Genomic DNA, 72,089 nt, shown 5'->3' on the forward strand with positions numbered 1-72,089 from the left:
AGCCACCATCATCATCTGTGGTGTACCCCAGGGCTCATCCCTCAGCCTGATGCTGTTCAACGTCTACATGGCCCCCCTCGCACAAGTGGCCCGCCAACACGACCTCAGCATCATCTCCGACGACACCCAGCTCGTCCTCTCCCTCACCAAGGACCCGCACACTGCCAAAACCAACCTCCATGAGGGAATGAAGGCCGTCGCCGACTAGATGACCAACAGCCGCCTGAAGCTAAACTCGGACAAGACAGAGGTACTCATCCTCGGACCCACCCCCTCAGCCTGGGACAACTCCTGGTGGCCGACCCCACTGGGAACAGCACCAACACCCACCGACCATGCACGCAACCTAGGATTCATCCTCGACTAAACAGGTCAACACCGTCTCCTCCTCCTGCTACAACACCCTCCGCAGGATCTACAAGTGGATCTTGACCAAAACAAGAAGAAAGGTGACACAGGCCCTCGTCAGCAGCAGACTGGGCTACGGCAACGCACTCTATGCAGGAATCCCAGCCAAACACCTATGACGACTACAACACATCCAAAACGACTCCGCCCGACTGATTGTCAACGTCCCCCGCCGCAGCCACATCCTCCCCCACCTGAGAGTCCTACGTTGGCTCCCCGTCGACAAGAGGATCACCTTAAAGCTCCTCACCCATGCACACAAAGCACTCCACAAAGCCGGACCATCCTACCTGAACAGCAGACTCAGCTTCTACACCCCCACCCGCCAGCTCCGTTCCACCAGCCTCGCCCTCGCCGCTGTCCCCAGCATCCAACGAACAACCTCTGGCGGCAGATCCTTCTCCTACCTCGCCGCCAAGACCCGGAACACCCTCCCTACCCACCTACAGCAGACCCAAGACCTACTCGCCTTCAAAAGACTCCTCAAGACCTAGCTCTTCGAGCTGTAGAGGCACCCCCTCCCCTCAGCGCCTTGAGACCCTCATGGGTAAGTAGCGCGCTTTACAAGTACTCTGATTGATTGATTGATTGATTGGGGTGAGTCACATTTCTACAAACCTCTAACTTGTCTGTTGACGGAGCACCCAGCTGGCTGCAAGTGGTAACACCTGGCAGTGACTGCAGGGTCTCTCTAAGCAGTGCTGCTGTGCTGTCACCAGTGTTAATTTGGGCCGATGTTTGCACTTATTTTTAAACACTGGCACTTGTTTATGAGAGAACACCACATGATGATGTTCTCAGCCTATATTTTGACCACAGCACAAGTGTTTAGCACTTCGATGGAATAAAACAAATGACCAGCTCACACTTCCAGGCCATCCATACAGCTTGGATTGACCTGGAATTGTACAAAATGTCACACTTTTTTATGTGCGTTGGTTAATAGGTAATGCTGGCACTGCCATTCAGCAGCAGTGGCAAGAGGTGTGGATGGTACATTCTGCAATCGAATATCTTGGGCCCTAGCACTTATATTTTTACATTTTAAGCACTGGCTGTCCCAATTTTACAATTCTACTGTAAACCTCTCTGGCCGTCCTGAGTGCACCACTGCAGCCTCTCCTGTCCTCTTTTATTCAGATCAGGATTTGGAGAGGAGAAGGCGTGTTTCACCAGGATCCTCCCTTGCATTCCCCATGCTCCCATTCTCACACCCTCTCTTCTTCTAATCACAGAAAAGTATTATGGGAGGAAAAGTAAATCAGCCCTGAAGAAGACTATCAGAGAGATGCATATTGAATACTCTGAAATGCTTTATATCTGTCTGTCAATTAACTCTATCAGAGCCATCACATCGGAGGTGAAAGGTCATGATGAGACCAGGATCACAATTAAGCCTAGGCACTCATCAAAAAAGTTGCCCACATTCCCAAATGGTTAGTTTTTTTGTAGCTTTATATAGTGTGAACTCGGTCTGAAGGCATTGGAGCAATTACCACGAGCACCCACAACATCGTACTTACTCACATAAACTTTTATTTTAGGTAGGTTCATTGATTTGTCCAGAATCACTGGATATTGAGCTGACACCAGAACTCGAACTTACTTCCCCAGTTCTAATGTCAGCAGCTCTGAGAACATAACGCGACATCCCATGTTTTTCTGGGAACTGTGACCTCATTGCGAGGCCCATACAGATATTCCCCCACTCCTCTATCAAGGCCTAAAAAACACTGGGACATAGGTGACAACACCTGGCCACTAATGAAATCATTTCTCTTGCTAACCGCTACACATCCCATTACTGCCTTAGGATATTTCCGCACAGTGGAGAGGGGTCAAGAAAACCACACAGTTGATCCTGCTACTCCAGGGTGGGCTTGGGTGAGAATGGCCCCCCTTTTGAGGCCTCTGCATACTCCCACCCTCCCCACACCTGCCGTGGCCTGAAAGTGATAGCACATCAGGGGAATGACACTGGTTCTGGGCTGGGTCGGCCACACGAAGCATGGGGCTGAGGTGAGAATGCCCAAGGACCCAACAACACCTGGCCCCCAACCTCAGTTTGACAGCATGGCAGGGGAGTGCCTATGATAGTGGTGACACTTCACAGTGGCCTGATGGGCACCACAGAAGATAGTAAGTATCTGTGGGCTGGTTTACAGAGGCCCTAAAAAACAGGGCCACAGATGATCCTGCGGCACAGGCCCATCGCCCAATGCCCAACTGCCAGCCTTTCTAATCCGACCATACTTGGCTGTCAGAAATTAACTGTCATATGATGACACGAATAATGCATATCAGATGTATCTGTCTGCAATAGCAGACATAACATTTACCTAAAGCCTGCTAGACAGGAGTTTAGCACATTGCAACACTGACAAAACTAAATCATATCTGTAGCTGTGTGAAAACTGGCATGAACGCCATGTGATAGCTGTCAAAGGGAATTCACACATACGAATACACATTCTGTAATATACAGTCTGTTTTTTTGTCTCAGCAAAACTTCCTGTTCCCTCAAAAGCAGGATGAGCACGCTAACTGCACTCATGCAAAATCAATGATAGTATTTACACCCACCACTTCCTAAGATCGCCAGCCGCAACTGTTTATTTCAGAATTCTCAACTGAACGAAGCATGTCGACATACATAGCATCTTTCGCTTTCTCACTCAATCCCTCTATGAGTTAATCTATGAGTGCACGTTTAGTTTACAATTGTTTTCATTTGATATTTGCAAAATGTGCATTTGTTGCACATTAGATCTCAACTGTTTTGAATGTTTTTTTATTTAGGTTAGACATTTCTGATGTATCTGACCTATTTGGTGCAATTGAAGCAAATAAATATATACTCATCCCCAAAATTCTATGATTTAATAACTGTTAACTATGGGCTGGAGACTTAAACCTGATTCACAACTCACTTGCCAACTATGACATGTGCAGTTTATGCCTAGGCGTGCTCTTGGCTCAGCCACCCATCCACTCACTGACCACTCCACTCAATCAGCTTTAGCTCAGATTGATACTCATCTTCAGGAATAGTTATGTTTTTTGGGCATGCTGAGCCATGTCTTCTATCGAAAGCAAGATTTACTCGCACCAATGTTTAATGGTGATTTAAGACTACTATCTTCGCCAACATTTTCTCACTAGTCAGTTGTGGCAGGGCCCAGGTGTGTTCTCGACTTACCTGGGTAATATATCTGGGAGGAGATAAATAAAGCATCCTAGTTCTGCAGTCCCTTTCATGTTGCATCAATGTTAGTGTCAGGTAAGTATAGTTTCACTTAAACAAAAGTAATCACACTGTAACTACAGGATGTGTGGTATAGAAGTGAGTGCCAGGGTGCATGTGAGTGGACAGATGCATGCAAGCATGTGTGGGTCGCGAGGTGTAAAGCCATATAGGTATTTTTGCACTGGAAGCAACAGTCTTACAAAAACTGTGCGAAGCAGGAAACTCCACTAAAACTGGTGGGCCAACAAAACTAAGCTTGTGTGGTAAATACTTTACACAGCCCTTTTGGTGGGCAAGTTGATGTCAATCATTAGAAGTACACAAGTTGATGCAAGTTGGGTGATGCATATTGGTAAGTGTGTGAATAAGACAGTGAATGCTGGTTAATGATTATGTGCCAGTGAGGTCCAGAGTTCCCCATGGTCTTTCCTTAACAAGCTTAACCAGCTAGTTAAAATTGATAATGGCGCACTATTTCGTATTTCAGTCCTAAGTACAATAGCCACTCTTATGTACTTATTCACTGCAAAACAAATAAGCACAGGGGCATGTGTACAAGTCCCTATCGCCACAGGAGCGTCACTTTTTTCTACGTTCCTGTGGCGATAGGCGCTTCACCTTATTTAGAAGGCAGTGTTAAGCCACTTAATGTGGCTTAACATTGCCTTGTAAATAAGGCCCCCTTTTCGCTATGCTTAGCGTGAAAGGGGTGCGCAGTGGGTGTTGCGGTGGGCATTCCACTACAAACACCCAGTGGTTTTGACGCTGCCCCCTATTTACAAGGGTGGTGTAAATAAAAGGGCAGCGCCAAAATTAGAACCAGGGAAAACCTGATCTTAAGTTGGCAAAACGAGGAGAAATGCTTTATTTCTCCTCGATTTTGCTTTTTCCATGTTCAGGGGCATAACACATGCCACCACTTCCCCCGCAGTGCGGGAGACCCCGGGCTGCAGGGGCACTCGCAGCACAGTACTCAGGCCTGAGCGCTCAGGCTTAAATCCGGAGTGGGGGGCCCTCCGTGTACATTACAGGGGCGTCCCTTAAACTTTAGTTATGCCACTGTCCATGTGTTCTGCCTTGTGCAGCACACATGGAAAAAGCAAAACGCATTGGATGTATTATGTGTAGGAAGGTGTCCGTTCCTGCACATAAACAATCTTTAAAAAAAATGAAATTTTGTAACTTTCATGTGTGCTGCATTAAGCAGCATACATAGAAGTGACGAAAATGCATTTAAAGATTGTTTATGTGCAGGAAGGGACACCTTCCTACACATAAACAATCTTGCCCAGCCTGAAAACACCCTTGCACTATGGTGCAAGGTAGCCTGCGTTGGAACTAAGCTGCTAAACTTATCACTAGCACAGGGGGAAACGCAAGGTGGCACCATATTCTTGTAATATAGTGCTGTATTGCGTTTCTAAAGTGGAGGAGGGAGGCATTAAGCCATGAATGCTAAAACCTCACTCAGTCACTTCATTGTACATATGGCCCGCAGAGTTTAGGAGCAGAGGATAAAAAGGTCCACACGTCCAATAGCAATAAACCTGCAAAACTGGTTTTACATACTTCTTTCTTGGGGCAGAATAAGTATTACAGAAAATAACGTTCACATCACAGTTTGCATTGACAAACCATGACACGAGAAACCAGGGATATTAGTTTCCAGTGCCCACATTTTGGGAAAACTAAGCATACCTTATAGCATAGTGTTAGACCTGTCTGGACTTTTGCGTAGCCCCACCTATTAATTATTTATTTTGTCCCCTTTTTGCCCCTCATACCCTTTTTATCTTTTTGTGTCCACTAGATTTTTATGGTGTTGGCCTGGGAGATAGATGCTCTTTTGCCCTCATAGTTTTTCACCTCAGGCCTAGGTGCCTTTTCTGACTGGAATTCACCCAAATCTACAAAATGGTGGTTTTCAACTGCCCTAACTGCCACACCTGGAGCTTGCCCCATAGGAAAGAATAGGGACCCTCTAGAACCTTCTGGTCCCTTCTGGACCTCCTAGGGTCAGCCTATATAAGGCCAGAACCAGGGCGGCCATTTTAGAGCTGGTCTGAGAGAGGAAAAAGTGAGACTGGTCAGGAGTAAGGCGGCTAGTGAGAAGGAGCACGCACTGAAAAAGGGAGAGATTGATCTAAAGGCAGATTTCCCCTGCAGACTGACGGGCCCTCTTGCTTGCCTACCAAGCCCTGTGCCTATAGTGAACGCGCTTGACCCAAGGTCTTAATCCTGACTGATTCTGAGATTTCAACACGGAGTGTAGAGGGCGCTGAGTTGGGCTCTGGCGTGCCACCGCCTCAGTGAGAGAGAGCAGGATCCCGCTGTCAAGTGGGGAAGAACTTCCTGATCGTGTGCCTAATCGGGCCCCCTTCCCCGCAGCAGCGCGGCGCTAAGTCCTGACCGTTGGCAAATTGGAAGAGGACTTACTGCACAGCTGCCGCCTCCGCGACCCGAATCGCCATCCAGGAAGGCTGCCGTGACGTGTGAGGAGCCGTTGCAGCGCCGAAGAAGGATTGCCGCAGGAAGACCGGTTGCCGGGTCAGAAGAGGTGAACACCCCGGAAGAGGTCGGCTAGAGGTGAAGCACGGCGTGAGATGACGGCGGTAGGCGGAGACCTGTGGGAGGAGCCGCTGAGGAGGGTGCGGAAGTATCCAGGCGCCGGAGTGAACTGCGAGGTAACGGTGCATCGTCCCTCAGCCGGTGAAGCGCCAGGGGCTGCCGAGTGAGCTCCGGAGGTACGCCACTCTCCTGAGAGAGGAGAGAGCGAAGAGTTCCTCGTGCACGGCCAGAGAGGCGCTCCCAAGCAGAAAGGTCGGGGAGAGACCGACCCCAGTTACTACAAATCAAAGTAAGCCGGGAAGGTGGGGAAAGCAACGGGACTAGCCCGGAGAGGCGGACTAAACAGAGAAATTGGGCAGCAGTGAACTAGACATAAGGAGAGACCACTCACTCGGTGGTTCAGCGTGTCATAGGGAATTTTCATGAAGTAAGGGTTGCTGGGATAAGGAGCCATAGTACCCCCAGTGACGCCCTATAGCTCTGGGAGTAGAGAGGGAGAGCTCCAAGTGGGGATTCCACAGGGCAGGGCTGTTTTGGTTTAAGGTGCAAACTTGTGCTATTGTGAAGGGGGCTTGAGGTAGCAAAAGCTAAACTGAGTTTGCTTACTCAATCTACTCCAGGGTTAGTTTTGTATAACCTACTTCTCTCGTAAACAAAGGAAGGGTTTACCGCCTGCTGGGTTCAGCTGGGATATTGCTAACCTTGAATCTTCTGGGGGATAATTCATGCCAGCCACTGTATTCGAAATGTGACTCATGGAACTATGGTCTAATCCTGTGACAAGATAATAATTCCAGAGTGAGGGGGGGTAAAGGTGTCATTGAAAAGCTTGATTGTTGCACTTTACTTATTGAAAGATGAAAATGTTTACCTGCTCCATGTTGTAAAGTAATAAGGTTGTGAAAGATTATCTACATTTGACTGTGGAAATTTGAAAAACAAAGAATCTAAGAGAACTTTTATAAAACAGCTCGTATTTTTCCACAAACATTGGTGTAGTGTCATTTTTGAGTGGAATTGCATTGAGTTACTGCTGGGTGGTGTGCAAACTTTACACATGTGCCTCTAATAATTGACTGTCTTACCCTAGGCCAGGCTACCCTAGGTGTCCTGACAACTCAAGGTCCAACACATAGCTACTCTAAAATGGATTCTAAGATTCCTATTATGTACAAGGAGTGGGAACCAAGTGCAAACGTAACTCGCTTCTAACACATTGCTTAAGCTTTCAATAACTCAGTCAACTTCTCTTCAACTTCGAATTTCTCATAAAAAGTTGTTTGAATCGGGTTTATATCAGAAGGCTCCGAACCAAGAGGGCGTCAGCCAAATCATTGAGGCCTAAAAAGTTGGCAGTGTTACAGTTGTAGCTTATACAATGGGTCTTAAAAAACACTTTCAGAATTCGGATATCATTAAAAACTAATCGGGACCGGTTAGTAGATAGATTCCCTGAAAAAGGCAGCTTCAAGGCAGGTTTGGGTAACCTGATACTACTCCCTATAAAAGGCAAAGTCGCTGCCTCATGACGAACTCAATTAGATATAGACATTGTTAGGTTCAGTAGCCTTTTCTTAAACTAATTTTCTTCCTCTTGCAGTTTGCCTATAGACGCAGCATGCCATTGGTATTTTTTCCTTCTTAGCCTGCTAAAGGGAACTGCATTAGGTATACATGGACTGCAAAGTGGAATAACTACTCCTGAGCACATCCATCTTCATGTGGCACTCAGACTTCTACTGACCATACACTTCAACCACTCATAAGATAATTCTGAATGAATAACCAACACATAATTCAATAGTATTGGAGAGCTCGCTTTAATAGTGTATTTACAAATATAATTGTTGATATTTTTCTTTTTCAATCTTCACTTAAATGAGCATGGTTTCTCAGGGTAAAATGCTGCTGCTATACTGAGGGAGACATTGTATATTTGAGCATTGGAATGAGGCCAGATAGATGTGTGCCATGACTTCGACTCACTTACAAACTTGAAGGAGTCTGCAGCAATCTGGAGATTAGAATCCTTTGCTTGCACTGTGGAATAGGCTATTTATTTTTGTGGGGGACCACACGGATGCTGTATGGGCAGGTTTACATTTAACATTGGCTGTCTTGGTGCCTTATTAGAATGTTGGTGGGACTATTACAGAAAGGCTATCGGTGGCGGTCCCACCCACATCCAGGATAGAGGTCCGACCACTGCATTATGATGCTGTAGGTGGGACCGCCACATCCGAAAGGCTCAAGGAGCCCATCAGGAGGGCAGTTGGATTCCTAATCCCTACAATTGGGTGGTGCCTGCACAGGTACCACCATAGGGATTAGGATATCCCTTTCCGATTTCTTGTTCATGGGGTCCCACCGCCATAAACAGGCAGACGGAAAGGGATTTTGGGGTCCCCGTCCCCGTGGGTCACTGGAATATGGCCTGGGGGGCACATGTGGTGCCCCCCTCAACATCCATGCACTGCGTGCCTGTCACCACAAGGTGCCTGTCACATGGTGTGATGTGTTTTATCTAGGAACCCGATCAATATTGTGACCTTATGCCCCTATACGGCTATAATCAATAAATATCCCTATAATGGCATAATAATCAGAGCCATATTTCAGTAACTCGCCTCTGCAGTCCATGACACAGCAGAAGCTACTTCCTTAGATTCCTAGAGAGCACACCGAGTTCTTTCGACACACCAAACCCCCAGCAACCTGGGAAAGCCCCGCTTGCTTTGTTTTGATTTGTAATAGAACTCCTGCGAGCACTGTAAGAACAACCAATTCTTAGTGACATCTTTATTGACGTCTTATGTCCAAAACTTATGTCAACCTCGGCACCTTTCAGGCATAAATATACCAACGTTGCCTTAAGCAAATACACGGTGGTGAATTCTGGAGCAGAACAGCTGTCCCCTTGCAGAGAGCCCAGCAGATGCGAGAAGCCCACGGAGGCTGCCCCTCCTCTTTGATGCGCAGAGAAAGACGCTGTCTTTTCTCCTGCCGAGAAAATCCAGCTCCGGCGTTTCCAGCCTACCCTTGCGGGTGACTGGGATATCGGGTCCTGAGAGGGAGATACCAGACCTCCTACATTCTATTCCAAAGGTACGGTGCTGACTAAACCCTTAGAGAGAATTCTTGGATCAAACTCTTGGCAAAACCAACTTAACTTAAACTGCTACTTACTTACTCCCTCCCACATATTAGGCTTAGGTCAGGTACACCGGGGTAGGCGTAGTTAGAAGCACCAGTTGAGGTCGTTAGCCAATGTATATATGAATGTATATATTGTATATATTTTATTCATTTTAACTATCTTATGACTAAGAAACCATATCAATGCTTTTACAGTATTATTTCATAATACTCCTTTTACTGTACGTACTTTACTTTATATTAAGTATTGCAATTGTGGCAATCCATTTCTCTTGCATGAGAAGGAATACTGTTCAATAAATCACACCCTTTATTGAAAACGCCCGTCTCTCTCTTCTCTGCACTCTGGTGAAACTAAGAACGCACGTCTGACTGAGTGAAATATTTGTCTATTGTTTTCACACGACTCTAGAGATTGACTCTTATTCTGGGGAGCAAAGTTGTCATGTTTATGCGGTTGTCGGAAGCTGAATCCCTTCTTGTCTGAGCCAGGGAAGCTGAACACTTCCTATTCAGTCAAGAAAGTTTCCAGTGACCTCTGAGCTAGCTGGCGCAAACCTAAATTAAGTCTAACATAGTCAGTAGAGACCTAGAAGACCTCAGTCCTACGTCTAAACTGCTGTTTATTTTTTTCCGATGCACAGGGCCTGTAGGGAAAATAGGAACTACACTACATGGCGCCCAACGTTTGGTTAGGCGATAAAACTAACGCAAGACGTTAGAGTAACTCAGTCGTGCTTTTTCACACAGACCCTTTCTCCCGTAAATACTCCAATAGACGCCTGGAGTGGGTGAGAGGTTAAAATCCGCCGGAACTTAGTAGGAAGAGATTCCTATGTAGAGTTTCTGATTTAGTCAACGTTGAAGGATACAGTGTTCCAAAATATTGTGCACCTAATCTTTTGTCTCCTTGGAAACCTGCTCTGCAAACTTTCATTAAAACAATGTCAGAAAATGGCGATAACAACGAAACCAATGAAGTCGCAGTAGATGCAAATCAAGGGGGTTTCTATGTTACAGGTTTTAATGAACCGGGTGCAATTATCATCCCGGCAAACATAAGAAAAACTATAACTTTAAAACTTATAGAAAATGGACTGACAGCACAAGATGGTACAGTCATTTTCGTCATACAGGCACACGAATATCGGCAGACAGAGGTATTCTATTCATGGATAAACTTTCCAGCGGCAAAAGCTACAACACACGAGTTCCACTATCACAAAATAGAGGAACCTCCGGAAGAATACGCTCCTTTCGAGGAGATTGAAATTCCATTAAAATACCAAGAGCACCTGCTCTGGTTTAAAGGCGCCCTAAAACATAATGATCACATCACCAGGCTCGGTCCACTAGGTAGACCAGGAGCAACGTGGCCGGTTTTAGCCAGCTACACACCACATCCAGACATTGATAAAATGTCAAGAGAAGAACTTTTAGCACAGCTAAAATTATTAATTAAAATACACAGACAGTTAGTCCAATATGTAATGCGGACTGCAACAGTCCAAACAGCTGTAAATATTCCACAGCTGACCCCTCATCAGGGGAACACAAATAAAATTACACCACAGAACATACAATCATGTCTTGGAAAAACACCCGCAAAACGGGAACAAATTCCATTCTGGCCATCTGGCTAGCACAGAAAATAATTCAAATAGAGGCAGTATTCCCGAATACTACCCCTATTGAGAAACACAGAATTCTGACTATCTGCCTTCCAATGGGGGTCGCACCATATGTGGAGGATTGTGACACTTGGGGCACAGTCTTTGCTTCCATTTACACAAAAACACATGGTGTTCCGTCCATGGCGGTAATACCAGATGTGCTAAAACAAATTCAGAATGAATACGGTCCAGATCCTGCTTTAACTCTTGGTATGAAATTACTGAAAGACTTCAAGCAGGTCTCAGCTATATTATTAGCCAACATAAAAGGAGAAGCAGCATCTGTGGCGATCCGCCAAAAATTGAAATAAACAGATATAACAGATCAACCAATTGAGCTTGCCAGAATCCTAGAAAAATTCTATGAAGAACTAGGTAGGGATAGTTTGGGTGGTAAACCGGTAAAACCCCAACTACTTGAAAATCCTGAAAAATTATGTATTAAAAATAATCTAAACACTCCTAAGAAGAGCTGGGATGGAAATAAACAAACCACTCCCAAAGAAAAAAGATTTCAGTCCAGAGGAAGGTCTCCTCGGCGGAGGTGAAAGTACTCCGAACCGAGAACACCAGTCTCCCCAAAGGGAGCCCTCTGAGAAAAGATATAACCTTAGAAATAGGGATAACTTGAAAAAGCCTGATAGATATCAAAGTAATGATACACGTCCATCTCAATCTTTTTCGCAGAAATCGGAAAGAAGAGGACGGTCAGAACCAAGGGAAGAGCACACCAAGTCCAAAGACAAGGAACCTGCTCAAAGTAAAAAATTACAACTTCCAAGAAAGAAGGTAGCCAGTATTAGAGTTAGCGAACCTCATAAGATATACGAAATAACACTGCGTATAGAGGGAGATAAGACTAGGAAAATAAGGGGTTTGTTTTGGGATTACTTCCCAAAGGGCTATGACATCCTGGTAGCCGAGAAAGATTGGCCCCCAGAGTTTGTCAGGGAGTGACCTCATGGCGCAGAAATGATTATGCCTGCCTACTCAAATCATATTCCAATTCATACTAAATATATATATGCAAGGAAATGGGCAGTAGCCCAAGCACCTGCACTATATAAGAATCATGTAGGATGGGATGAGGACTCTCCTCCTCACAAAATCCAGTTAAAATGTCAACCAACTGCACAAAGGCAGTACCCAATTAAGCAAGAAGCTAAAAAACAGGTCTGGGAGATTTTAGATCAACTTGAATACCAAGGGGTGATTGAAACATGCACCTCTCAAGTGAACAATCCTTTGTTTCCTGTCTCCAAACAAGACAATTCATATCATCTAGTCTTGGACTACAGACACCTTAACTCATGTTGCAAAACATTTGCGGTACAAAATTCACACAGTGCGGCACTAATGAAACAAATTGTTCGCAAAAAATACAAAACAACATTAGACATATCTAATGAGTTCTTTTGTCAAAATATTGCACCAGAAAGCAGGTACTTGACCGCTTTCTCAATAATGGGGTCACAGGAATTTCTGTAGGCTCCCACAGGGATTCAAGAACAGCCCAGGATTATTCTCAGCCAGAGTAACAGAGTTACTACAAATGTATGACGACGAGGCATTATCTTATGTCGATGACATCTATCACACAGACGACGACTTGGATACTCACTTGAAAAGAGTGAACACCATAATACTTGGGTTCGCAGCAGAGGGTTACAAATTCAACTTAAAAAAGTCATGAATTGCCCATCTAACTGTCTTATTTTTAGGATACGAATTATCAAGTGAAGGCAAAAGCCTAGCAGACAACTTCTTACAGAAGTGCACTGTACTCAAAGCACCGAAAACGCTGAAGAACTTACAATCGATTCTAGGCTTCCTGAATTTCGGAAGAACTTACATTCTAAACTATGCAGAGAGGGTTAAACCTCTCTACGAATTAATAAAACCTGATTTTAAACCAGTCAACTGGACTCAAAAACACACAGAAATTTTGAGATCACTGCAAACAGACATGTTAGCTAAAACAAAATTAGAAACACATGACAATACACGCAACCTTGTAATCCGGGTCATCCCAGGAAGATACAGATTCATGTACCTGACCTCTAATGAGGGAGAAACGGTACCAATAGCTTACAAATCACATTTGTACACACAAACAGAAAAAACATTCAGTCTCACAGAAAATACTGTAAAGGCAGTTCAAACTGCTGTAGCAAGAGAACGAGCCCTAGCCCAAGGCAAAAGAATAATGGTTTTCACAGCAGAATCAGCCTTCGAGGCGCTATTCAGCCCAGTAAATCTAAAAACAGTGGCACTATATCCGAAATGGTTACAGTGGGAAAATTCTCTTGCTGCAGAAGACGTGACATACTATTTTGTCCCAAACATGAAAAAAAGGAATGATTTAAAATATGAAAAAGAATATCCTCTGCCACTCGAAATTCCGCCTCTCTAACAGTACTCTTGTATAATCTATACAGACAGATTTGTACAGCATTACAATGTAGATGATAAATCCTACAATGCAGCCTGCGCGATTGTTAAAGGTCGCTGGCTCTGCGGTAAATTCAGACCGAAAATAACAAACACTTAATCACTGAGAAAATGTTCGGCTCAGCGAGCTAAAATCAGATCTTTAAAGATGGCGCTTGAAAATGCCGAACGTAAATTCCCGACACTAATCGTGTGCGATTCACATTTTTGTGTCAATTCTTACAATAATGATCTGCAGAACTAGGTTCAATATGATTACAAAGATGACACAGGTGCCACAATCAAGCATAAAATGCTTTGGAAACAAGTAGTTCTTTTACAGATGGAACTACAAAAGACTCACGTGATACACACTCTGAGTCATCAACGTGATGGCGTTCACGTTGCAGGGAATTCATTGGCTAATACAGCCACAGCGGAAGCAACTAAACTGGCTTCCGAAGCCACAATAAAGCGTTCAGAAAATACATAGACGGGGAAACCATGCAGGCGGTAAAAACGTCTTCAAAAGGCAACTGTGCAGCACTACCTGTGAACTATCCACTCAATTATACATACATATTTGATGCAAACTCCGTTCCTTTTGCTCGAATCCCTGGAGTGGGGGATAGGGTAATTCCAAACACGAATCGGAGAATCTTTTTAATAGCAGACACACACATGGGATTGGGTCCAAGGCACAAACAGATGAAGGAATCTCTGACAGAATTATAATCAGAATACAGGTCGCCGGGGATGAGCCTGCAACATTATAAATTTGCAAAGAGCTGTCCAGACTGCAACAGAGACCGCAGTAACGAGCCAATCGGAGTAATGCCATGGCCATTTCTGTAGGTAGCATAGGGCTATCTACACATGAAATCCAGCGTCCTATTAATTTTTTTAAGACTATATTCACTTAAAAATGTGGCCCCAGCGCTCGGCTGACGCCAGAAAGGTTATAAAAGATTTGCGAGACTTTATCGACACATACGCAATTGCCATGCTCCATTCTGACCAGGGTCCTGCTTTTAGCTCTCGAGCTTATGAGGAGGCCATGACCAGCATGGGCATTGGGTTGCGGTTCTCTTGTCCCTTCCATCCTGAGGGAAACTGGGTTGTGGAAAGAAAAAACTGAGACATAAAGCAATCTATAACGGCAAAGGTATTAGGTTTGGGTGATGGGTGGGTCCAGCATTTAACAAGTGTCCTACGTAGTCTTAATAACCTGCCAAGAAATTCTCTAAAAGGTTTCAGCCCGTACAAACTATTGTTCAGAACTAGAATGTATGTTCAGGACTTAGATAGTCATGCTTCAGTGGTAGAAAATAAGAAAAAATGCTTTGACATCAAAGATCGTTTGGCTGTTTTACAGGACTTAAATGAAACAAGAAAAGCCCTGAGCAACATAAAGTTAAAGCAACAGCCAACAACCACTGAAGACACACCACCTGTCCCAGCAAGACCTGTCTGGATTCCAAAGATTGGGGATCTGGTCACAGAGAAAATAGCGGTGAAGAAGGAATTTGGGCCTTCTTACAGGAAAGCAGTACCTGTCTTAGCAATCAACGGAACAAGATCAGTTGTACTACCGCCCCTTGCTGGTAAAAAGGAGAACCGAGTTGTATCAATCGACCTGGTAAAACCACAATCATGTGGCCAATAATAAGTAGTAGGCCCAGTGGACTCCCAAGAAATAACAGAATACCCAAATTTGCTAGTATCCAATAGGTTCAAACTGAAAGACTAATCACATTTGATAAACCTGCAGTGAATAAAAAAGGTCTAGGCAACAACAATGTCATGGAACTTGTGCCTCTTGAAACCCAAATTGAAACAGTTCGTCATGAAACACCAGTCTACAATGATGTAGCATCAGAATGTGCTAATGAAAGGCAAATTGAAAAAACAATTCCAACAATTGGCAGAACTGCATCTGGCTACTTCATCAATTTCGATAACTTTTCTGAAGATCAAAGCGACCCTGAAGTGACGCCAGCAACAAAGACTTTTAAAGACAAAGCAAAAGAACTCTTTCATCAACTCAAAGAAACCTATCTTATTTTTCCATGGTTAGAATTTTGGATTGTGCTAGGGGTATTTTTCCTCCTGCTTGGGCTCATCATGGTACTTTGTTTAGGAAAATTCATTGAGGGAAAATACAGTACAATGGACACAGCAAGTCAGAACATCAAATTAGTTCTGAAGCCACACAAGTCATCTCACATCGAGAAAAGAGAACTATCATCAGTGAATGTCACAGCCATTCCAATACCCGACGGGGTAGTTTGGGACAAAACAGATTACGAAATACATGGACCGGTCGAACTCTTGAAATATCCTCATCAGTTTAAGGTTTCATTAAGTGACTTTGTAAAACCAAGTACATTCTCTGATGATTGGGACTTTGAAAGCATAAATAATATGATATCGGATTTAGTTTTGTCAGCAAAATTTACAGAACATGATTATTTGCAAGGTTCATCGAATTATGAACAGATGTATTGTTTTACCCATTATGCAGACCACTATTTGCATAAATCTGCTCAACCTAGAAATGTTTTTAAATATAACCAATAGGAACATTGTGCTACTCCACCTAAAAGCAGTTCAAAAACATTCTATGAGAAATTCCAATACTTCTCAGGGTTTAACACAAGTGATGCCGAAACATTTTATTATAAACTGTTAGATAAAACAGGGACAAAAACCATGCTGACAAATACTAAATTGATATATTCAGAAGCATTTTATGAAAAAATGATTACATTTGGTTTTGATTTCTGGAAAAACAACATTAAAACAAAAAACATCTGGGGTACAAAAGATTGGCAGGTACAAGGCCTAGAAGCATTATTTCGAGCCTGCATGATCCCAGAACAAATAATGTTCTTGAATGACACAATTCAACAAACGACCTGTCTTGGCCTAACCAGGATTAAAGACCTTAACAAACCGTCTATTCCAAAGCCAATACCTGATAATGCAACCACAGATATTGAGGTAGACGTATCCCAAGTTTTAAATGAAAACAGAACACATCCTGACTGGAAAAAGTGGTTAATCTGGCCTACAGACACAAATAACTGTCAAGACAGATTCCTGAACAAAATACAGGGGTTAAAAATGACCAGACCCTAGATACTTCCAGAGACAACATCCAGGGATAGTAACAACATACAGTGTAGGGAAACTATGCCTTGAATGGCTACAAACATCCACACTGGCAGAAATTAAGCAACACTTATCTTTACTTAAAGATGGTGCTGACTTGCGCGATTTCATAATGGGACCACGCAAACAGCGTCAAAAAAGTTTCATAGCGGCCAGTATATACGCTGATTACAACGAGGCATGGAAAGTGACTCAAATTGAGACAGCAGAGAAAATACGAGAAATTGATTGTATTAATTTGGAAAAATCACTTTCTGTTGTGGACAATGGGTTAATGACTCTGTCCTCCAGAATATATTCACTGGACAGTATTGTTTCATCTGCTATCTATATAATAGACCAGGACTTGCTAATGTTACAACATGGCCAGTCCCACTTACCTTCTATTGTACAGCTAGGCTGGACGTTGCAAAACCTGCGTTCAGGCTATGTGCCAAGGCGATTAATCAACACAACGTCATTGTTTTCTATCTTTAACCTTACTGATAAACAAATCAGTTTGGCACAGAAAGGAGCAGACTATACAATCCTGAGCATTGAAAAACTCGAGAGATTACCATTGACAATGTCAGAAAGACCTGTCATTGAATGGATAATACACGGAATGATCACAATTCTGATAACAACTTTCCAATTTAAAAATTGCCAAGAGTATATACCAGCAGGCCAGTATGAAAGGTTGGGTAAAGGATACATTAAGTCATCATGGAAATTACCTTATACACACACATGTTATAGTGTCAATAACAAAAATGTATTTCTTAGTGGTAAAGAGTGTAAACAATCACTAAGCAGTATACTTTTGTGCCAAGGTATTAACTTGCATGGGGCCTGTGAGGGGACTTCAAATAACCTTTCATGCCACCAGCACGGCACACCTGCAACACAGATAGAACCATTCTTTGGACAACTTTCTAACGGGAGTTACGTTCTAATAACGGACCACAGCTGTTGTGGCTTGGTGCCAGGGAAAGCATATTTCTTAAGCGTCAGTTCCATGGTCACTTGCTGTATGCAAGCATTGTATCCAAATTGCCCTGGAGACTCAGAGGCTCCAATTTGGCCTCCATTGATTATCTCTTCTATACGAATTGATACTTTAAGCAGAATGAAGTCAATCAATCAATCAATCAGAGACATTTATAGAGCGCGCTACTTACCCGGAGGGTCTCAAGGCGCTTGGGGGGGGGGGGGGGGGTGCTGCTACTGCTCGAACAGCCAGGTCTTGAGCTTCTTCCTGAAGGAGAGGTGGTCTTGGGTCAGGCGCAGGTCGGGAGGGAGGGAGTTCCAGGTCTTGGCGGCCAGGTAGGAGAAGGACCTTCCTCCTGTTGTCGTTCTTCGGATGCGGGGGACGGCGGCGAGGGCGTGACTGGCTGATCGGAGGTGGCGTTTGGGAGCGTAGAAGTTGATGCGGTTGTTGAGGTAGCTCGGGCCTTGATCGTGTAGGGCTTTGTGTGCGTGGGTGAGTAGACGGAAGGTGATTCTTTTGTTGACGGGGAGCCAATGCATGTCTCTCAGATGCCCGGAGATGTGGCTGTGTCGTGGGATGTCGAGGGTGAGTCTGGCTGAGGTGTTCTGGATCCGCTGGAGTCTCTTCTGGAGGTTGGCGGTGGTTCCGGCGTAGAGGGTGTTGCCGTAGTCCAGTCGGCTGGTGACGAGGGCCTGGGTGACCGTCTTCCTGGTCTTGGTGGGGATCCACCGGAAGATCTTCCATAGCATGCGCAGGATGTTGAAGCACGACGAGGAGACGGCGTTGACTTGTCTGGTCATGGAGAGGGAGGAGTCCAGGATGAAGCCCAGGTTGCGTGCGTGGTCTGTCGGTTTGGGTGCGGTGCCCAGGGCGGGGGGCCACCAGGAGTGGTCCCAGGCGGAGGGCGAGGAGCCCAGGATGAGGACTTCCGTCTTGTCTGAGTTCAGTTTCAGGCGGCTGGTCGTCATCCACTCGGCTACGTCTTTCATCCCTTCGTGAAGGTTGGCTCTGGCGGCGGCGGGGTCGTTGGTCAGGGAGAGGATCAGCTGGGTGTCGTCAGCGTAGGAGATGATGTTGAGGTTGTGTTGGCGTGCGATGGCTGCGAGGGGGCTCATGTAGACGTTGAAGAGGGTGGGGCTCAGCGAGGATCCTTGAGGGACGCCGCAGATGACTTTGGTGGCCTCTGACTTGTACGGTGGTAGACGGACTCTCTGTGTTCTTCCGTCGAGGAAGGAGATGATCCATTCCAGTGCCTTCTCCTGGATTCCGACGTTGCTGAGGCGCTGCACTAGGGTGCGGTGGCAGACAGTGTTGAATGCCGCGGAGAGGTCTAGGAGGATGAGGGCCGATGTTTCTCCGTTGTCGATCAGGGCTCGGATGTCATCTGTGGCAGCGATGAGGGCGGTCTCGGTGCTGTGGTTGGCTCAGAAGCCAGACTGTGAGGGGTCGAGGGATCCATTTGTCTCGAGGAAGGCGGCCAGCTGTTTGTTGACGGTCTTCTCAATGACTTTGGCTGGAAACGGGAGGAGCAAGATGGGGCGGTAATTCTTGAGTTCGGTGGGGTCCGCTGTTGGTTTCTTTAGTAGAGCGCTGAGTTCGGCGTGCTTCCAGCTCTCCGGGAAGGTGGCGGTGTCGAAGGAGGTGTTGATGATGTCCCGCAGGTGGGGTGCGATGACAGCGTCGGCCTTGTTGAAGACGTGGTGAGGGCAGGGGTCGGTTGGAGATCCGGAGTGGATGGAGTTCATCATGCGGATGGTGTCTTCGGTGCTGATCAGAGTCCAGGTGCGGAGGGTGGTGATGGGGGGCGGTGGTTCGGTCGTGGCGTGCGTCGGTTGAGTGCTGAAGCTGTTGTGTATGTCTGCTATCTTGTTGTGGAAGTAGGAGGCGAGGGAGTTGCAGAGGTCTTGCGATGGGGTGATGTCGTTGTTTCCAACATTGGGGTTGGAGAGCTCTTTCACGATGTTGAAGAGTTCCTTGCAGTTGTGTGCGTTGTTGTCCAGCCGGTCCTTGAATGCAGTTTTCTTGGTGGCGCGGATCAGTTGGTGGTGCTTCCGGGTGGCAAGCTTGAGGGTGGTCATGTTGTACGGTGTTGGTTCCCTTTTCCAGGCTTTCTCGAGGGCTCGGCAGTTCTTCTTGGAGCTCTTGAGTTCGTCAGTGAACCATGGGGCCTTCTTGCTGCCGGGTCTGCTGGGCGGGGTCCTCAGTGGGGCGAGTTTGTCCGCGCAGTTGCTGATCCATTTCGTGAGGTTGTCGGCGGCCTGGCTGGGGTTCGCTGAGCTGGCGGGAGGGTGCTGGCTCAAGGAAGCGGCGAGCTGGTCGGCTGTGATCTTGTTCCAGCTTCTTCGAGCAACCTGTTGCTGGTGGTGGTGGATCGTCGTTCTTCTGAAGGTGAAGTGGACGCAACTGTGGTCCGTCCACTGGAGTCCGGTGGCGTGGCTGAAGGCGATGTCTTTGCTGGATGAGAAGACGGCGTCGAGTGTGTGTCCGGCGAGGTGGGTGGGGGTGGACACCAGCTGCTTGAGTCCGAGGTTGGCGAGGTTGTCGAGCAGGGTGATGGTGTTGCGGTCGTTGCTGTTCTCCAGGTGGAAGTTGATGTCCCCCAGGAGGATGTAGTCAGCGGAGGGGAGGGCATGCGGACTGACAAAGTCGGCGATGTCCTCGCTGAATTGTGTGCGTGGTCCCGGGGGTCGGTAGATCAGGGTGCCTCTGAGGGTGGTCTTCGGGTCGGTGCGGATCTGGAAGTGTAGGTGTTCGGCGGTAGTCAGGGTGTCGTCGGTGTTGGTCGTGATGTGGATGGTGTCCCTGTGGATGATGGCAATGCCTCCTCCCATCTGGTTGGCGGTGCGGTCCCTCTGGGTGATCTTGTAGCCCTCTGGGATGGCGATGGCGATGTCGGGCGCTGAGGAGTCGTTCATCCAGGTTTCCGTGAGGAAGGCAACGTCAGGAGCTGTGGTGTCGAGGAGGTTCCAGAGTTCGATGGCGTGCCTGTGGACGGAGCTGGTGTTGAGCAGGATGCACTTGAGGTGGTTGCTGCTGGTGTTTGGCTTGGTGGGTGCTGGTGCGGGACAGGTCCGGATGCAGGTGAACTTGCAGGCGTGGCAGCTGAAGGGTCCGTGGGTGCGTCTTGGGGTGGCTCGGTAGCATCCCGGGATTCGGCCGGTGTTGAGTGCGTTAAGGGTGGCGGCGTCGTAGGTCTGGCGGGGGGGCTGGGGTCTGCGGGGGCCAGGGATCCTGGCACTGGGCGCGGTCCAGGCGCGGACGGGCGCAGACGGGCTTACCTTTGGCGCACCTTCGGCGCTCAGTCGGCGCTCCCGCTGCGCGCGTCCGCTGCGCGGTCGCTGAGGGGGCGACATAAGAGGGGGACGGGAGGGCGGGTCAGCCGGGCTGGGCTCGCGTCAGGGCCAATGGGCCGGTGGTGGGCGGGGCCACAGGGGGCTAGCGGCGGGAAAAATTGTCGAGCGGCCGGCTCTGAAGTGGCTGGGCCGCTCGGGGGGGCGACGGCGTCAGGGAGGCTGGCAAGGGTGCAGAGAGGCAGGTGAGCAGCAGGCGTGGGGAGCAAGGGGCTGACCCGGCCTTGAGAAAGGCACAGCGGTCACTCCCGCGCTCAAGCAGGCTCTCCCCTTAAGAGGGGGACGGGAGGGCGGGTCAGCCGGGCTGGGCTCGCGTCAGGGCCAATGGGCCGGTGGTGGGCGGGGCCACAGGGGGCTAGCGGCGGGAAAAATTGGCGAGCTGCCGGCTCTGCAGTGGCTGGGCCGCTCGGGGGGGCGACCGCGTCAGGGAGGCTGGCAAGGGTGCAGAGAGGCAGGTGAGCAGCAGGCGTGGGGAGCAAGGGGGTGACCCGGCCTTGAGAAAGGCACAGCGGTCACTCTGTGCCAGTCTGTGCTTTTACAGACAACAGTGCCCATCACGTCATCAAAAGAGACGTATGATCTCCAAGTTGCAAGGACAACTGCGGAGATACATACACTTTTATCAACAAATCTCCCCGTGCATTTCGTAGAAATGTTAAGCCAAATCCTAAATATGTCGGATGCCGGTGGTATCTCGTATGTATTTGAGACAATTTTTTCGGGACTGTTAACTTCCTTCGAAGCAGTCCTGGGCATCTTTCCCAATTTTGTCCATTCGGTCTTTGGCGGCCAACCACTACTTTTGGGACTCGTAGCAGGGATTTTATTTTTGACCCTTCTGCTCCGATATGGCAAGCCAAAACGCAGACATGACTCCGGCAAGGATGGAAGAAACGATCCTAGCAATACGCTGCCGGGTCCGCATAACTAAAGTCCTTGAACTAGCCCGTCTAGGAGATCTGAATATGACCTGGTTTCTTTCATTCAGACCTATATGGCAGACCTGCATCTTATCTGTGCTTCGATGTATGCTATGCGGAGAGGAATGCGTGTTAGACACATGTCTTGCACTACAATCAGCAGTACCAATGGATATCGATACTTTGCTAAGTCCTGTAACTGCTCATGCATCGTGTTGTCCCCAGCGGTTACCAATCCTGATGACGGCATTCGTTGAGACTCCTGCGCTACGATTAGGTGGTGGCAGTGAAGCAAGAAATGAAAGCAACATCCCCCAGGTACGACCCTCTGTGAGCATTGCTGATCCTGAAATCGATGATAGCAATCATTCTCACGACTGTCAGGTTACAGCATTATCAAACTTGGTCGAACTGTCACCTGAATATGTAGATCAATTTTTTGCGAGTCTGTCTGAAATGATCTTCTCCCCTGAACAGAAACAATAACTTTTTGGAAAACAATCCGGCACACAGCGTTCCCATGAACTCTGAATTCGGCCTTCGGCTTTGATAAACAAGAGCTACTGAAAAACGTTTGGAACTATTTTTTCCCCCGCTCATCATGAAATTATTTTTTCCAAAATGCCAAAATATTTACCTTTTTTCTAGCACACGTACTTTGCTTAAAGTAGAACTATTCATAAAGAACAGAGCTTCTATTTTTAGTAGATCTAGAGACAAAATATTACCTCAGCCTCTAGCACATATTACAGCAATTGTATTTATATGTGATGAAATAGTCTTGCCCTTCTTTTCTGTGTTAAGAGACATTTCATGTGTAATTTTTCGCAAATCGTTCAGTTGATATACATAAGCAATTTTTCTGAATGACCATACTGCTTAAAACGTACAGTAACTATTATCATTTTCATGTATTTCGTATACACCATTTCAAATGCAAAATATGTTTTGGGGTGGGTTGGAATACACATTCATCTTTATTGCTTAAGTTTTTAGTAATTGATGGACATAAAATGTGGAGTGGGTGATGTGTTTTATCTAGGAACCAGATCAATATTGTGACCTTATGCCCCTATACGGCTATAATCAATAAATATCCCTATAATGGCATAATAATCAGAGCCATATTTCAGTAACTCGCCTCTGCAGTCCATGACACAGCAGAAGCTACTTCCTTAGATTCCTAGAGAGCACACCGAGTTCTTTCGACACACCAAACCCCCAGCAACCTGGGAAAGCCCCGCTTGCTTTGTTTTGATTTGTAATAGAACTCCTGCGAGCACTGTAAGAACGACCAGTTCTTAGTGACATCTTTATTGACGTCTTTTGTCCAAAACTTACGTCAAACTCGGCACCTTTCAGGTACAAATATACCAACGTTGCCGTAAGCAAATACACGGTGGTGAATTTTGGAGCAGAACAGCTGTCCCCTTGCAGAAAAGCCCAGCAGATGCAAGAAGCCCACGGACGCTGCCCCTCTTCTTTGACGCGCTGAGAAAGACGCTGTCTTTTCTCCTGCGAGAAAATCAAGCTCCGGCGTCTCCAGCCTACCCTTGCGGGTGACTGGGATATCGGGTCCTGAGAGGGAGATACCAGACCTCCTACATTCTATTGCAAAGGTACGGTGCTGACTAAACCCTTAGAGAGAATTCTTGGATCAAACTCTTGGCAAAACCAACTTAACTTAAACAGCTACTTACTTACTCCCTCCCACGTATTAGGCTTAGGTCAGGTACACCGGGGTAGGCGTAGTTAGAAGCACCAGTTGAGGTCATTAGCCAATGTATATTTGAATGTATATATTGTATATATTTTATTCATTTTAACTATCTTATGGCTAAGAAACCATATCAATGCTTTTACAGTATTATTTCATAATGCTCCTTTTACTGTACATACTTTACTTTATATTAAGTATTGCAATTGTTGCAATCCATTTCTCTTGCATGAGAAGGAAGACTGTTCAATAAATCATACCCTTTATTGAAAACGCCGTCTCTCTCTTCTCTGCACTCTGGTGAAACTAAGAACGCACGTCTGACTGAGTGAAATATTTGTCTATTGTTTTCACACAACTCTAGAGATTGACTCTTATTCTGGGGAGCAAAGTTGTCATGTTTATGCGGTTGTCGGAAGCTGAATCCCTTCTTGTCTGAGCCAGGGAAGCTGATCACTTCCTATTCAGTCAAGAAAGTTTCCAGTGACCTCTAAGCTAGCTGGCGCAAACCTAAATTAAGTCTAACATAGTCAGTTGAGACCTAGAAGACCTCAGTCCTACGTCTAAACTGCTGTTTATGTTATTCCAATGCACATGGCCTACAGGGAAAATAGGAACTACACTACAGGTACATGGATGTTTTAGAAATGCTCTTTTCGACTGCTGCTTGTGCTGCAGCCATGTTCTAGGGCCGCAGCAAAAGCCGCTATCAAAAAGTGCAGTTTTCCAAAGACCTGCACAGCAGGCGCATTTTAATCGGGCAGGTGGGATCGCCGACATATGGTTGGTCGGACACCTTCTTGAGGCGATGGCAGACAGAAGCTCATCACACCGCCATAATAATGAGAGCCTTGCAGTTGAATTCACCCAGGGCAGTGGTAGTGCAGTGTTTAAAGAGACTGTTTAGCTGGTAAACAGCTTTCTAACCCCTCTCCAAAAGGAGAAACATCATCCCTCTCTTTCTTCTTTCAGGTTTGCTTTAGTACAGGGGCATATACCAAAAGAATCATTAATAGTGTGGACAGCCTCTGAATCATGAACCTATATTTATAATACCCTTCAGGAGATGAGGGAAGTAAATGGGACCCTGGCCCCCTACATATTTAAAGCCTAATATTGAAAGAGGGGAGCACTAGACATCTTTCTTGCATGACTAACTCGTGATACATGGGTTGTGCATCTGAAACAGGAGGATTCACAGTAAAGGGTCTTCCCACACCAATATTGAGCACAGACCTGGAGAGAAAAGAAGAGCCGGATCGTCCGACATAGGGGCTGAGGTTCAGCAGGAAAGGCTGTTACACCAGGCTAGGGAGTTACTCCTTCCAATAATTTGGGGGAACAGCTGAAGAAAATAACACAGGCTACCTAGTTCTCCAGGCACCAGCCAGCATACTTCAGAGCCAGCCCTTTTTTTCTAAACAAAACATAGTCATCAACAAGGAAGAACATATCTCTGACCATGCTACCTTTGCTGTCAAAGAACACTATAGTGGCAGCTCTCAGTTATGCTGGTGAAATAGGGACTAAAATAGATATTATCTCCAGTGGCGGCTGGTGATATTTGAAAGCAGGGGTGGCAAGCAGCAAGCGAAGTGAGCAAAAGCGGGGTACAGGTTGTGCCCTCCTCCCAAGAATAAATTGGAAAAAGATTGGCAAATGGTGCATTTTAAAGCAAATGCATTTCATGATAAAGCCAGGCTTATAAAGCAGTGGAAAAGTATAGTCTTGAAATAGTACGCAACTCTGCTCAACCCCATCAAAAGGTCCAAAAACCTATAGCCATCATAAACATGTTTACAACTTTTTCCCTGATGACCTGCATCATCCTTTGCAAACAATCCCCTCTACAATAGTCATCTACTGCCAATTACATTATAATTAACACACTTAGGGGCATATTACCAAGGGCCATTATCGCCGCTTTAGCTGGACTTTTTCCCGCTAAAGCAGTGATAATTTTATCGCCCCATTACCAAGCTGTCGCTAACACCAGTTAGCGACAGCTTGTAGGTGATAACAGGCATTTTGGTCCCCGCTTTGCATGTCAGCGATAATTATCGCTAATGACATGCAAAGTGGGCGTGACAAAATGCCAGCGACTGAAAATAGTCGCTGCAATCGCTATCGCCTATGATCAACACAGGTGAAGTTTTGGAAATATTCGCGCTAAGCGCGAATATCTCCAAAAGCTAACGCCTGCCCTGACCAGTTCTTAGCCATGTTATCCAATGAGGGGTGAATAACATGGCTAAGAGCATTGTCACAGTAATGCCTGAATATCACTGTTTTGACAGCGATATTCACGCATTTTGCCCGTTTTTTATCGCTTCTGAGATAAACCTTGATAATAGCAAGGTATCTCAGCGATAAAAAACGGTGAAGGGCGCCAATATGAATATCCCGGCTAAGCCAACATAGCGATAAGTATCGCTAGTTGTTGGTAATATGCCCCTTAGAGACTCATTGGCACTAAACCACTAACACCGCCACTTACCAAAGATCATTTTCACTATTACCCACGCTATGCTTTCTACTGACACCATGACCTCCCCACTGCCACTTTCACTCAATTCATATATTGACACTGTTGGACTTGGCCCTTCTGGCAGGTTCACCCCTAATCTTTTTGCTTTTAATATGTGATCTGTGTTGATGATTTTTGGTCTCTGCGCACTTTTTCCCTGTGTCCCAGAATAAAGTGCGTGCGTGTAGTGAGGCTGGCCTGCCCTCCCATAGGAATGCATGGGGAATGTCTGTGTCCCTGGTAGTTCCTGATGCGTGGGGAGTGCAGGCTCGAGTTTGGTATGTGCGGACTCGTGTGATTGAAACACTTTGCAATGATGTATGTGGCATGATTGTGTCTTGTGTGGAAGTGCCACTTCTAGGAGTTGGCATATTAGTGTAAAATGTGCCTGGCATGTGATTGGCTGGAGCTGGCTGGTGAGCCTGGCTCCAGGAAGTCTGGATGGGTCTGCCCAGTGGTGAGTGGAGAGATTAGCAGAAGTGATGTGAAGGAGGGCTGCACCTGGCTGCTGAATAGGGCTGGGCTTTCCCCACACAATGCTGGCTCCGTCCCCTGTGGTACATCTAACGACCCTAGCCTCCCTAGTGAATAGAGTGAGGGGCTGAGCACATCAAGGGTGCTCCAAAACCAGCTGCGACTGGTTTCTCCCCCACCCTGCACCCTGAGACAAAGGATTTTACAGTATAAGAAGGGGCTGTGTCCCCTTACAAGTTGTTCTCTTCCAGGATCCTACCAGAGGGGGCTGCTGCTGTTGCTGGGGCCTGGAGGAATGCCACTTGGACTGCCTCCCTGCCTGGAGGCCCAGTGAGCTGGCTCTGGGCCCAGCCTTTCCCCCCTGCCTGCCTCCAGACCTTGCTGGAGCTTTATCCTTGCCCCTAGCGCCTGGGAGTGCTTTATTTTCACTGCTAAGCGCTGGGAGCGCTTTTATTTTCATCTAGTGCTAGGAAGCGCTTTGTGTCCCAAACCGGTGCCCACCCGGCATTTGGCCGAGATTGCGGAGCATAGCGAGTGCCTACCTCGATTTATATTTAATTAACACGGGAGCCCACCCCGTGTTGAAATCACCGCCGCAGCCCAGGAGACCCTGCCGGGCCGCCGCGCTGCCTACGGTGACCCGGAAGTCCCGCCTCCATTCTCCCAGTGCTGCGCTGCTATTGGCTGCAGCGCGACCCGGAAGTGTTGCCGCCTGTAACCGGAAGCGGACGGAAGCCCACACCGCGCTCCGGGGGAAAGAGAGAGCCGGCACCTGGTCCCCCCCCCCCCCCGGGCTCCCAAGAGCGAGGGAGAGCCCCGGAGCGAGAGGGAAAAGTGTGGAGAGAGCCCCCGAGGAGCGGGAGCTCTCGTGAAGAGCCACCGAGAAGCATTCCCGACGAGGTGCCCCCGCCGCAGCAGCCTGGTGAGTGCGGGTTCCTCGGAGGGCAAGGGTTGGTCCCCGAGTCCCCCGAGCAGGACCCCGACCAGTGGGGCATTTGGTGCAAGAGCTCCAGGGCATTACTGAAGAGCCCACGAGACTCATGGGCATTGTGATATTTCGAGTCCCCAGGGAGGGGACTCCGAAGATCCAGGGGGCATTTTTCCTGATTAGTAGAGCGGCCCCGGAAGGCAGCGGGCCGCTCCTACCTTGCCCCCCCTTTTGTTTTAGAGAGAAGGTTCCCAGCCCACATTTATCTAGAGCCCTGAGAGAGGCTCTTTGGGGACACGAGGGTAGTTGGTCAGAGCCTCGAGGCTCCCACGCTGTTTCGCCCCACCATTGTTCTTGAGCCCACAAGGCTCCCACGTTGGCATCATCAGCCTTTCCAGCTGCCCAGCACTTTGTGGACAGTTGCCACATTTAGATGTGTTCCTGGCTGCCTGCACAGCCTGCCCTGACATTTTGGACTAAGGGCATTTGAGCCCTTGCGAGGCCAGTTGGCCTGGGGAACAGTTCTAGTGTTGTGCCATGTGCACCTTGCGCAATTTATGATTTACCTGCTAAATGTGATTCTTGCGCATTTATGAATTACTTGCTAATGTGATTCCTGCGCATTTGTTCTTGTTACACCTCTGAATGTTTTTATGCTTCATGTGTTTTGCTTCTTTCCCTTTGCTATGTGTTTTATGCTTAGGTGATTGTTTTCCTTCTATAGGTCCTGCTATTAAAGGCCTAGTTCCCTACGTGATTTTCCTACGGTGGTTAAGGTTGCGTAGGAGGTATTTACCTTTACCAGTAATTACTGGTTGTGTGCTACATGTACTATTTTGATGCTACAGTTATTATAGGTTCTATGTGCGAAGTGTTATACCTACAAGTATTATTATTCCTACAAAGTGCTAGTTACAACAAGTGCTAATTCTAAAAAGTGCATACCCTTGACAGTGGTCCATGTGGCCCTGTCCTGTACATAATCCCCTGTAAATTCTGCCCGTGCCTGTTGGCACATTTTAAGGTGCATGTTTATCTAATGTGTTTTGCTATTATACAAAGGCTATTTTTTATATAACCGTGTGTGGAGTTTCCTTTGTGGTGGGCCTTGGGTGTTGTTGCTGGGTGCGTGCGCAAACGCTTTACACATCGCCTCCGAGATTAGCCTTGCTGCTCGCATCACGTTACCTAGAGGGTGAGCAGGGGTTATCTTGGTGTGTAACTCCCTTGCCCCGACTTGGGAATGGTGATCTCTGACTGACTTTGGCACGAGCCTTGGCCAGCCAGGGATCCCGTTTCTAACATACACTAAGACCACTACTTCTCCAAAGCCACCCTAGTTATCACTTTTATAGAGTCACCCACTCATCTAAACCTAGCCACACTACTATCAATCACTCACTGCCACTGACAAAAAACAAATTTGATTCCAACATTTATATTTTGTATGCTTTGTACCTAGACATAATGCAGACATAACAAAGCACTGTAATGTTCCGACTAACAGTCACTATTTTTCATATATTAAATGTGATAACTACCTTTCACTGAGAGACTGTCCTAGCTAAATAAACAATGGGTTTAGAAGGTAGTTTAATCAAGCAGGAATGCTGAGAACTGAATCAGGAAGACAATCATTGAAAGTTACCTGTTCAAATCTCAACCAATCATCTGCAATACTCTTGGGTACAGAACGTAACTATGGCAGTGAGACAGCAGTGTGCAGGGTATTACAGAATGACAAAGCAGTTATTGGCCACCGCTATGCAGTTACATTGCCATTAATTATATTGGAAATGTTTAATTGATTGATTTCTGTCCCGCAAGATTCCGGACAGAGTGACGGACACTACTTATTCAGGACAACATGACACGTAGCGCAATTAAAATCAATCGCACTAGTAAAAAGCTTAGCTGTAGGCGAAGCACCGATTCATCCAGAAGCTCGAGACATGTCCCTGGAGAAAAGTAACTCAGAGATGAAATCGATCTGAAAACTTAAATAATGCTTGCCCCGTATTTCCTGTTTTTTAATATAGAGCCAATACGGGCAACTTCCTCACTCGTATTACACGTCATGTTTCAGCGTAAGAGAGGCAGTCATGTTAAAATAGGATTCCTTGTAGCAGTACCACCATGGCTTTCCTATGCTACTATGATATTTCCTACATAATCATTTGAGCTTTTCCAGTCGTGGCTCGCAATATACTCGTGGAAGGGGGGAGGGGTCGCGTGGGGGTCACCGCAGGGCGGGACTTTGAAATAAATTATAAAATGAAAACCCACCTAACCAGGTCTGCGCCGCCGCCCCCGCTGCCCTCTGCTCCTGGGCTGGGTCTCATGCCACCTCTGCTAACAGGAACATGTATGCTCTCTCCCCTCCTGTAAGCCAATCACAACTATGCAATGCCAGTGCTGTGATTGGTGGAGAGTCCCGGACGTCGTCCGGCCAGGCACCAGTAGGGACGCCATTTTCTCAATGTAAGCTGCATGCAGCCTACATTGAGAAAATGTAGAGTGGGCATGACTGCTTTGGTCGGCCCCATGGCCGACCAAACAGTCAGGGCACCCAGAGTGGTGCAAGCCACTCCTCCACAACCTCACAACCAGGCATACCCTCCCGCCTGCCCCAAACCAGGCACACCCCTGCCCTTCTGCTTTCTCGCAGCTCGAGAAGCAGAAAATAAAATGGTATTCAAAATACCATTTTATTTTCTGCTTCTCGTACTGTGAGAAAGCAATGGGCGGAGCTCCAACGCCCTAATGGAGTGGCCGCCACTGAATATCTCAGCTGCTAAATCGCATGTCAGTGTATGACATATCTTGAAGGTGATGGATGTAATGTGCATTCTACTGGCTCTTAAAGCCCTATACGGAAATATCTGTCCTTCCCTCTTCAGTTCTTCCTTTCATCATATTTTATGGCACAGAATAACTCACACACTGTAAAATCTAATGTAAATCAGCAAATGGCCTGGGACTAAATTGTGCACAATTTTGTGGCAAAATCAAGTTTAGTCCAGCATCGTCACTGCTTCAATTTACAAGCAGAAGCAAAGGAGGAGAATAATGATCCTCACTCTCTAGGGTCGGATATTAGCCTGGGCTGAAATCAGCCAATGTACACCGAGTCTCGTCACTAAAACATCCAGAATTTCAGCCAACCATTCATAAGTATCATTCTGCAATGGTGATAAACTATAAATAAATCATATATTCTTTCAGAGAAAAAAATCTCACAGAAGCTACAGTATCCTAACAGTGAATACATGTAATTACTTTTGAACAAGAAAATACTTTGGAACAATTAGAAGCTTCCTTAAGCTTAGGTGGGACTGATGATTTCCTTAGTAGTCCTGAAGATTTTTTTACATAGGCTAAGATAATGAGTCCTGTTGATTCTGCATTGCTGCTCTTGAACTGTGGAGAGCAGACCAATAAACATGTCCTATGTAAACTGTGGGAGCTTTTGTTCACAGTCCATTTTATTTTAATGTGAACAGAGGAAGTCAACCTTAATCTCAATTAATCATGGATGTCTCTGCATGCAACATCTAGATTATTGGATTTAAAAATGAATCTGTCCAACCAAAGGATCATTACACGGAAGGGATTTGCCACCATGTTTGAATTTATCACAATCCCACTCACCTGAAAACCAGGAATCACGGAAAAGGAGAGAATCAGCCCTCTCAACTTCAGACCAATCCTCCACGCTGACTAAAACAGGATGGCCGATTGATCTAAAGGGGAAAGGGGCATGATATGCCCCACACCAGATGCGCTTGGGGTCGAGGTTAGTGGTGACAGGTGTGGAGTCCAGAAGTAACTTGGTAAGGATGAAGGGAATCACAGTCAGCGTTTGTATAGTAGGAGTAGTAGGAGCGATGGGCAAGTCAAGGTCTGGAAGAAATAAACATGAAAGGGACTTTAGAGAAGGAAAGAAGAGGGGGAGGTACACAGTAGTACAAAGATTGTCTCTACAGTGGTTGAGAAGACATACGTATGTGCACTCACCACAATTCAAAGGTGTGTAGAATTTAGATGTTAATCTGTGAACTGCCGATTTCCTTCTAGAAGTCTCAGTGTTTCAATGGGGTGATGTAGAAAGGAAAATGCCAAATCACTAAGCGAATGTGCCTGTGGCCGTAAAGAGGCTCCTGCCAAACACCGGGAAAGTTAATGCATAAACAGAAAACCACTCCTGTGGTTTATAAAACAAATGGGTTTAGTGAACACAACTCCTGCCGTGCCCCACATGAGATAACAGATGAGGACTGGGACCTTGTAGAGAATTAGCAGTATTTGCAGTTGCTGCTGCAAATCGGGAATGAGATGGCATGCGAATAACAGCTACCGTGGGTACTTTTGTGTGGAGGAAGTGTATGCGGCACCTGCCACGCACCCCAAGAAAGGATAAGCAATTGCATAACTGCAACCGCGGTTTGTAAACAGCGCTTATGGCTCATGCCGTGCACCCAAGTAGAAATCGGGAGTGTAGGACTGCAATATGCGGTCAAAAGATCAAAAGCGGTGTTTTCGGCTTCTCCAGAACACTCGCTATGGTTTTGGGCGTGTTGGACCGCGGCAGCGGTCAAGCATTCGATAAGGTGCTAACGGCTCCGGCCATGCCCCTGGGGGAATCAGAGCACAAGGGACCACGTCGGCAGCCTGCAGAGTCAAGGACGTGCTTGCGGCTCCCGCCGCACACACAGTAATACAATGGTAGAGAGCAAAACGCTCTTGCGTTCTCTCTCAGCTGGGATGTTAGTAGCATAGAAATCCAAGAAGCTAAGCAACGCGAGTCAGGCATATGTTCCTGTTAAATAGTTTGAATTTCAAGTCACCCGATATGTTGTAGCCAATGAAGGAGAGAGGAATTTGGAAAAGGGAGAGACAGAAAACCTGGCATGGGAAACAGCCAAGGTCGGAAAATGAGGCAGGATAGAGATGAGAATGGTTGAGAGTGGCAACGGAAATATCCTTCCCAAAGAGGAATACGCATCCGTATAAAGCAATGAAACAAAGGAGGAATTTAGAATTATGGAATTCCTGAGGGACAGGAACAAATAACATTCCTCCAAAATGTGATCAGAAACAGATAAAGAAGCACAGGCCCGGATGGTCGTCATCAGGCAGACCGCTACGGTGGAGATCCACGCCTCCACGTAGCACCTGGGCTTCTTGCTCCTTGCTCCTCCCCCCATTCGGCTCCTCGAGGGTGATGGCGTTCGAGGCGATCTACGGCGGCGTTCTCAGCGGTGTCTCCGGTGTCCGTGCAGATTGAAGTGCACGATACGCGCCTGGGCTTCTGACGTGCTGTAATCACGGCGGTGCAGGTCGCAGGTTGTTGTAGAAGATGTAGAAGTAGCAACATTACGAAGGAGCGACGTGCTTTCCTAAAAGGTAGATGCCTTTAAATGAAGTCGCTGGAAAAGTGCATGCCACACGTCTATTGCAGAGAGACATTCTAGCTAAAATAAAGCTGTTAGACGCTTTCAGAGGCGCTCACATAATTGGGAGCAAGGCAATGCAATAGTCGCCAACATCATGGATAAGAAGTGTTGAACCTGTTATTGAATACGCTGAAGATTGTTTTTTATTTTTTCAGCGCTGTAGCGCTGCAGCGACCTGAGATTTTTTCAGAGGCTGGGTTTGGAGAGACTGTAATCTCAGAGTGGAGTAGCAAGCTCTTAAGAGTCGGTGGAAAGGCTCGAACTCTGACTGATTAATTTGGTGCTCCCACTGCAGATGAAGATTTTTTTTTCCGCTTCACTTATATATCTGAGCATCATGTCGATTTTGTGGTCTGATTAAAAAATCACAAAATTACAAGCCCCAGCATTCCAGGGGCCTGAGAGGTTATTGGACCTTTTGATTTTGAGTATTTTGCCCCGCTACTTCCACTATATAGTTTGTGCTGAATCTGCGGTGTGGTAAAGACTTCGAATAGCCGGGGTCCTGCTAGCGATTGGAAAATACTGTGAATTATAAGTAAATCATAAGCCCTAACATTTTTCTGACGCCCTGGTTATCCTTGGTATCTAATACACTGACTCTGCTCTGCTCTGGTTAAAGATTGAAGGTCAGAGACTTTGAGGTGAGAATACTTCGCCTTGTTTTCTGATTATGGGCAAGCGAGTGACGGCTAGGACAAGGGCGATAAAAAGACGTCAGCAACTGAAAGATAAATCTGAAAAAGCTAAACTGGCAGGTTCTACTACAGAGAATGAAAACTCTTCGGCTGAAAACTCTGAGAGCTCTGGAGAGGGCGAAAACAATCTTCCAAGTGAGAATATAATACAGGCTCATCAACAAGGTTCCGGTAACTCGATTACTAGCAAGGGGAAGGAGGTGACGGAGGTATTAGAGCTGCCCGTGGCTGGAATGGATATGGCTGTGTCAAGTTTAGTAGTTAAATCACTGGGACTGGTACAAGGTGTGAATTCTACAATGGCACATGATCCGCCGGTACCTAAAGATGCCCTAGCAATTTCTACTCCTAAGGTCTCTAAACAATTTCCGCTATTCGAGCGAAAGGGCACAGGGCATATTACTACTAATACTAATACTAATACAGCCGGGGCCCGGGCAACTTCCCCAACCCCCTTAAATCCTACAGATTTAATGACATCAACCAGTGAAGCAGTCAATTTAATAGACTCTCCGCCCTTAGATATAAAAACTGCAGTGAATGAAGTCTCAACTCTTTCTTCTACGGTCGTTCCCTCTGCTGTATCCTCTATCTTGCCACAATCTAAATTAGATTCAATAATGACGCTATGGCATATGCAATGGCGCAGAGTCCGATCTTGGAGATGGACACGAAGACTACTGGGGACTTCCAAATCTCAGTGAAAGACATGTTAAACTTGATATTAGGAGAAATAAGAGAAATGAAGCAATTTCAAAAAGCTGAATTGGCAGTAATTAGTAATCGTCTGGATAAAATTGAAGACTCAATGGCTTCTTTTACAACTCGATTTCAAGAATCCGAGATTGGAATTTCAGGGCTGGGAGACAATATGACTACTATGCAGAAGGAGGTGTCTACTATGTCTAAATCTTCAAAAGCCTTTGAAATTAAATTGGATGAGTTAGAAAACTATAATAGAAGGTCAAACCTTCGAGTGGTAGGTGTGCCAGAGAATATTGAAGGATCAGACATGATGCAATGGATTACTTCCTTCTTTTCTCAAGAGGTAATCCCTGAGTTCAAGGGAGACCTAACAATTACACGTGCACACCGAGTTCCAGCTCGTCCATTTCCTAACTCTCCATTTCCTCTGACAATTATTGTTAACTTTGCTGATGTACGAGTCAAAGAAACAATCCTATCACAGGCCTTTAAGCAAAGACAATTTCATGCCAATCCAACTACTAAATGTCAGATTTTCTCCGATATGTCGGCTGCTGCTGCTAGACAAAGAAAAGACTTTGTAAAGATTTTGCAATTATTTAAAGAAAAGGGTGTCCAAGCTTCAATGGCACAGCAGGCAAAGTTAAAGGTTCTGATAAAAGGCAAATTTTACTTGTTCACTGATGTTGATGAGGCACGTGAAATGCTTAGCCAGCTGCAGAGTTAAGCCCAAATAAGACATTGATGTAACTAGACATGATTGTGGGGGGGAGGGTAGGTGGGGAACAGGGGGATCACTGGGTCAGGGGCGCGACAACAAGGCGCCTCCATGAGAAGGGTGAGTGTCAGGTGGCCAGCGTGGGGAGGAGGTGTAGTGCAGTGCCACAGGGCTGGGTGCTAGAGGGGAGCACCTGAGTTGGGGTGTGGGGTGGGGGGAGGGGAAAAAGGAAAACATTGAAGTTCTTGTTGGATTTTGATGGAAAAATAAGTTGGCAAGATGTGTTTTCTAACGAATTATCAATGATTTATATATATGACCATTGGGGGACTTAAAGTGATTTCCTTCAACGTTAATGGGCTGAATAATACAAGAAAAATGCGAGCAATAGAGATCTGGATTAAGTCAGAACGACCAGCTGTTGTAATGCTCCAAGAAACTCATATCTCTACTGGTAAGATTAACTCTTTTTCTATGTTTAAAACCTGGTCGGTATATAGAGGGTTTTCATGCGCTCAAGAATCTAAAAGTGGGGTCGCTATTTTTCTAAATCAGAATTTAGATGCAGAAATTGTCCAGTTTGAAGATGGAGGGGCAGGACGGTGGTGCTGGGTCACGTGCTTAATAAAAGATAGGAAAAGACCAGTTACTTTTGTCAGTTTTTATGCCCCAGTGGAAGACCATGCCCCTATCTATGATGAGCTATTTCAATCTCTGTTGTTAGTTAGGGGAGATATAGTAATAGGTGGTGATTTTAATATACTTATGGATATAAGATTAGACTCCACTAGCATGTCGAGGAAACAATCGAAACCAAAATCAAGAAGGTCCATTATGCAGAATATAGCTTTATTGGATCTCTGTGACCCATGGCGTACTAAATTTCCACAGAAAAAATAATTTACGTGTTGGTCTGGGAGACATGGATCCTCGTCCCGATTAGAATTTTTTTTGGCTTCAAGGTTATTAAAATTCTCCTACCAAAAATATTTTCACAATGGTTTTTCAGACCACGCAATGTTGTTAATTGAATTTGAATTAGGCGAAGAAATTAAGCCATCTAAAAGATGGATATTTAATAAAATGTATCTGCAGGACAATAATTGGATCTCTTTCTTAAAAACTGAAATTACTGAGTTTATTGCACGTAATTTAGACACCGCCCCACTCCATATTGTATGGGACTCATTAAAAGCTTTTATACATGGTATTATAATTAGTAAAGATGCAGAAGAATGGCGTACTATCAAACAAACTAAGACCTCGCTTTATCAAAAAATCCATTCACTTACCCTGCTGGGTCAAGTTAATCCTACCAGTGATGTACAAAAAAGATTAAATGAGGCTAAACGTGAACTTAATGCGTTTCTTTTTACACAGAGTGAACAGCAATTCTCGATAAAATCTCAGAAGATTTACGAGGAAAGTAATTTTTCTGGTGAACTCCTTGCATGGCAGGCAAAAGAGCAAGTTGCCGTAAAATTAATCAATTCTTTAAAGTGTCCTGTCACTCAAGTAGAAGTATCACAGACGGATGCTATTGGCGCTATTATGTTATCTCACTATAAACAGATTTACAGTCAACAGCAAATAATAGATCACTCCAGGCTCTCAAATTTTCTATCCAGATATAATATGCCCTCCCTAATTCAGACAAATAGCGATTCAATGCAGCGTTTCTTTTCTAAATCAGAATTAGAATTAGTGGTTAAGAATTTACCAATTGGTAAAGCATGTGGGCCGGATGGCTTTCCGGCTGAATTCTTTAAGAGCTTTTTTAGCGCGTTCTCTGATTTATTATTACACTTATTTAATTATATGTTAATGGGGGGCCAAGTTTCGGATTCTTTCAGGTGAGGGGACTGTTGTCAGTTTTCCAAAGAAAGGTAAAGATCCAAAAGACCCTAACTCGTACAGGCCTATCACATTACTTAATACCGATTATAAGATCCTCACTAAATTACTTGCAGTACGTTTTAATTCGATCGCAACAGATCTTATTCACTTAGATCAGAATGGCTTTATGGCAGGCCGCCAGTTAGTGACCAATACCAATTTTCTCATGGAAGCGTTAGATTATTTTCAGGTTAAAAAAATCCCAGCTTTAATTTTATTATTAGACTCAGAGAAAGCTTTTGATTTAGTGGTGTGGACAACTTTATTTGCTATTCTAAAACACTTTGGTATCCCTTCACAAATTATTAGTTTAATTCAAAATTTATACACGGGTGCCAGAGCTAATATAATTATTAATTCTGTTATGGCAGGCACAGTGTCAGTCCAACGGGGCACCAGGCAGGGTTGCCCCTTATCTCCTATCCTTTTTGCTTTCTTTATCGAACCGTTAGCCACAGCAATCCGTGAATCTGTAAATATCCCTCCACCGATTTCATCTATGGCAAAAATTAAACTCTATGCCGATGATATTATGTTGATAATTAAGACGGATATTCAATCCCAAACTGCTGCTTTACAGCTTTTTGAAGAATTCGAGACCTTAGGAGGTTACCGAATTAAAAAAAAAAGACTGAAATATTAGTGTGTGGTGGGGGGGAGGTGGATTTACATGTGGATTTAGTTGGTTGTATTAATTTAAGACCAAAACGGTATTTAGGAGTTATATTTTCTACCCTGGTATCCGATTTAGTTAAGCTGAACTTTGACCCACTTTTACGTAAGGTACAATCCTTATTCACTAGATGGGATTCACTACCATTTACTATTATGGGACGGGTGGCACTTATAAAAATGTCTGTACTTCCTTTATTTAATTTTTTATTTTCAGCTATTCCGTGCTTCTTGCCTAGCATCTTTTTCTCAAAAGTAGAGTCATTATTTTCAAGCTTTATATGGGCTAAAAAACGCCCTAGGATAGCAATGAAGACACTGTACGTGACACCGAACTGGGAGGCCTATCTGTTCCTAACCTTAGAGATTATTATAGTGGATATTTCGCCCAATATTTAGACCGATTTAAATTAGGAACGCAGAGTCCAAAATTATTTATCAATTTATTTTTTGACCAAATTAGTCAAGAGGTACAAACCCCAGTTCCTCTACACATCCCTAAATCACCAAACTCACTCGATATAAAATGATGTATTGGTTTTTTAAACGTCGCGACGTTATTCTAAAAAGGTATTCTCTCCCGCAGCTCAATTCTAGAACTCCTCTAAGGAATGCTCTCATCTTTATGGGAATCAAAATCGGAGCAGACATTGTTTATCAATGGGAGCGGGCTGGGTGTAGTACTCTATCAGACTTTTTAAGAGAAGGGGCCTGGCTGTTACCAGGAGAGATGCACCAATTAATTTCAGGGAATTTTATGTTATTAAATTCATATGTCTCGATTTTCAAAGTACTGGGACAAGTCGAGCCAAGAATGATCGACTCCCCTTGTCAGTTGTTGGGCGATTTGTTTTTGATTCCTCAGAGTAAGAAGCCAGGAGCATGGAAACGTTTACTAGCACAACATATTGAATTAGATCTCAGTACAAGAGTCATTAAAAAATGGCGGGAACAAGAAAATCATGTTCTTACTATGAATACCTGGAAATGCATAAATAAATAGAATTTTAGTGTTCTCCGAGGTTCGAATTGGAGGAGAATGTGCTTCTTTAGTAAATGGCTCCTATATCGAACTTCTGCCGTTATTTCTAAAATGTATGTAAATGTTAGTGCCATCTGTTTTAGATGTCAGCAATACAGACCCGCTAATTGGTCCCACACTATAGTTTACTGTGTTAAAATTGTACCTTTTTGGAATGAGATTTTTGAATATTTACAAACATACTGTGGGATTCAGATTGCTTATAACGTTAAATTAATACTTTATGGATATGATTCTGAACTCGGATTGTTAGAACAGATGGTTAAACTATTATTTATTGTGATGGCAGTAGCGAGGTCATTGCTACTTCAGAGTTGGATATTAACACAAGCTCCTACATTTAATTCTTGGCTTCAGAAAATGAGAAATGTCGGAAAAAGTGAGTTTCGTTATGCACAGCGAATTGGGGGAATAAGGAAATTTGACAACATTTGGAAATCGTATTTTGAGTAATATTGGAAATTGTATTTTGTAAACCATGATTTGTATTCCTTGGTTGTCAATATGCGCATTTGCTTCTTACTAAACTGAAATTATGATACAAGAACTTCAATATTAAAAAGTAAAAAAAAAAAAAAAAAAAGAAGCACAGGCCCAAGAAGAAAATGTTGGCAAACTGCAACCATTCACTTTCATTGGTTTAAACTATAACCTCAAAGTCAGGTTTCAATCCTAGGACCATTGTATTTTTTATTTCCAATTCTTCAACCTTTGGCATCAGATGCAGAATGCTCGCTAAGACAGTAAACTAGAGTAATCTGGAATGTACAATATTGGTCAGAACTCTCTGGGCTGGCAGGATAAGTATTTTGATGGAACAGCAGTCCAAAATATTTTATGTAATGTCCAAGAATGCTTCAAAACTGTTGGATGCTTATTAGACCTGTAATGAATTAGGGGCCAAATGTAAAAAGGGTTTTAGCATTTGCAAACCCTCTGAATTGGTAAACCAGAGGGTTTGCAAATGTTAACACCCTTTTTCTTACTACTAAACAAATATAGCAAATCAGCAATTTTTTTTTAACCTCCAAATGTGCATTGAAATTGATATTGAATTGGTTGGAAAGGGAATGTTTTGGGTGTGCATTCCAAATACTGATTCTTATCCTATGTATCAATATTTTGCAACCAAAATTAAGTTGCACAACATTGGAATAATTTTCAGCCCCCGTGTTGCTCATTAGCTAAAACAGAGTGATTCCCATGGGACCCCGTTTCCATTTGTGTATATGAAAAAAAGTTAGCTTGAGAGTTGCTCATGTTCTAGGGAACTACAGCCAACTCACAACACACAGTTTAAAAAAAGTCTTTTTTAAGATAGCCCTGTTTGCTATAAGGAAACCAGGCTGCATTTAAAAAAGGTTAACTTCATATAAAGGCGATCACAGACATGGTGGTCCACTGGCCCTAGCCTGCCACCAAAATGACTTTGTGTTCGCACAAAATCAGGAACACAGATTAAGATCGCTTTTAGTGACCACATGTTTAGTCCGGTGGATCTTTTAAAGAGGATTCAATAAGATGGTCACTATCCGCTAAACTCACACTATGATCCAAAACATAGAAATCCACACATTCAGGAGGATTTGGATGGCAAATCATGTATTGAAGTTAAAGTGCTACCCCTTGAAGGTGGGTTAGCTTTGTTGAGGGGCGCACAAAAGCATGGGAAATAATGAATGGAATACAACAGGTCATGGTGGCACAAAGTGACTCTGAGCAACATGCAATTTTAATGACATTTTTTCAACTGTTTTGTAAATTAATTTAGAAAATATTTTAGTTATCATACATTGTTTATTAAATACATACACACAAAATGCTACACAAGCTATTTGGAGTACCTTAAGTGCAAGAACCTTTCTTGCAGCAGACCCAGTTAACATTCAAGGTGGGGCGTTTCATAGATAAATGAAATAAGATATAGTAGGCACATCACTCTGCATACAGAGAGCTATCAATAATACAGAGGTAGATTTGAGAATCATGGATCACAAGATTTGTAATTTGAGTTTGGGAGGTGCCTAATTTTCACTTGACAAAGAGTTATCAAATCCAACTTAGCTTAATTAACAAGATACATTATCATTGGAACCATTCAAGTCCCTTTTCCTTATAGTTTTCGGAAAATAATGTAATGTTATCTTATAACCGTTGAAAATGTTCCCACACACATGAGATAGCAGACATGATACAGCATTATAAGGTCAAATTATATCTGATTATCATATCTGTTACTAATCACAATTTCAAATATATCAGAAATAGAAACAAATTTCTTTTTTTCAATAAATCAATATTTGAACTATCTGCTAAAGAAATTATTCTGGTAGTGATCAAACTTCAATCGTTTTGAGCTCGCAATTATAAATGAACGACTTAGGAATTTAAAGACAAGAATAACCCTGCTTGCTTGCTAATTTTTTAGCTAAGGGTGAGCAAACTACTATACATGGAAGACAGCCTATGTTCTGGTGTTAACATGGGCTTCTATGGGAAATAACAAGGCCATATTATGATGGTATTTATTGCCGTTTTATCAGCAGTTTCTTGCCAATAATACTGTGATAATTGTAACACCGGTCCTTGATAATATGCACCTAAGTTTACTGGTCAAAAAACAGCAATGAGTCATATTATCCACAAAGGCGATACAATATCGTTGTTTTTATCGGCAGGAAACTGCCGATAAAGCGGGGATAATGGGCTCGATAATATGCTCTTGTGAATAACCATAGGCGCTCAGGTTAATACCAGAACCAGGGCTGCTATGGGAAGTTACAAGGGCCTATTATCAAGTCTATATCGCCGTTTTATCAGCAGTTTCCTGTCGATAAAAGCGGCGATAATGTATCGCCTTTTGTTGATACAATGCTCCCTTCATTTCTATGATAGTATGTAAAGCTTTCCTTTTTTTTTGGTTTAGCAGTTGTACTCTCTTTGCATGCTCAGCGTGGTTTCGAAGCCCACGTTTTCTTTTTCTTCAAGTTCAACAAGCAAACCTTTCTTTGTATCAGTTAGTAAATCTGTCGCTTTCTTTTCCCGGTTCGTGTGTGTCATCCCCTGCTGTACTTTTGTACAGTAATAATAGTCATATTTTTTATATTTTTTTTTTAAAGGTAGTGCAGAGGCGCCAAACGTTGATTATGTTCTCCGTCCATCGCCATTTTCATAGTTTCTCCCCATTGTTTTTATTATATCTGTTAGTTAGAACTCAGTAGTTTTCAACCCTAGTCTTGAATACATTACTATAATATTTCAACATTATTTTTATTGTGGGCTGTCATACCCCTCTCCCACAAAATAAAAGAAGTATGTGTTTTTTTTTATTACCTTTTATTAAACAATAAATGTAAACGAAACTCAATAATAACTATATTAGAACTGGAAATAAAACGTAAACAATGTTATAAACAAATTGTGAAATGGATTCCAAAAGGTGTCCGGTTGGTAATCTGCAAAAGAAAAAAGAAAATTAGAGTTTAGAATTATGTAGATGTGAGTAAATGAGCTGAAGCATTACTGGGCATATTATCAAGAACGGCTATGAAATTATCGCAGTTTCAGCGGCAGGAAACTGCAGCTAAAGCGGCGATAATGGGCTTGATAATATGCTGTTATGAATTCCCATAGCAGTGCAGGTTCTGGTGTTAACCTGGGCTACTATGGGAATTTACAAGGGCATAATATCAAGCCCATTATCGCCGCTTTAGCGGCAGTTTCTTGCCACTGAAACTGCGTTCTTGATACTATGCCCCTAGAAGTTTTGGTAACTGTACGGTTTTACGTGTGCAGTGTGACTCGTACATTCCAGTTCTGTAATAGTGCTGCGTTCAAGTGGTGTATATGTGGAAGTGCCTAGTGCGTCACTGATGCCCGTTATGGCGACTTATTTCTTATGCATTCCTGTGAAGGCTTTGTAGATCTAGGCCTCTGTGCTTACCGTTGTATAAACCTTGCTGGTAAACATTTCAGGCAGCTGGTGTCACAACTTATTCTGAACAATTCTTCTACACGTCTACACGTCGAAGACAGCAGTGTCTAAGTTTAAGAGAGAAAGAGAAATGAGTCACAGAGAGTGAGTGAGAGAAAGAGAGAGAAAACAACATTAAAACCGTGTCGCAGTCTGGAGTTGAGATTTTTTCCTTGCTCATGTTAAAAGTGACTCAAAAGTGGCATAATAAGGTTGTAGATCTGTTTGTCAGACTGTTGTAACCTATCTGTTGTCATTGCTCAGAGGTAATTATAGATCAAACCTATTATAGCCACTTTAGCGGCAGTTTGCTGCCTATAAAGTGGCGATAATTTTGTTGCCTACGCTTGATAATTTGGCCCTCTCTCGTTTCACAAATAAAGCTAACACTACAGTTTTACAAGTGCAGTGTACCTGGTACATTTTACTTGTTATAGTGTCGCGTTCAAGTGGTGTCTATATGGAAGTGCCTACTGCGTTACTAACGCCCGTTATGCCGAATTATTTCTAATGCATTCCTATAAAGGATTTGTAGATCTAGGCCTCTGTGCTTACTGTTGTATAAACCTTGCGGACAAACACATACGGAAGTAGACTGCACAACTTCACTTCAACAATTCTTCTACACGTCCAAGCAGACAGCAGTGTCTAAGTTTAAGACAGAAAGAGAAATGATGTCACAAAGAGTGAGAGAGAGAGAAAACATTAAAACTCTGGGCCATAATATCAAGCCTGGGCGACAAAATTATCGCCACTTTACCGGCAGGAAAGTGTCGCTAAACTGGCGATAATGGGTTTGATAATATGCTCTATGGAATTCCAATCGAAGCTCATGTTAGATGTCCTTCACATCTAACATGAGCTTCGATTGGAATTCCATAGAGCATATTATCAAACCTATTATGGTCACTTTAGCGGCGGTTTGCTGCCAATAAAGTGGCGATAATTTTTTTGCCAAGGTTTGATAATATGGCGCTCTCTCCTTTCATAAATAAAAGTTACACTACAGTTTTACGAGTGCACTGTACCTGGTACATTTTACTTGTTATAGTACCGCATTCAAGTGGGGTCTATATGGAAGTGCCTACTGCGTTACTAACGCCCGTTATGCCGAATTATTTCTAATGTATTCCTACGAAGGATTTGTAGATCTAGGCCTCTGTGCTTACCGCTGTATAAACCTTGCGGCCAAACACTTCAGCCAGTTGGATTGACAACTTGATTTCAACAATTCTTCTACATGCTTAAGCAGACAGCAGTGTCTAAGTTTAAGAGAGAAAGAAAAATTATGTCACAGAGAGTGAGAGAGAGAGAAAGAGAGAGAAAACAACATTAAAACTGTGTCGCAGAGTCTGGAGTTGAGATTCTTTCCTTGCATCACTTCAACCATGTTAAAAGTGACTCAAAAGTGGTGCAATAAGGTTGTAGATCTGTTTGTAAGACTGCTGTAACCTATCTGTTGTCACTGCTCGGAGGTAATTATAGAATTTAAAAAGAAGCTGCTGTACGGTACGCACTCTGGGCCGTAATATCAAGCCTGGGCGACAAAATGATTGCCCCTTTATCAGCAGGAAAGTGCCGCTAAAGTGGCGATAATGGGTTTGATAATATGCTCTATGGAATTCCAATCGAAGCTCATGTCTGATGTCCTTCACATCTAACATGAGCTTCGATTGGACTTCCATAGAGCATATTATCAAACCCATTATCGCCACTTTCCTGCCAAAAAAGTGGTGATAATTTTGTCGCCCAGGCTTGATAATATGGCCCTCTCTCGTTTTCACAAATAAAGCTAACACTACAGTTTTACGAGTGCAGTGTACCTGGTATATTTCAGTTGGTATAGTTCCGCGTTCAAGTGGTGTCTATATGGAAGTGCCTACTGCGTTACTGACGCCTGTTATGCCGACTTATTTCTAATGCATTGCTATGAAGGCATTGTATATGTAGGCTGCTGTGCTTACCTTGTATAAAGAGTGCGGCCAACGGAGTTCACCACTCCACTTGAACTCTGCTTCTATACGTCAAAGTATATTCAATAAGTTGAAGAGAATTCCATTGCTGTTGCTCGATAGGCCGTGGTTGCTTCTGAACGATGTTTGCTGAAGGAAACAAAAGGACATTTTGATTAGTCATCGTAAACCGAGTTGCGTAACTACTATCAAAAGTGAATTTTAATGTGGGTTCCTAAGACTGTTGCAGCTCTAGAAAACAAAGGAAGATCAATAAGTTAATAGAGGCCTGGTGCTATCATGGACGCACAATTAATAATAATAATATAAGCCTAAGCACGTGGCGTAGTACCGAAATACGACACAGAAATGTATGCACGCACAATTTTTAAGATTAGAGGTGTATAGGACCTCATGACTTATAAAGAAATATTTCAATTATGTAAGTACAATTTAAAACCATTGAGGGGTAGGAAAGCCATATGAAGGATAAAAAAATAGTATTATGCATATACAATTTACAGTGGAGGCTGATGTTGTGACATTTTCTCTTACCTTTGTTTTTGTCGTCTTTTGTCATGTCTTGAAAGGCTGTGTTTTCGCTGATTCTGGGGTGTTTTTGACAGTCTGTGTGTCATCGCAGCAGAGGCAGGCAAAGGAGAGCATGCTCACGTCAGTGCCCGCATTATATAGGAACCGCGGGGGCTGACCAAACCAAGCCCTGGGCCGTTATTGGTAGCGTTTTCGCAGTCTGCAAGAATGATGGCCCTGGGGTCATCCCATAGGCTAATGCATTGGTTTCCAGGCTAAATGATAGCAAGCATGCTAGGTGGTGGCATGTGTGTAGTGGGGCCGGCGTGCACCGCGCATGTGCAAGTATGAGTGTGTGCACTAACAATTAACAACAGAGAGAGATGGGGGCGGTGCTATAATGTACGCAGAGGCAGGCCCAGTATCGGATCTGCAATGAGTCAGCACTTCTAATTATTCTCCTTAGCGCGCCCTGAGCTCTGATTTGTCACTGAAAGGTGATTGCACCATAGTTTGTACTGCTTATCATACTCACCGTGTACCCGCGTATACAGTACGAATATGCTTTGATGTTACGCGCCACATTAAAGCTTCGGTGTGACGTCATGTACGGCGTTCTGTATGAGAAAGGGGGCAATGTTTCTATTTGGTTTAAAACATGTATGTATTTAATTACATACTAAGGGCAGACATTTGGGATAACTATGATTTTTTTAAATACTTGTAATAATCATATATTACTTTTAAAAAGAATTACACAAATCGCGGTAGAACATCATGCGTACTCGTATTGAAAGAGATTGTAGTGTAGTTCCTAGTTTCCCACTAGGCCCTGCGCATTGGAATAACATAAACAGTAGTATCGACGTGGAACTGGCTATATTCCAGGCCTCCACTGACTATGCTAAACTTAATTGGGTTGTGTTACCAACTAGCTCAGAGGTCACTGGAAACTTTCTTCTCTGCATAGGAAGTGATCAGCTTCCCTGGCACAGACAAGAAGGGATTCAGTTTTCCAACAACCGTGCAACATGACAACTTTGCTCCTCAGATCAAGAGTCGATCTCTAGGGTCGTGTGAAACAATAGACATAGATTTCACTCAGTCAGTCTAGTGCAGTTTACTTTCACGGTATGTAGAGAATAGAGAGACGGGCGTGTATCAATAAAGGTTAACATTTATTGAACAGTCTTTCTTCTCATACAAGAGAAATGTATTGCCACAATTGCAATAACTGTTATTATAAAAAGTACGTACAGTAAGATAAGAATTGCGAACTAGAACTGTAAAAGCATTGATATGGTTTCTTAGCCATACAATGGTTTAAAAGTAATAAAACATATATACAGTCATATATACATTAGGCTAACATACTCAACTGGTGCTTCTAACTAAGCCTACCCCAGTGTGCCTGACCTAAGCCTAACACGTGAGAAGGGGAGTAAGTAAGTAGCTTAAGTTAAGTTGGTTTTGCCAAGGTTTGTTTCAAGAATTCTCGTCTAAGGGTTTAGTCAACACCATACCTCTGAATAGAATGATGGAGGATTGGTATCTCCTTCAGGGGTCTCTCTCGATATCCCAGTCACCTGCGAGGGTAAACCGGAAGCGCCGGGACTGGATTTCTCTGCACGAGAAAGGCAGCGGCTTCTCTCAGCGCGTCGAGGAAGGAGGGGTGACAGCGTCCGCGGGCAGCTGGGCTGGATGTCTTCGCAGAGGACGGCTGCACGGCTCCTCAAGCGTACTGAACCACAGTTCGCGCTGTAGCGGCGATAATGGTAATCAGTAGCTTCACCACCACAGGATAGCAGGCTGCAGCGACAGAGTGCTAGTTGTTACCAACACGGGGTCATGCAGGCAGCTGGCATCAGCAACAGGTTCGCTCATTGCTTAAGGCAACGTTGGTAATATTTATACCTGACAGGTGCCGGGTTTGACGCAAGTTTGCTGGACATAAGACGTCAATTAAAGATGTCACTAGGAAGTGACAGTTATCAGTTGCTCATTAGAGTTCCATTACTAATCAAAACATAGCAAGCGGGGATTTCCAGGTTTGCTAAGTTTTTATCTTGTTGAAGAACTCGGAGTGTTATCTAGGAATATCAGATAGTGACTGCTGCTCTGTCATTGCACTAATTGGTCGCAAAGGAAGTAGCAGAGAGTCATGCTGGAATGTGGCTCTGTTCGTGTGAGGCCAGAGATGACTTTACAGAAAATCGCACTTGAACGGTTATGCCAATATAGGGAATAAAGGGCTTTATAGCCGAATAGGGGCATAAGGTCACAGTATCGATCAGGAACCTAGATAAGCACATAACACCCACTCCACGTATTCATGTCCATCAAAATTACTAAAACTAAGCAATTAGATGCATGTGTAACATTGTGTAACATAGCCCACCCCAAAATACATAAATGCATTCGAAATAGGCGTACTTGCAATACATGGAATTTAGGTACTGTACGTTTTTTAAAGCATAGTAATCATTCAAAAGGTTATTGCATATAAAATCAATGAACGATTATGCAAAAAGAATTACACATGAAGTATCTCTGACAGAAGAAATGCGAGATAAATCATCACATAAAAATGCATTGTAATAACATGTGTGCTAGAGGCTGGTGTTATGTTGTTATGTCTCTAGATGTGTTTAGAAATAGAAGTGTGAAGCTTCTGTTCTCTAAGAATAGTTTTTACGTTAAGCAAAGAATTGTTCGTGCCAAAAAAGGTCAATATTAAAAAAAAGAGTCCAATTCAAAGAAAATAGATTTCCAAAGCTCCTGGCAGTTTTTTTGTTGATCAAAACTGAAGGCCGAATTCAGAGTTCATGGGAACGCTGTGTGTCGGAAAGCTTCTCAAAAGTTTAAAAAGTTATTGTTTCTCTATGGGAGAGAACATCGTATCAGACAGGCTCGCAAAGAATTGGTCTACAAAATCAGGTGATAGTTCAACCAAATTAGATAGCGCTGTAACTTGGCAGGTGTGAGAATGATTGCTGTCATCGAAGGCAGGACCAGCAATGCTCACAGAACGTTGTACCTGGGTGATGTTGCTTTTGTCACTCGCTCCACTGTTACCACTTGGCTGTAGTACAGGAGTCTCCACGAATGCCGTCATCAGGATTGGTAGCCGCTGGGGACAACACAATGCGTGAGCCGTTATTGGACTTAGCAAAGTATCGACGTCCATTGGTACTGCTGATGGAAGTGAAAGACAGATGTCCAACACGCATTCCTCGCCGCAAAGCATACACCGTAGCACAGGTAAAATGCAATTTTGCCATATCGGTCTGAATGAAAGGAACCAGGTCATGTTTAGATCTCTCAGCCTGGCCAATCCGAGGACGTTAGTTATCCTGTCCCTGTAGCGCATTGCTAGGATTGTCTCTTCCATTCCCATGGGAGCTATGTCTGAGCCGAGGCTTGCCATAACGTAGCAGGATGGTCAAAAATAGAATCCCTGCGATGAGTCCCAAAAATAGTGGAATACCACCAAAGATGGAGTGCACAAAATTAGGAAAGATTCCCAAAATTGCCTGGAAGGGTGTTAGCAGTCCCGTAAAGACTGTCTTAAATATGCCTGGGATGCTTGTTGCACTAGACATGTTAAGGAGTTGGCTAAACATTTCTACGAAATGCACGGGGCAATTTGTTGATAAAAGGTCATGGACCTCAGTAGCCGTCCTTGCGACTAGAAGATCATACGTCTCTTTAGATGACGTTATAGGCACTGTTGTCTGTAAAAGCACAGATTTCATTTTGCTTAATGTATCAATTCGTATAGAATAGAGATTCAGACGAGGCCAGAGGGGAGTCACTATGTCTGGAGGCCCGCTCGGGAACAATGCTTGCATACAGCATTTGACCATGGACGTTACTTGTACTAGATAACTTAGTCCGGGCGCGAGGCCACAGCACCTGTGATCCGTTCTTAGAATGTAACTCCCGTTTGCGAGTTGCATAAAGAAGGGCTCTATCTGAGTTGCAGGTGTGACTAGCTGGTGGCATGAGAGGTTGTTTGAATTTCCATCACATGCTCCGTGTAAATTAATACCCTGACACAAAAGTATACCGCTTAGTGAGTGTTTACAGTTGTCACCACTAAGAAATACATTTTTGTCGCTGTCACTATAGCAAGAATGAGTGTATGGTAATTTCCATTCGGATTTTAAATATCCTTTACCCAATTGTTCATATTGGCCAGCAGGTATGTACTCAAGGCACTTTTTAAATCGGAAAGTTGTTATCGGAATTGTGATAATTCCGTGTATTATCCATTCAATGACAGGACTCTCTGACATTGTCAATGGTAATCTCTCGAGTTTCTCGATGCTCAAGATTGTATAGTCTACTCCTTTCTGTGCCAAACTGATCTGTTTATCAGTAAGGTTAAAACTGGAAAATAATGACGTTGTGTTGATTAAACGCCAAGGCACATAGCCTGAACGAAGATTTTGCAGCGTCCAGCCTAGTTCTATAATAGAGCGTAATTGAGACTGGCCATGTTGTAACATTAGCAAATCTCTGTCTATCACATCAAAGGCAGAGGATACAATATTGTCCAACGAATATATTCTGGAAGACAGAGTCATTAACCCATTGTCTACCACAGAAAGTGATTTCTCCAAATTAATACGATCAATTTCTCGTATTTTTTCAGCAGTTTCAATTTGCTTTACTTTCCAAGCCTCGTTGTAAGAAGCATAGATGCTGGTCGCTATGAAACGCTTTTGACGCTGTTTGCGTGGTCCAAGAATGAAATCGCGCAAATCAGCACCATCTTTTAATAAAGACAAGTGTTGCTCAATTTCAGCCAGTGTGGATGTAGTTAGCCATTCTAGGCAGAGTTTCCCTACACTGTATGTTGTTATTATTCCTGGATGTTGTCTCTGGGAATATCTTGAGTCTAATCTGGTCATTATTAATCCCTGTGTTTTATTCAGGAACCTATCTTGACAGCTATTTGTGTCTGTAGGCCAGATTAACCATTTTTTCCAATCAGGATGTGTTCTGTTGAAATGTAAAATGTGTGACACGTCTAACTCATTATCTGCAGTTGCATTCTCAGCTATTGGCTTTGGTATAGACGGTGTTTTAAGGTCTTTGATCTTAGCTAGGCCAAGACAAGATGTTTGGTGTACAGTGTCATTTAAAAATAACATTTGTTCTGGTATCATGCAGGTTCTAAATAGTGCTTCAACGCCTTGCACCTGCCAATCTTTTGTACCCCAAATTGTTTTCGTTTCAATATTATTTTTCCAATAATCAAAACCAAATGTCATCATTTTGTCATAAAATGCTTCTGAATATATCAATTTAGAATTTGTCAGCATTGTTTTCATTCCTGTTTTATCTAACAGTTTATAATAAAACGTTTCTGCATCACTGGTGTTAAACCCTGAAAAATATTTGAATTTCTCAAAAAATGCTTTAGAACTGCTTTTAGGTGGTGTAGAACAATGTTCCCATTGATTATACATAAAAACATTTCTAGGCTGTGCAGATTTATGCAAGTAATGATCCCCATAGTGGGTGTAACAGAATAACTGCTCATAACTAGATGAACCTTGTAAATAATCATGATCTGTGAATCTAGCTGACATTACTAAATCAGACATCATGTCATTAATACTGTTAAAGTCCCAATCATCAGAGAATGTACTTGGTGTCACAAAGTCACTTAAGGAAACCTTTAGTTGATGAGGATACTTCAGGATTTCGACCGGACCATAGATCTCATAGTCTGTTTTCTCCCATACTACCCCACCAGGTATTGGAATTGCTGTGACATTTACTGTTGACAGTTCTCTTTTCTTCATGTGGGATGATCTGTGTGGTTTCAGGACTAGGTTGATGTTCTGACTTGCTGTGTCCATTGTAATATATTTTCCTTCAATGAATTTTCCCAAACACAGTACCATGATGAGCCAAAGCAGGAGGAAAAATACACCTAGACCGAACCAGAACTCTGACCAAGGGGAAACAAGGTAGATTTCCTTCAGCTGATGAAAGAGTTCTGTTGCTTTTTCTTTAAAAGACTTTTTTGTTTCTGGCATCACTTCGGGGTCGTTAAAATCTTCAGAGAAGTTGTCGAAGTTGATGAAATAACCAGAGGCAGTTCTGTCAATTGATGGGATTGTTCTTTCAATCTGTCTCTCGGTAGCACTTTCTGATGCCACATCATTGTAGACTGGTGTTGTTTCCTGACGAACTGTTTCAATCTGTGTTTCAAGAGGCACGAGTTCCATGGCATTATTGCATAGTCCTTCATTGTGCACTGCAGGCTGATCGAATGTGATGAGTCTTTCAGTTTGAACCTCTTGTATTGTTGCAAGTTTGGGTATTCTGTTGTTTCTTGGGAGTCCACTGGGCCTACTGTTGATTATAGGCCACATGCTTGTGGTTTTACCAGATCGATGGATACGATTCTGTTCTCCTTTTTACCAGCAAGGGGCGGTAGCACGACTGATCTTGTTCCGGTGACTGCCAAGACAGGTACTGCTTTTCTGTAAGAAGGCCCAAATTCCTTCTTAACCGCGATCTTTTCTCTGACTAGATCCCCAATCTTTGGAATCCAGACAGGCCTTGCTGGGGCTGTTGCGGGTGGTGCCTCGTCAGTGGTACTTGGCTGTTGCTTTAACTTTATGTTGCTTAATGATTTTCTTGTTTCATTCAGTTCCTGTAAAACAGCCAAACGGTCTTTTACTTCAAACTGCTTTGTTTCTTCTTGTACCACTGACATTTGACTATCGAGGTCCTGAACGTTCATTCTAATTCCGAACAATAGTTCGTATGGGCTGAAACCTTTTAGAGAATTTCTTGGCATGTTGTTAAGACTAGTCTGGACACTTATTAAATGTTTGACCCACCCAGCGCCTGAACCTAATACCTTCGCTGTTATAGATTGCTTTATGTCCCGGTTTTTTCTTTCTACCACACTATTCCCTTCGGGATGCGACGGACAAGAATACCGCAACCCAATTCCCATGCTGGCCATGGCCTCCCTATAGGCTCGAGAGCTGAAAGCAGGACCCTGGTCAGAATGGAACGTGGTAATTGCGTATGTGCCGATAAAGACTCGCAAATCTTTTATAACCGTTCTAGCGTCAGCCGAGCGCTGGGGCCACATCCATATGAACCTCGTACAGGAATCCACTGCTACCATGATATATCTATAGTTGCCGTCCCTTTGTAGGGGACCACAGTGGTCCAGGTAAACGCATGCAAATGGTTTATCCGAGATGAGAAGGGGTGTCTGCGCTGGTCGTTTCACTGTTGATACTTTTATCCTTTGGCATATGTCGCATTCCAATACATACTTTTTAGTTTGTATTCTCAAGCGAGGCCACCAATATCTTTGTTTTAATAGTGATATTGTTGCGGAAACGCCAGCGTGTGCAGAAGCAAGCCCTTCGTGTGCCGCTTTGATTAGTCCTAGTCTGTGTTCCCTGTTTGGAATTACTCTATCCCCCACTCCAGGGATTCGAGCAAAAGGAACATTATTTGTATCCGTTAAGTACAAGTACTTTTTAGGAAAGCCTTTTGGGAGTGTTTTCTTATCATCTTTTACTGACGTACTGACAGCTTGTAGAATATCGCTGTCTATTTTTGTTTGTGACCGAGTTATCGCAGCTACGGAAGCCGTTTGCACAGCTGCCTTCGCGGCTTCATCAGCCAATGAATTCCCTGCAACGTGAACGCCATCACGTTGATGACTCAGTGTATGTATCACGTGAGTCTTTTGTAGTTCTTTTTGTAAAAGAACTACCTGTTCCCAAAGCATTTTATGCTTTATTGTGCCACCTTTTGCATCTTTGAAACCATTTTCCACCCAATTCTGCAAGTATTCATTATAAGATTGTACGCAATAAAATGAATCGCACACTATTAGTGTGGGGAATTCGCGATCTGTATTTTCTAGCGCCATCTTAAATGCTACTAATTCAGCTCGTTGAGCCGAGCAATCTCCTAGAGATTGTGTTTTAGTGACCAATGGTCTAAATTTTCCTTTGTGCCAGCGACCTTTAACAATCGCGCACGCAGCACTGTAAGCTTGCTTACCCCCAACTGCGGGTTGTGCTGATCCGTCAGTATATATAATACTTCCGTATTCTTCGAGAGGCAGGATTTCAATTGGCAGAGGACATTCGTATTCATATTGTAAAAATTTCTGTGTTTTTAAGTTAGGATCAAATTCGTAAACTACGTCTGTTGCAGCAAGAGAATTAACCCACTGAATCCATCTCGGATGCAAAGCTTTAGCATTAGGAATGCTTGCTTTAGTTACCGCTTCCAAAGCCGGTATGGGTGTTACGATTATTATTCGTTTACCTTGTGCTAGGGGCCTTTCTTTCGCTACAGCAGTCTGAACCGCAGTTAGAATTTTTTCCGTTGAACTGAATTTTATTTCAGCCCTTGTGTACAAATGTGATTTGTAAGCTATTGGTACCTTTTCTCCCTCATTAGAGGTTAGGTACGTGAATCCGCATCTTCCTGGGATGACTCGGATTACAAGATCACGTGTGTTGTCACGTGTGTCTAATTTTGTTTTTGCTAACATGTCTGTTTGCAGTGATCTCAAAATTTCTGTGTGTTTTTGAGTCCAATTGATTTGTTTTAAATCAGGTTTAATTAGTTCGTAGAGAGGTTTAACCCTCTCTGCGTAATTTAGAATGTAAGTTCTTCCGAAATTCAGAAAACCTAGTATTGATTGTAAATTCTTCAGCGTTTTTGGAGCTTGGAGTACAGCGCACTTCACTAAGAAGTTGTCTGCTAGGCTTTTCCCTTCACTTGATAATTCGTACCCTAAAAATAGTACTGTCAGATGGGCAATTCTGGACTTTTTAAAGTTGAATTTGTAACCCTCTGCTGCGAACCCAAGTATAATGGTGTTCACTCTTTTCAAGTGAGTATCCAAGTCGTCGTCTGTGAGATAAATATCATCTACGTAAGATAATGCTTCATCATCATAGATTTGTAGTAACTCTGTTACCCTAGCTGAGAATAGTCCTGGGCTGTTCTTGAACCCCTGTGGGAGTCCACAGAATTTTTTCTGCGACCCAAATGCGGAGAAAGCGGTCAAGTATCTGCTTTCTGGTGCAATGTTTTGACAAAAGAAACCATTAGAAATGTCTAATGTTGTTTTGTATTTTTTCCTAACTATGTTATTCATTAGGGCTGCACTATGCGAGTTTTGTACTGCAAAAGTTTTGCAACATGTATTAAGGTGTCTGTAGTCCAAAACTAGACGATATGAATTGTCTGGCTTGGAGACAGGAAACAAAGGATTGTTCATTTGAGAGGTGCATGTTTCAATCACCCCCTGGTATTCAAGTTGATCTAAGATCTCCCTGACCTGTTTTTTAGCTTCTTGCTTTATGGGATACTGCCGTTGGGCAGTTGGTTCACTTTTTAGCTGGATTTTATGAGGCGGTGAATCCTCATCCCATCCTACATGATTTTTATACAATGCAGGTGCCTGGGCTACTGCCCATTTCCTGGCATATGTATATTTTTTGTGAATCGGTATGTGATTCGAGAAGGCAGGCATAATCACTTCTTCGCCACGAGGGCACTCCCTGACAAACTCCGGGGGCCAATCTTTTTCAGCTAACAGAATATCATAGCCTTTTGAGAGCTTATCCCAAAATAGACCCTTAATTTTCCTAGTCTTATCACCCTCCATACGCAATGTTATTTCGTATATTTTATGGGGCTCGCTAAGTCTGGCGTCGGCAGTTTCAACCTGAATGTATTCATTCGTGTCCACTGTCTCCAGATGACTCATCAAGTTCTTGCGCGCTATACTGATTTCTGCTGCACTGTCCAACATTGTCAATGCCCACTCCCCGTTTTTCAACTGTGTCCTCAGTATTCTCGGCATGGTTGATTACTCTAATACTGGCTACCTTCTTTTTCTGAAATTGAGATTTCTTATTTTGAGCAGGTTCCTTGTCTTTGGACTTGGTGTGCTCTCCTGGGTCTGACCGTCCTCTTCTTTCCGAATTCTGTGGAGAAGATCGAGAGGGACGTGTATCAATACTTTGATATCTATCAGGTTTTTTTATATTATCCCTATTTCTAAGGTTATATCTTTTCTCAGAGGGCTCCCGTTGGGGAGACTGGCGTTCTCGAGTCGGAGTTCTTTCCCTCCGTCGAGGAGACCTTCCTCTGGACTGGAAAACTTTTTCCTTGGGAGTGGATTGTTTATTTCCATCCCAGCTCTTTTTAGGAGTGTTTAAATTATTTTTAATAAATAATTTTTCAGGATTTTCGAGCAGTTGGGGCTTAACTGGTTTTCCACCCAAGCTGTCTCTACCTAATTCTTCATAGCATTTTTCTATGATTTTTGCAAGCTCAACAGGATCTTTTATATCTGTTTCCTTCAACTTCTGGCGGATCGCCACAGATGCTGCTTCTCCCTTTACGTTGGCTAATAATATAGCCGTGACCTGCTTGAAGTCTTTCAGTAATTTCATACCTAGATTTAAAGCGGGCTCTGGACCGAATTCATTTTGAATCTGTTTTAGCACGTCTGGTATTACCGCCATAGACGGAACACCGTGTGTTTTTGTGTAAATGGAAGCAAAGACTGTACCCCAAGTGTCGCAGTCCTCCACGTGTGGTGCGATTCCCATAGGAAGGCAAATGGTCAAGATTCTGTGTTTCTCAATAGGGGTAGTATCAGGAAATACTGCCTCTATTTGAGTGATTTTCTGGGCTAACCAGAAAGGAATTTGTTCCCGTTTTACGGGTGTTTTACCAAGACATGACTGTATGTTCTGTGGTGTAATTTTATTTGTGTTCCCCTGATGAGGGGTCAGCTGGTGTGAATTAACAGCTGGCTGGACTGTTGCAGTCCGTATTACATATTGGACTAATTGCCTATGTATTTTTATTAATGTGTTTAGCTGTGGTAACAGCTCTTCCTTAGACATTTTTGCAATGTCAGGATGTGGTGTGTAGCTGGCTAGAACCGGCCACGTGGCTCCTGGTCTACCTAGTGGACCGAGCCTGGTAATGTGATCATTGTGTTTTAGGGCGCCATTAAACCAGAGCAGGTGCTCTTGAAATTTAAGTGGAATTTCAACCTCCTCGAAAGGGGCGTACTCATCCGGAGGTTCCTCTATTTTGTAATAGTGAAACTCTTGTGTTATAGCGTTTACCGCTGGAAAGTTTATCCATGAATAGAATACCTCTGTCTGCCGATACTCGTGAGCCTCTATCACGAAAATTACTGTACCACCTTGAGGTGGCAGTCCGTTATCTATAAGTTTTAAAGTTATAGATCTTCTTAACTGGACCGGGATGATAATAGCATCCGGGTCTGCCTGTAGGAGACTCGTGTCTTCCTCTATTAGTATGGAAGCCAGTCTAACTGCTTCTTCATTTTCTGACATTCTAAAAATGCAGTTTTTGCAGAGTAGGTCTCCAAGGAGACAAAGATTAGGTGCACAATATTTTGGAACACTGTATCCTTCAACGTTGAATAAACCAGAGCTTTACATAGGAATCTCTTCCTACTAAGGTCGGGCGGATTTTAACCTTTCACCCACTCCAGACGTCTATTGGAGTATTTACGGGAGAAAGGGGTGTGAAATATGCACGACTGAGTTACTCTACAAGTCTTACGTTAGTTTATCGCCTTACCAAACGTTAGGGCGCCATGTAGTGTAGTTCCTAGTTTCCCACTAGGCCCTGCGCATTGGAATAACATAAACAGTAGTATCGACGTGGAACTGGCTATATTCCAGGCCTCCACTGACTATGCTAAACTTAATTGGGTTGTGTTACCAACTAGCTCAGAGGTCACTGGAAACTTTCTTCTCTGCATAGGAAGTGATCAGCTTCCCTGGCACAGACAAGAAGGGATTCAGTTTTCCAACAACCGTGCAACATGACAACTTTGCTCCTCAGATCAAGAGTCGATCTCTAGGGTCGTGTGAAACAATAGACATAGATTTCACTCAGTCAGTCTAGTGCAGTTTACTTTCACGGTATGTAGAGAATAGAGAGACGGGCGTGTATCAATAAAGGTTAACATTTATTGAACAGTCTTTCTTCTCATACAAGAGAAATGTATTGCCACAATTGCAATAACTGTTATTATAAAAAGTACGTACAGTAAGATAAGAATTGCGAAATAGAACTGTAAAAGCATTGATATGGTTTCTTAGCCATACAATGGTTTAAAAGTAATAAAACATATATACAGTCATATATACATTAGGCTAACATACTCAACTGGTGCTTCTAACTAAGCCTACCCCAGTGTGCCTGACCTAAGCCTAACACGTGAGAAGGGGAGTAAGTAAGTAGCTTAAGTTAAGTTGGTTTTGCCAAGGTTTGTTTCAAGAATTCTCGTCTAAGGGTTTAGTCAACACCATACCTCTGAATAGAATGATGGAGGATTGGTATCTCCTTCAGGGGTCTCTCTCGATATCCCAGTCACCTGCGAGGGTAAACCGGAAGCGCCGGGACTGGATTTCTCTGCACGAGAAAGGCAGCGGCTTCTCTCAGCGCGTCGAGGAAGGAGGGGTGACAGCGTCCGCGGGCAGCTGGGCTGGATGTCTTCGCAGAGGACGGCTGCACGGCTCCTCAAGCGTACTGAACCACAGTTCGCGCTGTAGCGGCGATAATGGTAATCAGTAGCTTCACCACCACAGGATAGCCGGCTGCAGCGACAGAGTGCTAGTTGTTACCAACACGGGGTCATGCAGGCAGCTGGCATCAGCAACAGGTTCGCTCATTGCTTAAGGCAACGTTGGTAATATTTATACCTGACAGGTGCCGGGTTTGACGCAAGTTTGCTGGACATAAGACGTCAATTAAAGATGTCACTAGGAAGTGACAGTTATCAGTTGCTCATTAGAGTTCCATTACTAATCAAAACATAGCAAGCGGGGATTTCCAGGTTTGCTAAGTTTTTATCTTGTTGAAGAACTCGGAGTGTTATCTAGGAATATCAGATAGTGACTGCTGCTCTGTCATTGCACTAATTGGTCGCAAAGGAAGTAGCAGAGAGTCATGCTGGAATGTGGCTCTGTTCGTGTGAGGCCAGAGATGACTTTACAGAAAATCGCACTTGAACGGTTATGCCAATATAGGGAATAAAGGGCTTTATAGCCGAATAGGGGCATAAGGTCACAGTATCGATCAGGAACCTAGATAAGCACATAACAAGATGCGCTAGCGCATAATAAGTGTATGCAAAGCCATGTGACTTAAAAGGTAGAGATTTGATTGGTTCATAATTTTTCCTATTGCGACTGTTGAAAGTCCTGTCCCATTATAATTATTCGACTTTGACTTTCTAAGAAGAAGCATTTGTTCTGACAATCTCCTCAAATAGAAGGAAGATCACAATAATAAGAGCAATGGAGTCATCTTCCAGCAGTTCTTCAGAGGGAGATTTCATTCCTGAAGAACCTCCAATGAAGAGGAAAGAAGCTCTAATTAGTTTTTCACTTTTCCAGAAGGTCAAGAAAAGGTTAATGCTCCAAAAGTAACCTGTAAAACATGCGAAACAACTCTTTCAAGGGGTGAGCCATGTAAAAAATACTCCTTTGGCACAGCAAATATGGTGCGACACGTGAAGACTTTGCACCCCAAGAACTTTGCTCGAGCTGCAAGACAGAGGTTGCACGAGAACCCACCTGCTGCTACACCAAGCACATCAACTGCGGCAGCATGATTTTTAGCAAACAGTCCACACCCACATGTTGATTCTGACTTTGCTAAAGTTAAAATTCTATGCATTTATTGCGATAAACTTTTGTGTTATGGGGAACAGTCTATAGACTTGATGAAACGCAGGATGCAGGATTATTGCTGTCCTTGAAATTAGTTGTTCTTTTTTTCATTCTTTTGTTCCGCTTGGAATTTGTTGAGAAAACACAAAAAAATCCAAAATAAAAAAACTGTTCTTTTTAGAACTACCTTCACTGGTCAAAGAAAGAACTATATTTCTATGTTAGTGTGTAAAAGTTTGTCAGAATGAATGTGTAGTTCATAAATGAATGAATGAATATGTTACTAGTGTATGGAGAATGTGAAAGTGCAGAACTATAAGGAACTGCTACAGCATAAATCTATAAGGTGTTTATCTATAGTATACTGTAGTATGTCCGAAGCATTTAAATGTATGATATGTACATAAATATGTTACAAGTCTATGTTTCAATTTGCACTGCTGGTGAAAGTGCCTTGGTGAATTTGTATGTCTCAGGGGTGGATTTACAATCCCCTTGTGCCTCTTTTACACAGCGGTTTTGTCACTTTTGTGACACAGAGGTGGTGCAAAAGATGTGCCATGGTGTGTGGTATTAACAATGTGACACATCTGGAGGGTGTATTACATTGTAAAGCGCTACGCCAGAAGAGGGTTTCTTGTGCAGAAGGGGGTGCAGCAAGGCCTCCTAAAAGTGACTGAGTGAAATGTATAACATTTTATTCAGTGACTTTTGAGCTTATGCTGCGTCAAAGCCTTGCACATGCTTGAAGCAGTTGTAAGGATTGATACAGCATTGTGAGCATAGGGCCCTGTTCTGACCGACTTTTTCGGCTCCTCCTTCAGGGAAGGTGATTGGAGGTGACTTCAGTCTACCATCATTCTAGTGGAAGGATTAGAACCGTAAATAGAGCCCATTCACAAGGCGTGTCGATATAATTCCGTACCCTTTTCCTTAGATCAGGGCTTATAAACTTATATTAGGGGATAGATTCATTAGTATTAGTGATAATCCGTCCTTTTGTAAGAGTGATTAGTATACCTTCGATGGAGTTATGCTTATTTCGGGCCTTGTAGGCCTCAAACGGGAGAGACTCCATCTTTCTTTCTGCCCCGGCAGCTTGAGATGCTTCTAGGTCAAATGTAATGTTTTAGTTACGAGGTGTTGTTCGCTTGGAGAGAACCGGCTCAGGCTGGCCCTTATCGAAAGACTGTATTTTTTTCCATTCCGAAGACACAACATCAGGCCGGCCGGCTGGGAACGTGTCCTTGGTACGGGGAGGTACAAGAATTTGGTGGGCGGCAGGTTACTGGCCGTAACTTTCCATGAAGGGACAAGCTTCCATCTTAGTGAAAGTATGAGGCAGTGAATTAGTCAGTCTGTAGGCGGCAGCTAGCCTTTAGCATCAATGCCATTAATTATTTCAGGGCAGACAGTCGCCATTTTAAAGTCCGAGACATCTCGAGAAGCTGATACTCTCTTAGAAAGATCGAAGTTATTTTAGCTGGAGCAGCTGGCGAGCATTGACCTTTAAGATCAGAGCATTAAGAGTGATGCAGTTAGTTAAGAGAACGAATACCAGAGTGGCTGAAACTGAGTTATAAGATTGAAGCCGAGAAGTGAAGATGGTCCGTGATTGAGAGGAGAGAGGAGTAGTGCAGAACAGCCAGAGAGATAGCAGCTGATGAGAGGAAGGTTCCAGTGACTTGGAGGGAGGCGAAGGAGACAGAGCATAGCGGTGCAGATGTGTATCCGTGACTGCAGAGGTGTGACCTTAAAGACGAGCCAAGACACAGACGAGAAGGGAACCCAGATGACTGCTGAGTCCAGACTTCATATTAACAAGGTGACGTCGACCCTTTCTTTGTAGCGTGCACATTTTAACCTTTCATTTTCCTTTGCAGGCTATATGTTATAGTATAGTGTTATATTGATATTGTTGTTATGATAAATAAAGTACCCCAGTTCTTAGTGAACCAGCATGTGCCTCTTATTCTTATATGAAAAGGTAACCTGTTCTTCTAGTCAGTTACTATTACGCGAACGGACGCAACTCCCGATCAGGTAAGCAGTGACTGAATAATGAGGGAGAGAGGAGCCCTTGAAGTAGAGGATAAGTCGCATATCATCTAATTCGGTTATCGTTGTGACTCATAATATCGTAGTATTCTACCCTTAGTAAATAGCAAGAGATTCCCCAATATGGAGAGCTAATGGTATTCATAGGAAAGTGATCGCCGTTGGGATGCGGCGTTATAACCACAGGATTGTGGCTTGTTAAGCGAGCACCAGGGAGGACACTGGTGTTTATACCCACAGGATTGTGGCTTGTTAAGCGAGCACCAGGGGGGACACTGGTGTTTATACCCACAGGATTGTGGCTTGTTAGATAAAAGAGAGTACCAGGGAGGATACTGGTGCGCATACCCACCAGATTGTGGCTTGAGTGAGCACTGGTTGTGGCCAGTGTGTAATGGTATATAATCAGAACTGCCCCAGGGTAGAATGGTCTGGGCCTGAGTTGCCGCGAGACTAACTGGTATGAGTGTGATATTGTAGAAAACTTAGGCATGTACATTGCTAATTCCCCATCCTTGGGTAGGAGACATAGATACCTGTTGTAAATAGGTCCTAAGGAGGGAGGTGATTACGTTCCGGCTGGGTTGGTGGTGCTCTGATGAGCTGATTCTATCTGGTCCGAGAATCCGGTCGTTACATCTGGCGTCACGAACTGTTTACGAAGCCTGTGTGCGCTGTATTGTTATTATCTTGTTGGTTTGCGCTCGGCTCGTACGTGGTTTATTTTGTATATTATTTGTTAGTAGTGGTATATATCTTTTTGGTTTGTCGCATTGTTTTCACGGAGATTGAAATCTACTTTCAAATTGCCTGTTGAAATTCCCGGCTGGGAATCAACGCCTTACGAGGCCTTGACCCGTGAGTGGGCCGATTCTACTGGTTTGAGTGAGAATTGGAGTTCTTGTTTGGAGCTGGCGGAGCAGGCTACTGTGATTTCTTGCTTGCAGAAAGCGCCAGTAGTGAAGGGTGAGGAGCTTCCTATTTTAGGACGCAGAGGTTGGATTGTTTTATCTGCGTACAGGATTGTACATGAGAAGCTTTTGAAATTGCAGAAGCAATATGTAGATATGGAGGAAAAGTTTGTTGAAGTGCAGAATGCTCATACTCTTTTGCGATGTCAAAATAAACTGCTTGCCGACAAACTCGAAACTTATCAAACCATAGCCGAAAGGGCTGCTGTTCGAATTGCGAAATACAAATATAAAAATCGTCGTGGTCGTGTTTCCAAACGGAAGGTGCGTCTAGTCGTGGCGAAAGGCGGATTGGACTGGAATCCTGATGAATGGGATGGCAATATTTGGGACTCGAATGATTCTGGTTCCTCGGCTGAGGAGTCTGACAGGCACGAGTCTTCTCGCTCCGGACGTGACTTTAAATCGACTTCTTGTGATGCACATGATGATCCCGGCGACCGTGGTCGCTCTTCCCGTTCTGATGACGTTTTACATTCTGATTGTTCTTTTAAATCTATGGATCGGGCTTCTTCGGATGCTCGTCCGGAGGTTTCTGCGCATCCGGTCTTTCGATGTAAATTGCAACAAGCTCCTGGTAATCCCAATGGTATTCCTTTGGATAGTTTGGAAGATTTTACACAACAGGAAGTTAGTGACATTTTGCAACAATTTCGACAACGGCCTGGTGAGGCCTTGCTTACGTCGATGGTGCGCCTTTATGAGTTAGGCACTGGAGGTATCATGTTGGATGCAGGCGATGCCTTGAAATTTTGTTCTTTGAGTTCTGATTCTACTGTACAAGATAATTTTCGGAATTATAATGCTGCTGGCCAAATTAGTCTGCTCCAGTTAGCGACTGATGGCTGTAATCACAAATACCCTACTGAATCTGATTGGCCTGTGAATGACAAGCCGTGGTACACCTTGCGCGATGCGGCGCAACGGCTGAAAGAGGAGGTGATGAAAACTGCAATTTTTCTGAGTACAGCTGACAGGTTGTTGGACGGTTTGTTAACCTCTTCTGTGCGCAATCACATCATCCGTTCTTTCCCTGTTGCTTATAAGCAGGTTATGATGACTTTGCTAATCAATCAAACTGGCAATGCTTTGTCTATGGTGCTTGAATCTGTTCGTCAGCTTGGTGAGTTGGGTGACTGGTTTAAACCTGAAAGGCAGTCCAGACCCGAGGTTCGTACTCCTGGTGAGCATAAATTCTCTAGACGTGATACGTTTCTTGCACTGTTGGCTGATGGTGTAAAACAGGAAGACATTGATGGTGAACCTAATAATCGCTTGTGGGACATGTTTCGCAAGCGTGGTTTGGATCGCAAGGAGGGTGCCCGACGTGTACGTAAGAATGATTGTGATCGTGGTTATTCTGATGACAGTGGGGATGAAAGACATCGTGATGATTCTGATCGTCGTGGTGAACGACGGCGTGAGCGTGATGTGTCCCCTCGCCGTGAAAAAGAGAGAGGGCGAGAGGGGGAAAGAGAAAGGGGGAGAGATGATCGTGTTAACAGCAGATATAGAGAGGAAAGGGATCAGTCCCCTGAGTCGAGGAGAAGGGAGGATCGACACAGACTTTCTGAGCGAAATTCACAATATCATACAGATGACATGAATCCATTTCGTAATGGAGGTGGATATGAACATGATGTTTTGACACCCAAGAAATATGAGAGCATTTATCCTGATTTGTCCTGGTTGACGGAACGCAGTAAAAATGACTAGGAAATAGGTCAAGCTCCAGTACGCAGGTGGGCTCACAAAGACAATAGACCCTTTGTAGATATTGAAATTTTTTGGACACATCGTAATATCCAAAGGGCCCAAGCATTGGTAGATACGGGAGCGGAGGCCACTCTTATTCATGGAAAATCAAAGAAATTTAAAGGCCAATTTTTCACAATTACTGGTTTAGGTGGAAAGGAAACCCCCGCAGTGCAAACTGCACTTGAAATGAGAATAGGCAGAATTCCCCGAAAAGAATATTCTGTATTAGTTGTTGCCACTTCTGGAATACATAATTGGAATTGACATTTTAAAAGGAATGACTTTGCATTTATCAATTTGGAACTAAACACTGTATATCGTCCAGACCTGTACGGGTTGGTCGTTTAAGAATGCCCCCCCAAAAAATTCCCCAGGCTACAAAAACTGTTTCTCAAAAACAGTACCGTATTCCAGGTGGCCATGAAGAAATTAGTGCTACGATTCAAGATTTGGTGGATGCAGGAGTTATAACTCCGGTCACTTCTGCTTGGAATAATCCCGTTTGGCCCGTACGCAAGAGTGATAATTCTTGGCGCATGACTGTTGATTACCGCGAATTAAACAAACACACACCCCCTTTGACTGTTGCAGTACCAGACATCAATACTTTAATTGAACGAATTCAAAAACATTCAGATACATGGTATGCGTTCATTGATATTGCCAATGCTTTCTTTTAAATTCCGATTGCCCCTGAATGTCAGGAACAATTCAGTTTTACATGGAATGGACGTCAAATGATGTTTAGAAGTCTTCCCCAAGGCTATGTACACAGTCCTACGATCTGTCACCGGCTGGTGGCGGAACATTTGTCCGAAGTACCTGTACATCCGCAAATCCAGATATGTCACTATATTGATGACATTTTAATCCAAGGTGAGACACATGATCAAGTCCAGACCCAGTTAGATCAAATGACTGATTGTTTACGCGAAAAAGGTTGGGAAATTAATCCCAATAATTTGCAAGGTCCATCTCAAAATGTGAAATTTTTAGGCATTAATTGGCATGAAGGTCACAGAGAAGTGATTCCAGAAGTAAAACAGAAAATTCTTGATTTTGCAGTCCCAAGAAATAGGAAAGAAGCCCAAAGCTTCATTGGCTTATTTGGCTTTTGGCACCAGCATATTCCACATTTAAGTCAGATATTGGCCCCTTTATACCGAGTCACTCGCAAAAAGAATGTATTTGAATGGGGTAAACTACAACAGGATGCGTTCAATTTGGCAAAAGAAGCGATCTAGTATGCTTTGGATTTATGGCCTGTGTGCGATGGTGATGTGGATTTGAATGTGTCCGTGCAAGGTCTTTATGCGATTTGGAGTTTGTGGCAAAAACAAGGCAAATGTAAAGTACCATTAAGTTTCTGGACTAAAAAGTTACCCGATGCTGGTGAGCGTTATACACCTTTTGAGAAACAGTTGCTTGCATGTTATTGGGCTCTGGTGGATACCGAGCAGTTGACTTTGGGACATGATGTGATTTTGAGACCTGAAATTCCTATTATGCAGTGGGTTTTGAGTTCGCCGAAAACTCATCGAATTGGAAATGCTCTAGAGGCGAGTGTGATTAAGTGGAAGTGGTACATACAAAACAGGGCACGTGTGGGACCGAAAGGTGTAGCATCCTTACATGAGCAAGTGGCGCAGGCACCATCGACTGAGACTGGGAGTGATTGCTCCGTACCTGTAGTACAGGAATCTCCTGTTAAATGGGGTAAGCCATTTGATGATTTGTCCGCGGAGGACAGAAACCATGTGTGGTTTACGGATGGTTCAGCGAGGTACATAGGAGAGAAACGGCATTGGAAGGCAGTGTCCTATAATCCCATCACACAAAAATCGCTGAGTACAACGGGTGAAGGAAAGAGTAGTCAATTTGCTGAATTATATGCTGTTTATCAAGTTTTGAAACAAGAGTTACCTGGCACATGTCATATTTTTACTGATTCCTGGTCCACTGCTAATGGACTGGCTGTCTGGTTACCGACTTGGCATTCTCATAATTGGGAATTGCATTCAAAGAACTGTGGGAAAAAGAATTATGGCAAGAAATTTGGGAAATGCTCCCACAGAGTACTGTTACAATCTTTCATGTGGATGCTCATACCCGATAGACTCCCTTGACAAATTCTTTCATAACATTGCAGATGAGAAATCTAAAATTGCTGAGGCAGTGGTGGAGATGCAAGATTCTGATTTGGCGGGATTGGCGAAGTGGGCCCACCAGAAAGCAGGACATTTTGGAGAGAGAGCCACTAGCAGGTGGGCCGCCGATCGAGGAATTTATATTCCTTTAAATTTGATTAAAGACACCATTTTGCATTGTCCTATTTGTCAACATTCCAGACAACGAAAAGTGCCTCAAATTGTTAAAGGTCATTTACATCAAGGAAAATTGCCCGCTCAAATTTGGCAGATTGATTATATTGGTCCACTCCCTATGAGTAAAAACTGCCAATACGTTGATACATACAGTGGCTTTTTAGTGTCTCTTCCCTGTAAACAAGCTACCCAAGTGAATACCATTAAAACATTGGAATTGATTATGCTCTATTATGGTGTTCCATTTCAAATTCAATCTGATAATGCATCCCACTTTCGTGGAAGATTGGTGCAGGAATTTTGTGCGGAAAATAACATTGAATGGGTGTTTCATGTACCATATTATCCACAAGCATCAGGTCTTATTGAAAGAATGAATGGTTTGCTGAAAGATCAATTGCGAAAATTAACTGATAATAAATATAAGAATTGGAGAGATTATTTGTTTCAGGCACTATTAATTCTAAATAATCGTCCCTTTTTAAATGCTGAATCTCCATTAATGCGTTTATTTCCTCCAGCTATTGATGCGAAACCTAACACCGTTGGCAATACTGTAATGTACTGGGAAATTTCCCCTGGAGCACTGGCTCCATGTAGAGCAACCCCAGGTTCCGCAGGCTTGGACCTGCATTCCATGAATGATACCACCATTAAAAGCAGAGATCGAGTTATCATTGAAACTGGTGTTGGTGTCTGTATACCAACTGGAAATTTTGGACTGATTGCCCCTAGATCGGGCCTGGCCTTAAAAGGCATTCAAGTACTCGGAGGAGTCATTGACAGTGATTATCAGGGAGAGATTAAGGTGCTCCTGCTGAACAGCAGTGAGGTTGATTTATCGATTCACAAAACAGACCGAATTGCTCAATTACTGATAATGCCTGTTTTCAGTGGTGAGATTAAGAAAGGCACTGCCCCAACGTTTCTAACTGTACGAGGACAAAAAGGTTTTGGCTCTTCGGATAATCCGGGAGCTAGAGTATGGGTGCAATCGCCTAAAAATCCCCCTGAACAAGCTGAAATTATTGCAACCGGTCATGATAATACAATTCTTGTCATGAGACCAGGGAAAGATAGCTGGGAAGCTGTCCCGGCTGACAAATGTTACTTACGAGAATGAATAATGCCTGTATTTGATTTTCTTTCAGATCACTCTCTGGACTGTTGATGCAGGATGTGTTGGCGTTGGACTCCTTTTGGTCTGCTACGTCGGGAGAGGAGGGAACCCACAGACTTTGGTTGATTCAAGAACCCAAGTACCGCGTTCCTTTGCTGCGTGGGATTCATCATCTAACTTTTGGACCAGTTTAGCTAAACGAGTTACTAACTCCCCCCCATTTCTGTTTGACACTGATGCGTTTGGTGACTGACATTTTAGCGACCTGTCTGGTTGCTGTCCCCGCTTCGCTGGAAACTTTGACCCATATCTTTAATATATCAAATGCCCGCCCCAATGTGATCCTTGGAGACTTTGCCACTCACGAGTATTGTCCTTTGTGTACTATACTTTCAGATTCAACGCCCCTGATTCATTCCCAAATAACCACCTATAATATTACTCAAGGTGATTTATGTTTCTTTCTTACATGTGATCCTAATGCAATTACTGAATGTCTGCAATTGAAACTTAAGACAGCCACTTCTTTTTCAACCCATAAACGAACTTTGTGCTCCCGAAGACCTCCGAAATCATGTACTTCTGTTAAAAATAATATGACCTGTAAAAGTTTAGTATTTGCCCCTAGCCATTATCGCACAATGTTGTTACCTTCTGGATGGCTTTTCTCTTGTGGTAATACCTCCTGGCCCTACATTCCTGCAAACATTTCCGGAGGCCCGTGTGCCATCACTAGACTGAGCTTATTGATGTTTTCTTCACATCCTAATACATATTCCTGTGTGGTTTGTGATGCTATGATGTTACATGAGGACTGTGATTCTTCCCTGCATTTATATTCCAAATCTGAATACCTTAGTCTAGCTATTTCAATCATTGGTGTTCCAGCCTAGGCTGTCTACAATGCTAAGTCCATCGGAAAGATGGACTGCTGGATGGTTAAGTCCATTAATCATACTTCTACAATTTTATCTGACATGTTACTAGACGCCCAGGGTGAACGCAGAGCTATTTTGCAGAACAGGGCTGTCATTGATTATCTTTTACTCAAACATGGACATGACTGTTCTGACTTTGAGGGCCTTTGTTGCTTTAACTTATCTGACCACACTAAATCCATTCAGGCTCATATTGACAAACTTCATGACTTGACTGAAGAGGTTAGAAATCACATTGACCAGGGCTGGTTTGACTGTCTATTCAATTGGTTACCTGACTTACATTCTCTACGACAGATATTAGGGGGTATTATGATTACTATTTTATTCAGTGCATTCCTTCCTTACTCCAGTATTGTAGATTTGGTACGAGACATAGATCAGTTAGTTTTGTTTCATACTATTCTTCTACAGATGTTAGTTCCATTTAGCGAATGATTAGTGGCCTAAAGTCAAGGGTGAAATGTTCTGACCGACTTTTTCGGCTCCTCCTTGAGGGAAGGTAATTGGAGGTGACTTCAGTCTACCATCATTCTAGTGGAAGGATTAGAACCGTAAATAGAGCCCATTCACAAGGCGTGTCAATATAATTCCGTACCCTTTTCCTTAGATCAGGGCTTATAAACTTATATTAGGGGATATATTCATTAGTATTAGTGATAATCCGTCCTTTTGTAAGAGTGATTAGTATACCTTCGATGGAGTTATGCTTATTTCGGGCCTTGTAGGCCTCAAACGGGAGAGACTCCATCTTTCTTTCTGCCCCGGCAGCTTGAGATGCTTCTAGGTCAAATGTAATGTTTTAGTTACGAGGTGTTGTTCTCTTGGAGAGAACCGGCTCAGGCTGGCCCTTATCGAAAGACTGTATTTTTCTCCATTCTGAAGACACAACATCAGGCCGGCCGGCTGGGAACGTGTCCTTGGTACGGGGAGGTACAAGAATTTGGTGGGCGGCAGGTTACTGGCCGTAACTTTCCATGAAGGGACAAGCTTCCATCTTAGTGAAAGTATGAGGCAGTGAATTAGTCAGTCTGTAGGCGGCAGCTAGCCTTTAGCATCAATGCCATTAATTATTTCAGGGCAGACAGTCGCCATTTTAAAGTCCGAGACATCTCGAGAAGCTGATACTCTCTTAGAAAGATCGAAGTTATTTTAGCTGGAGCAGCTGGCGAGCATTGACCTTTAAGATCAGAGCATTAAGAGTGATGCAGTTAGTTAAGAGAACGAATACCAGAGTGGCTGAAACTGAGTTATAAGATTGAAGCCGAGAAGTGAAGATGGTCCGTGATTGAGAGGAGAGAGGAGTAGTGCAGAACAGCCAGAGAGATAGCAGCTGATGAGAGGAAGGTTCCAGTGACTTGGAGGGAGGCGAAGGAGACAGAGCATAGCGGTGCAGATGTGTATCCGTGACTGCAGAGGTGTGACCTTAAAGACGAGCCAAGACACAGACGAGAAGGGAACCCAGATGACGGCTGGGTACGTGTCCTTGGTACGGGGAGGTACAAGAATTTGGTGGGCGGCAGGTTACTGGCCATAACTTTTCATGAAGGGACAAGCTTCCATATTAGTGAAAGTATGAGGCAGTGAATTAGTCAGTCTGTAGGCGGCAGCTAGCCGTTAGCATCAATGCCATTAATTATTTCAGTCTGTGGAACAGTGAAGGTATTGGATCCTACATCTGACCAGCCCGGATCTCAACAAGTGGAAAAACAGAACAGGTTGGCTGGACAGGATGATTAACAGAAAATTCTAGAACCACGCAGCCAATATGTACTACGTGACCACTGGAATTGTATTCCAAGAAAATTTATTTTCTTTTAAACTTGGATTTCATAAGTTTCTAAAAACAACAGACACAAACAAGAGACTGTCAGTACAGTTAGTTCAGCAACATGCAATCATGTATACAATATCTACAAATATACAAATTTACAAATGTACAAACACTTAAAGCAAAGAATCAAACAAAGCACATATTATCACACCAAAAACAATAGAACACATAGTATTCCAAATTAATTACAAAGTACAGATTGCTATTAGATACAGTGCATTATTCGTGCATGGAAAAAGAAAGGGGGAATCCAGTCCTTAGAACTAAAAACCAAAAGACAGGCGGAACTGGGATGGAAAAGGGTTCCTGCCGGTCTAACAAGACCTGTGGTCGAATGTTTTGTAGGGTTACACTGCTAGAGCCCAATGAAGTGGTATGATTTGCGTCCTAGCTGCACCCTTTGATCTTGCCACAGGTTGGGGGTGTCGACGCGTTTCGAACTTAGATGTTATAGGTTCTCCTCAGGACAGGGACTGGGAATGGTTTAGTCTGCACAGCGGGCACAGAAGTTGCCGTAGTGTAGGTATACCGCAGTTCAAAATGAAGGTCTGTGCTTCACACAGTGGTAGACTGAAGACGCGATGCCCGCAACGCGGTGCACACTCAGGTTGGAGGGCAGCTCACATATTTTAGAGCAGATGTTGTTGGCTGCTTTCGAAAAAGATAATTGGGAGCGTCTGGTTAATGAACGGAATTCAAGCCAGCGAGCGGGGACCATTCAACCGCAACCCGTTGTGTGTACGAAGTAGCTCTGCCGCACCAAGGAAAGTTGAGTCTGTGGACCCACATTAGCATTATCATTTAAAAAAACTATTAAATTCACTGAAAAAACCATAGGCTTCACACCAGTTATAGTTACCTGGAAATTTTACTGACATAAAACCATTGAAATTCCCACGCTATAGTTAGTTGGACTCACTATAACTTACGCGTGTAATGCACTGCTGATGACATCACATATTACATCACTCATGACATGGTCAGTGACATCACTCATGACATCACTGATGACACCATCCAGTGAATGTGTGTCTTTCTGAAAAATAAACATGTTTTATATATGTATATGTAAAGGTCGATGGAAGAATAAATGTTTCAATAAGTGTCTTAATGGATGTTTAAAAAAAATAAAAATTGATTGGTTAACTGGCTTATTAAGTGTATCATAGTGAATACATATATTAGCGAGTATTGTTTAAATATTTAAATGTTTGTATCAGTGTTTCACTTTGTGTATAAGTGGCTGCATGGGTTGGTGAGTAGCTACATGTGTGTGTATATGGGTTATTAGATGTTTTTTTTAGTATCAGTATAAGTGTCTGTATGATTTGGTGGGGGTGTTACTTAGCACATAGATGCATCAATGACTGACTCACTGTTTGTATATGTTTTGAAGACAGCATATGTGCCGGACTGTATGGGTGAATGAGTGTGTATATGTATGTGTTAGTAAGTGAATGACTGTCTTACTAGTGTCTTTATCAGTAACTACATATGTTTTATTCTAGTATATGTGAGTATTGATGTATATAAGTGAGTATATGTGAGAGTGAGAGATTGAAAGAGTTCTTGTTTTAATAAGTATGTGTTTCTATAAGTGATTGTTTAACCACATCTGTGCGGCGCAAATTTCCCCCCGGTGCTGGGCCCTAATAAAAACGGGCGTGGTCATGACGGAACGGTTCCGTCATGAGCACAGCTCGACGGATGCTCATGACGGAACCGTTCCGTCATGAGCATCGAAGGGGTTAAGAGAGTAAGTATGTGTAAGTTTCCTTAGGAGTAAGGTGGTAGTGTGTGTATATCTGTATATGCAAAAAAATGGATGTTCAATAGTTTATTTGCATGTGTGAGCAACTTTTGGAAGACTGTCGGTGTGTTAACGGATGTATAGGTGTCTCACTACATATGATGAGTGAGTATATGTATGACTGACTATATAGAACTGTTGGTGAATGAGTGGATGTGTATATAAATGGTGGAATTACTGAATTGGTTGTTGTAACTGGTATAGGTATCTCCACTTTTTTGAAAATATTAGTTTCTATTTTTGAATATGTGTTTCAAGGGTTACTTTACAGTGAAAGGAGGTCAGTCATTCTGTCACAAGGATGGTGTCATCAGTGATGTCATGAGTGATGTCACTGACCATG

This window comes from Lissotriton vulgaris, chromosome 10, assembly GCF_964263255.1.
Source record: "Lissotriton vulgaris chromosome 10, aLisVul1.2, whole genome shotgun sequence".
NCBI classification, from domain to species: Eukaryota; Metazoa; Chordata; class Amphibia; order Caudata; family Salamandridae; genus Lissotriton; species Lissotriton vulgaris.